At 47.5% G+C, this 71,337-nt stretch overlaps 3 protein-coding genes and 1 long non-coding RNA gene across 5 annotated transcripts in view; 3 read left to right on the top strand and 1 right to left on the bottom strand.

Annotated features, from left to right (window-relative positions):
- Nucleotides 1-1,934, top strand: part of LOC130602574 (uncharacterized) — a 5,353-nt gene extending 3,419 nt beyond the window's left edge. For both annotated transcript variants that reach the window (XM_057415542.1, XM_057415541.1), the window contains exon 5: nucleotides 1,733-1,934. In XM_057415542.1, coding sequence (XP_057271525.1) covers nucleotides 1,733-1,905 — 173 coding nt within the window. In that variant the 3' untranslated portion in view covers nucleotides 1,906-1,934. The remainder of the gene's footprint in view (nucleotides 1-1,732) is intronic.
- Nucleotides 1,935-3,376: 1,442 nt separating this feature from the next.
- On the top strand, nucleotides 3,377-5,133 carry LOC130602578 (uncharacterized). The gene is made up of 3 exons (XR_008972932.1): nucleotides 3,377-3,501; nucleotides 4,300-4,447; nucleotides 4,959-5,133. It is a non-coding gene; the product is annotated as an uncharacterized LOC130602578 (long non-coding RNA).
- A 32,354-nt stretch (nucleotides 5,134-37,487) lies between these two features.
- Nucleotides 37,488-43,737, top strand: LOC130602563 (probable G-protein coupled receptor No9). The gene is made up of 3 exons (XM_057415515.1): nucleotides 37,488-37,765; nucleotides 40,764-40,940; nucleotides 42,286-43,737. Exons 1-3 carry the CDS (start codon nucleotides 37,494-37,496, stop codon nucleotides 42,959-42,961), a joined length of 1,125 nt encoding a protein of 374 aa, XP_057271498.1. The 5' UTR covers nucleotides 37,488-37,493; the 3' UTR covers nucleotides 42,962-43,737.
- Nucleotides 43,738-46,889: 3,152 nt separating this feature from the next.
- Nucleotides 46,890-60,839, bottom strand: EIF2AK3 (eukaryotic translation initiation factor 2 alpha kinase 3). The gene is made up of 8 exons (XM_057415511.1): nucleotides 60,821-60,839; nucleotides 60,237-60,534; nucleotides 58,886-59,035; nucleotides 56,912-57,680; nucleotides 51,695-51,862; nucleotides 51,077-51,178; nucleotides 49,231-49,293; nucleotides 46,890-48,102 (listed from the first exon to the last, which is right to left on the bottom strand). The coding sequence occupies exons 1-8, from the start codon at nucleotides 60,837-60,839 to the stop codon at nucleotides 47,926-47,928; spliced, it is 1,746 nt and encodes a 581-aa protein (XP_057271494.1). The 3' UTR covers nucleotides 46,890-47,925.
- Nucleotides 60,840-71,337: the final 10,498 nt, after the last annotated feature.

Below are 71,337 nucleotides of genomic sequence, written 5' to 3'. Positions count from 1 at the left end.
AACAGAAGTGCAGGGAGGCAAGAGGACTCCATGGTTGAGCATGAGGGACTTGGGTGGTTCAGAGCAGCAGCAGCTCTTAGTGCCCTTCTGCTAGGGATACCTGATAGGCAGCAAATGCATCGAAGGGGCTGGTAGCCAGCCCGCAGCCATGCCATTTAACAGCTTGCTTACATGGATTAAAATGCTGCTGGAAGTCAGGAAAACAAAAGTAGCTGTCACCAAACATCTCCCAGCCATGCTCAACCTTCCCAAAGCAACGGAGGTGTTCCTCTAAGCTCCCTTGGGAGAGGGAAGGGGATAGTATTGCTCCAGAATCAAACATGAGGACACAAGCAGGGATGTCCTCTCTGCTCCCTGAGCTCAGCATGGGATGCCTGTGTCTGGATCCTTTCATGATCAGAGGGGAGAAAAGACACAGCCATCTTCTGCAGCTTAAATGCTACCTGGAAGATGAGGTGAAGTAAGCCCTCTCTCCACTCACTAGAAGGAGAGTCTGGACAAGCAGCTCAGAGTGACATGTCTCCATTTGGGCAGTCAGTTTAGACTCCTCTTAACACCTCAGGGCTTCAAGCATCTCCTTGCCAAGCCCCTCTGAAGCTGTGTTGCTCTAATGACAAAACTACAATGGGCTTTCCCCTTACTGCTCTGTCCTTGTGTAACCTAGCAGTATTTCCCTCAAAGTCTTTCCCTTTCATACACGAACCTCCTGCAGAGGGTCTCAGCTCCTTTTAGCACTCCAGGGAAACACCGAGACAGCATGGCTCCTTCCACTTGCTTGCTATGACCATAAATCATAGAATCATAGAATGGTTTGAGTTGGAAAGATCATCCAGTTCCAACCCCCTGCCATGGGCAGGGACACCTCACACTAGACCATGTCACCCAAGGCTCTGTCCAACCTGGCCTTGAACACCACCAGGGATGGAGCATTCACAACCTCCCTGGGCAACCCATTCCAGTGCGTTACCACCCTCACAGTAAAGAACTTCTTCCTTAGGTCCAATCTAAACTTCCCCTGTTTTTTAACCCGTTACCCCTTGTCCTATCACTACAGTCCCTAAAGAAGAGTCCCTCTCCAGCATCCTTAGAGGCCCCCTTCAGATACTGGAAGGCTGCTATGAGGTCTCCACGCAGCCTTCTCTCCTCCAGGCTGAACAGCCCCAACTTTCTCAGCCTGTCTTCATACGGGAGGTGCTCCAGTCCCCTGATCATCCTCATGGGCTCCTCTGGACTTGTTCCAACAGTTCCATGTCCTTTTTATGTTGAGGACACCAGAACTGCACACAATGCTCCAGGTGAGGTCTCACAAGAGCAGAGTAGAGGGGCAGGATCACCTCCTTTGACCTGCTGGTCACGCTCCTTTGGACGCAGCCCAGGATACGGTTGCTTTCTGGGCTGCAAGCGCACACTGAAGCCGGCTCGTGTTCATTTTCTCATCAACCAACACCCCCAAGTCCTTCTCCACAGGGCTGCTCTGAATCTCTTCTCTGCCCAACCTGTAGCTGTGCCTGGAAATCCTGTGCCAGTAGGAAATCCTTTTCCTAGTGTTTTCTTGAGCCAAATCAATGCACAACTGATGTACCTCAGCAAAGCCCTGCTGAAGTGAGTGACTCTGCCCCGATTTATACCAGCTGAGGCTCCAACTTGCCATTGCTGTTCATTTGCTCCCACCCAAGGGTATGTTTTGGGTAACTGGTGGTGCTTCCTGACTAATGCACCCTCTTGTCCTCAGGGAAGCTGCTCCCCAGGCGGAAGCTGGTCCCGGCCTGGGCCACCTACCAGCAGTTCATCAGGGAGACCAGCCGGAAAAGCCAGAATAATGGTCTGCAAATCAAGCTCAGGAATGTGGGCTCCTCTGTTCTGGCTGGAGGTCAGTGGATGGAGGTTGTGGCTGCTGCCCCATGAGAGTGACTTGTGGCCTTCAGCCTGCCTTTGGGAGTCTTCATTTAATGCAGGAAGAGACTAAGGAAGAAGGGAAGGTGAATGACACAGGGAGCGTCCACAGAGTCCCTGTAACTCTGCCTATCAGTAGGGAGATGAAGGGCAGAGATGAGGTTGGAGTATTGTAACATTTCTTTCATCCCAGTTTCCATATGAGCCATCCCATGCAGCACAGCCCTGCTCAATGTGGGAGTAAATCACAGAATCATAGAATGGTTTGGGTTGGAAGGGACCTACAAAGGTCATCTAGTCCATCCCCCTGCAATGAGCAGCATGGGAGCTGCTGCTGCGACCGCTTGGGTTGCATGAACAGCCTGATGTGGTCATACACGTGTGAAATAAACACCTGAAATCTCAGCCTCAGTGAAAACAACAAAGATACTTCACTAATGACTCATTATGGGAAGGTGTCATTTTGAAATGCACAGAAAACCTGAAGCATCTACAATTGGTTGTTCTTCTTTGTGTGCCCCCCGGCTTTGTTGTGAGAGGTGGCAGCATGTTTGTCCACACGTTTCTCTGCTCAGTCAGAAGGACATGCACATATATAGATGGGGCATCTCTGGAGAGCAGGATAGGAGATAGCATCCCTTCAAACCAGCTACTACTGGGGGGAGATAGCACAATAGATGTTATGGTCCTCACATGGGGGTTAAGTGGATCTTGTATCTCTTCCAGGGAGAGATGTGTTGCTCTGACATGATGAAAGAGAAAATGTAGACAATAGGGAAAAATATGTACTGGCTGACAAGTCATTGTCCAGAAGGGAAGAGCACAATTGACAGATCTGCCTTGTGTGACTTCCATCATATATAAAAGGCTGTAGAAAAGAAGGGCTGAATCATAGAATGGTTTGAGTTGGAAGGGGCCTTAAAGCTCATTCAGTTCCAACCCCCTGCCATGGGCAGGGACATCTTCCACTAGAGCAGCTTGCTCCAAGCCCCTGTGTCCAACCTGCCCTTGAACACTGCCAGGGATGGGGCAGCCACAGCTTCTCTGGGCACCCTGTGCCAGCGCCTCAGCACCCTCACAGGGAAGAGCTTCTGCCTAAGACTCATCTCAGTCTCCCCTCTGGCAGGTTAAAGCCATTCCCCTTGGCCTGTCCCTACAGGTCCTTGTCCAAAGCCCCTCTCCAGGTTTCTTGTAGCCCCCTTTTAGGTACTGGAAGGATGCTTTTAGGTGTCCCTGGAGCCTGCTCTTCTCCAGGCTGGACAAGCCCAGCTCTCATCTGAAATCTCATCTTAAAGACCTTATCCACGCCAGGGAAGCACTTCTTGCACCTCTACCTTGGCTAACCTTTTGATCATGGCGACTCCCACATTGAGCTCTGAAAGCATAAGCAGCAATGGAGCTTGGAAGAAGGGGGAACACTGAGGTTCTGTGATGCAGGAGTTAGAGATCCAGCAAAGTCAGTTACTTGGACTCTTTTTCACTAGACTGCTCTGCCCATGACTGGAGAACTACCTACAACACAGATTTCAAGCGCAGGCCAGCCTGTGGTGGACACTGTAAAGGACATATGAACCTTTCTCACATTTTCCTCAAAGATGTGCTCCACAAGTAAGTGAGAGGTGGGTGAGGAGGGGAAGGGAGGTTGGAGGGAGTAGAGACAGGGTAAGAGCGGGTCAGGGGATGTTTGGAGCTGGTTAGGGTTGGAAGGTGTTTCTGAAGCATGTTTCTCTGTGTCTGTGCTATGCAATGAGCTCGAATGGTTTCCCCTGGGGCCAAACCCTTTCTCCAAGCCTGCTCAGCCTTTTCTTGAGCAGTTGTTGGAGGTGTTGGTGCTGGTGTTGATAAGAGTGAGGAGACCTTTCATGAACAGCCCCATCCCCATGCAAAGAAGATGCTGAGGTCCCTGTGGGGCTGGGAGCGGGAGGCACGTCTCAACATTTCCACAGCCGGGCTTCCCCTGGGAAAGGGCTCTCTTGGATCAGACAGGGCAGGAGCTGCTTGCGATGTGACTCACCCGCACACTATGAACAAACAGGCATCAACTGCTCCTGAGCTCCCATTTCTCAGCGGAAAGGCAATTCCTCCCTGCTGCCTCATCCCCCTCATGCACAGATTTCAGCTCTGCACTCAAGTCTTGATTTAATCTATGATCCTGGAGTTATGTGTGGGTTGGAGCCCAGCCTGGGTAATGGCTGATCTAGGTGGGAGATTGGTCCCAGTGAGAGCCATGTGCGTCTCAGCGTCTGCATGATGGAGACAGGCTGGTCTTCCTCCCCACCTTTGTGCTTTCCTTTGCTCTACACTGGCTGGGTGACAACCCCTGCGAAAAGGGAGGCAAGTCCCCTGTTCTGGTGCATGGAGAGGATGGAGGCCTTCTTCTTATCCCCTTCTCCATGTTCTCTGCAGGAACCACTGGATATCCGAGTACAATGATGCCTATAGCATTTTCTTGCGGAGGCTGAGATGGTCATCTGAGATCTCTGCTATGGGGCTGTGCTCTGGGAAAGGGATTGAGATGGACGCAGCCCAGTGACTGGTGCTGCAGGTGACCATGGTAAGCACCAGCATTACCCATTTTTGGACTGGGAATAATGGATTTCAGGGACTGAGGCGGTGGGAAGAAGTATAAACAGTTTGAGACCTGGCAGTGTTCAAGGCCAGGTTGGACAGAGCCTTGGGTGACATGGTCTAGCGTGAGGTATCCCTGCCTATGGCAGGGGTTCGGAACTGGATGATCTTAAGGTCCTTTCCAACCCAAACCATTCTGTGATTCCATGATTTTTGGGCTCTTAGAAAGTGATTTTCCAACCAGATCTGATCAGGAGAATACTTTTTACCATGACAGTGGTCAAACACTGGCTGGAGACCAGAGAGGTGGTGGAATCGCAGGGGGATGTTCACAAGGCGATGAGACAAGGTCTGGGCAACCTCATCCAACCTGGCCTTGCTGGGCCAGGACACCTTCATTATCCCGTGATTTTCAATGTATTTTGTGTTAGCTACACTATCCCATGATTTTCTCATTTATATTAAGATGCCTTACCTATGCTGTTCTGTGATTACAGCTCCTTGTGCCCCAAAGCTGTCTGTGTGATACCGTCCATCAGAGGTCCTGAAAGCCTGAAAACCTCCTCTCTTTCTTGCAAACCACCACCGTGTCTATCAGATGTGAAATGTTTGTCAGAGGTCTTTTGAAGCACATATTATTAAAATCTTCTCAGAACCCCAGCTTTTTTCATTGCCAGAAAAGGCTTTTTTTGGGGGGGGAGGCAGGGGTTACAGCACAGGCTACGGAGCTCAAATCACTCAGGCAGCCTCAATTTATGTAGCTGAAAGAAAACTTGCCAATAAACCAAACAAAGCAAGAAGTAATGTGTGTAAAGCAGCATTGCTTGTGTTAATTTACTCCCTGTAGCCTTGTATATTCACAGGGAGGGGAATACCTGTGTTATCCAGGGCAGCTGAGCACCAGCCTTGCAGAGTTCCTTCCTCTCCTTTGTATCTAACACCATTTCGCAGGGTTTGGCCACCAGCATCAGCTAATGCTGGGTAAGCCGGAATTGAGCTCGATCTTTGGGAGATTTCTAGGATTTCTGGAAGGAGCAAGGCTGCTCCCAGCCTGAAGATGGCAATGCAGAGCTAAGATCCGAGACCTGATGTCCCATCGCAGCCTTTCTGCTGAGCCCTTTAGTGATCTGACTCAGGGTCTTCTGAATTGACGCTAAAATTAGCCTGGAGTAGAGAGTTTAGAGAGCCCTCTCGCTAGCAGCTAGAAGGTATTGCTTTTAATACCTTTAAACATCCTTGACAGTAGACATCATTGCAGTATCCAGGGATAAGCAAGAGATTATTAGCAGCAACAGCCAAAATATCGAAAGATAATAATAATGACAATGAATAACTTGTTTTACAGTAATAATAAGTAATATATACAGACTATATCTTAATTAGGTATATTAGATTACTTAGACCCAAGGGGTGACAGGGCTATGTATACACATTAGCACACTGGTCCCTGAGGAGTATATCATCAAAGCAAATCGCCTCTCTTGCTTCCTTATACTCATGGAACACCCTATACTGATGGATGTTTCAACCCTTCACCACTTACCCACAGCAAATGTCACCACTAACTTGCTGCAGGACCTTAGGAAAGTCACATTAGGGGCTGTGTTTCCCTGCAGGAAGAGAAGCAATGATGGATTTAGCAAAATGATGCCTGGCAAGGCCATGCTCCAAACTGATGATACAGGGAGGTACAAGGATCTGGTGTTTCTGTGGAGCTGCTTGCTCTTCCCATCCTGGCATGGGACATTTCTCATGGCAGCCCATGTAGCCTTTGGGTGGCAGAGGGCATTTGCTCTATGGGTAAGTATAATGGCCTAATGACTGCATAATTCAGAGGGCAGAAACAATGAAACCACCGTTAACTTAATAGCAGAGAGAAAAGCTTATTTGCATCAGAGGCTCCTGAGTAGACAAAGTTTGATTTCTTTGGGGAATGAGACCATGAGAATAGAGGTGTTCCCAGTGGGACATTTTGAACCATTTAAAGTTAATCCCGTGGCCTCACTGATAGTTTTCTCTTATGAAAAAACATCGTTATCCTGTGCTGGAGACAGGCTCCTCCAGCTGAATTTGACATTGCTTAGCTACGATGGTTTGTTACACACTGACAGGGGCTGTGTCTAGATGAACGCTTAGGGCACGTACACAAGGTAATTTCAAGCCACCTTCACTAGGATAAAGCACGTTGCTAAATGCTAATCAAAATGGGCAGCCACGGTGGAAAGAAATGACTGAATCAGAATGCATGGTTGTGATACACCCCGTCAGGCACACTAATGAGGATATTCAATCAGGCAGATGGATGCTGGATTTGCTAGCTTGGTCCTTAACCAAGGGAGAAGGGGAAGCTGCTGCTATTGAAGGTAAATGTTCTTCCTGGATATTCTGCTTATTTAGGCACTTTCTAGCTTTGGAGACGAGGTTTAGAGATGGGGCTTTGGAAACCTGCACTTGCACCTTTCAGCCCCTGCTCCCAGGATCCAACCTGTTGCATCCCCATCTCCTGCCATTTATCTTCTCACAATTTATTATCTTTCAGACCTTTGCTTCTCCAGCCTTCATTGCCTCTTCCCAGTATTTTATATTAATCAGATATTATATTATAATAATAACTATCAATCAGGTATTCCCAATCCTGACTTGGCAGTGATTGCTCTTAGTGCTTTTCTCCCCCTGCACCTCCCTGCTATGGAAATGATGATGGTCCGAAGGCAGTTCAAGCACACAAAAGGGTGGTCAGTGGTCAGCAAAGTGTGCCTTTAGCAAGCTCTCACACCACCTAAGGGAGTCACAGCTCTTTGTAACATGCAACACTGAGACCGCATGCAAGTATTTCCAGATGACAGAAGGGAGCAGCCACGGTCAACCTCCCTGTTCCCCTGATGTCTCCAATGATGCTCCTGGTTTTTGGTGGATGAAGCCTCTTTGTGTGAGTGACACAGGCTTAACACAGAAGAGCACTGGGACCAAAAAGAGGTAAGAAGCTCTAGCTAATACTGGCATTACCTCCACACCATCCATTGTCAGACTTGGGCTCACAGCACCAGTTAACACCAGTCAACACCAGTCATGAGCTCACCAGGATTCCGAAAGCAATATGGATGAACATCGGGTTTTACATTAGCAACAGAACCCAAGGAGGGGGGGAACCCAAACAAAAACCAGCACAGGGAAGCACGCTGGGTATGAATCAGGCTGTGGTTGGTGGAGATTAGGAGATGTTTTCCAGGACCATGGTGCCTTCAGATTGCTATAGTTGACCATAGGCATATTTCTTCAAAGCATTTGGTGCTGCCTGTGTGCAGAACAGAGGAACACTCTTGGATGGAATCTGCTCCGATCCACCAGTTCTCTGGTGGCAACTCACTGGACTGGAGCCATAAGCAGGACAACCCACTTCAAATCCAGGTGACAGCATCCACAGAGCAATCCGAAATGTGTTTCCCCATAGGATGCTCACTTAGTCCCATCACAAGGTGCACAACCCATGAATGCAAACGTTGCAGGTTTTCTCCCCAGCACACAACTTCAGGGAAGACAGGGTTTGGGGAAGACTGAAGTGATGCTTTTTGTGGGGGTGCCTTAGTGCCATCTCCTGGGTGGAAGGGGGAATTCTCACTTTGGAAGTGCAACGTGTGGTCCAAACACTCTCGACCGTGCAGGCTCAACCATTTAGCCATTGTGTGTGTGTGGCACCAGGATACCTTCCTCTGCCTCGTCTTCCTTAGGGTACATAATGGAGATGTCTGTTCAGGGAAAAGGGTGCTCTGAATTCATCCCTCATGATCACCATGAATTTTCAAGTAGTGTTTTCCATCTTTCATTTGTCTTTTATATTCCCCAGCATAAAAGAAAAGGGTGAACGCTAAGCTTATTTCGTGCATCCTTTACTGGAGATTTCATTCAAAGTCATCAGAGGTTAACCCAATTATGGCTATTTCTTTACTTCCAGGCTTTCTAGATCTCTCTGCAAATTATCTCGTTGGACATTAAAGACATAAAACCTTCTTATTGCATAGTTGAATGAGTTACATAGTGCTAAAAGACAGGATAAAAATGCATCTGTGACTGTACTGGTCCACACCACAGAACACCTACTTCACCAAGGAGTGACTGAACCTTCAGATGTGTTTGATGCTGTCTGCAGCTTGCATGAGAATAGGCAGAAATCCCACTGCAACAGCTTCCTTGGAAGAGCATGGTTAGGAAGAACCAGTGGTTTGTGACAGAACAGGCACAGATTTTCAGAGGTGTTTGTGCAAATGTCATGAAAAGCTGAATTTAGCCCAGCAGAGCCAAAACATCAGTGCTTGGGATCTTGTTGGCATAACGAAGGATACTGCACCTGCAGTAACACTGCTTGGCCACCTACACCAGGCAAGCGGTGGTGCCATCCAGCCAGGCCTATCCTCCTAAGGAGTCAATCTTACGCTGAAACAAGCCTGTATGAAACATTCCCTCCTTCTTTCTAACATTCTCAAACTGAAATGTGCTATAATACTTACAAGTTCAGTTCTCATCCTTCCACGGCCAGCTGGGCATGTAGCTGAATGCGTTAGCAGCAAAATGAGATACCAAAGCAATAGGAAAAAGGAATAGATCTCATTTCTCTACAGGCTGCATATCTGGGGAAAATATTCCCGTAACTGGATGATCTTAAGGTCCTTTCCAGCCCTAGCTGTTCTATGATTTCCAACCTTTGCTTTTCTAGCCCTCAATGCCCCCTTCCAGAACAGGTTGCCCAAAGAAGTGGTGAATGCTCCATCCCTGGCAATGCCCAAGGCCAGGTTGGCCAAAGCCTTCGATGACATGGTCTAGTGTGAGGTGTCCCTGCCCATGGCAGGGGGGCAGAATTGGATGTTCTAAAGGTCCTTTCCAGCCCAAACTAGTCTGTGATTCTACGATACACGGCTTCTGGGTTGGTGATAATGAGCCAATTCATTAAATAGATCAGAAGGGCAAGCAGTCACACCCGAAAGTTCCTGTTCTGATCAACACATGGGAATCTTCAAGCCTGGCTATGCCACCTCCTCATGCTTCCATCTTCACACTATGAGATTTCACTGTATTTACCCAAGGAATGTGCATGTAAAATGCCATAAATAAATACAAAAAATGAAAGCTAGCACTTACTTATTTCCTTTCAGTCTCACTGTCTTGAGTGCCATGTAGAAGAGCAGATACAGGCTGAGATTTGCTACTGTATATAACTACCTGCACCCTTTTCAACTCAGCTGTGATATATTCCAGTGGAAAACTGATTTATGTGGAAGTCCAGATCAGCTGCATTGTGCTTCCTAAAATCAGATTGCATTTCTCACTATGGCGTGATCACCTTTGTGCCCTCCTGCAGGGACAAGTGGGTTTACACACATTGAAAGCTGCATCCAAAGGCTGTTGAATTCTCTGGAAAGATTTCCACTTACTTCAAGAGTCTCAGGCTTTACAGCACTTAAATAAACTGTGCCAGTTTGGAACTGGCCCATCACAGAGGCCCCAAACCTACAAACATCCCAGTTGGAGAAGTGCAGGCTTGTGAGCTGGGGAAATTGCTTCAAGCCTAGCAAAGAAGTGAGGAATAGCATGAAGTATTTGAGCAGCAGCTGATGTGCTTGGGGAATAAGATGCCCTCTGATTCTGTGCAGCATTTAGAGACTGCGTGGACACTCAGACATCTTATACAAGGGTGAGACCTTGAGCACGGAGGAGGATGAGGGGCTCATTACAGGTGATGAAAAATCCTTGTGGGGACACTGGGGCAGTGACAGTGCTGCCTGCCCTGGGGATCCTGATGTTTGAAGGAGCTTTTGATGTGCAGGAGGATGATGGAGGACTGGGTATGGTGGTACATGTGCCTGAGCCAGATGCTGGTGATGGAGCTCTTAGTTACATCAGTGTATTTGTGCATGTACATTGCTGCCTTGATACCCAGCTGGTGCACACAAGTATCCAGCAGTAGTGTGTCTTCCATCAGTTTCCTAGTATTTGCCTCATACAGAATAAATGGGGTTTATTCCAAATGGAGCTGTGCAGCCAGCCTGGGAAATGCCAGCTCTGATCCCCTGGCTTTACATGTAATTCTTTCTGAACCCAATACTGTGTTTGCAGGGAAAACATCAAAGCAGCATTTCTGCAATCCCTGGAAGTGACCTCAGTCCAGTCCTCTCTTTAGGTCATACTGGAAGAGGTGGGACATGAGGGAGGAGGCTATAGAAAGACCATTTGGAGTTCCTCTGTTGACTAAGAAAAGGCTGGAGGGCTTAGGAGAAGACGGTGGTGATGTAGATCTGTGGGATGGAGAAGGATTCGGTGATTCTCATGCAGCTGGGAATGGCTGCAGGGCATGGGGACCAGCCCATCCTGGCTGGGAGTGGGAGTGCTAAGATGGAGCATTTTGTGGTTTGGGGAGTAAATTGCTACAGGTTAAAAGAAGTTTGGGATTAGCCTTTGAACTGGAATCGGGCCTTCTCCTTTCACTGCCATATTTCTAGTTTTTAAGGAGGAAGACGGCAAAGCGGAAAAACTCAAGAAAAGACAATATTCCATATTTTAGGAAGTTATAACCACATTTTTCTGTTCATTTTTGACCTAACCTGATCACCCACCTTTCCAGGGCAGAGGCAGCTGTCCCTACAGTCAGCATCATCCCGACCATGCTAACGCATGATGTTTGGTGAAGCTCATCTGGATTTTTACATTGCTTTGTGGTCAAAACACTTTTTCATCCTGAATGAGCACTGCATTGAAGTGGACCCCAATTTCACCTCTGGGAAGAAGGAGAAAGTGTCTGAGTGTGAGCCCCAGACTTGCAGGCTTTCAGCTGCTGGGGAAGCCAGGACAGGGTGGATTTGGGATGCTCCAGGGGATGGGGCTTGCATGACAGGAGAAAATCTCAGAGGCTGGAGGTGAAACTCTCCCTCTGAGTCACCTCAGCTCTGCAATGCAGGTGCTTTCCCATCCCCATCGCTGTATTCCCGGCTGTTTTGACCGCACTTCCAGGGATGACCAATATCTGAGTCATCCTTCATAAAGCTGCTCCTGGATTCACGTTTTCCACGGTTACTGCACATAATAATAGATGTTTTCCTATTTAAGCACTGTTGGGTTTTTCTCCCTTGGTGTCAGCAGGAACCCACTCCTCTGTCCTTTGATCACTCAAAACCTTGACCAATATGACTAAATAATAGACTTATCTGGGGGATGACATTGAAAACGGTTTCCCCCCCACACACACATTTAAACAAACCATGGATAATGGGTTTAAAAAGAAAGCTGAAGGCACATCTATACTGCTAAATGAATGGGGCTGGGAAATCAGTTGAAGCACAGGACCACTGTGGTCCACATAACTGAATTGGTGGGTTAATCCATGGCTCTCCAATACAAACCTTCTACAGGGGATTAGCCTTATTTAGTATGGATGAAAACCAGTTCTTGTTGCTCAGCCCTGTGGCCAGGGTTTGGTCTTGACCATTTTTATTTAGCACTGTGTGTATATAGATTTCTCCGTATGTATGTATACATACATATATATGTATGTCTTGACCTAATTAAAAGTACTATATTGCATTTGCAGGAAAAATAGCATGAGGATCCCTGCTTCAGATATCTGGCATCCAAAGCGTCCAAATTACAGCTCCTCTTAGTCAGCCCCTTGTGCATCACACGATACCTCCTGCACCCGGTTGCCATCTGCCATTTATCTATCACAAAATGTTCATTAATACAAGGCTTTTATCCTCTTGCTAAGCACCTGGCAAGCTCCAGTAATTATCAGCTTTGGGAGTTTAGTTCAAGCTTTAATGCCATGCTTGGGTATTTTCTGGCTGCACACCTTCCTCCATTCAGTACCACTTACTGTGGGCCAAACTTTGATGATCTTGTGATGCTCTATAGACATTTCTTAAGAGATATGCAGCAGTGATTAACGTTCACCTCTTCCAGCCTGCTCTAGGTCTCTTTTCCAGCAGCACAGATAGCACAGAGCTGGAAACGGATGGTTACATATCTGATGCAGCATGGGAATGAAGTGAATTTAACTGCCAGAAGCATAGTGGTGGTCCTTGCATGCCCTTCACCTCCTCTTTAGCACTAATTGCATTGCCAGGCTTGGCTGCACAGCGCAACATGCAGTGACAACTGAAATCCCTTTCCTTGTGAAGAAAGATCAGCTATATGAACCAGCTGAATATAAATCTCCACTGTCAACTCATGAAAGCTGCATTTTCTGTGGCCAGAAACACAGCACCCATATGCTGCTGAAGCCCGTTACGGGTCAGTGGGCATTGTGCAGTAGGCACTTGCTTCAGTCAGTCTATTCATTGTGCCAAGGGCAAGACGGAGCCCCAGCTTCTCGTGTTGTGAACTCCTGGGGTTGTGGTTTGTTGCATGAGGATGCCATGTGGCAATGGATAACAAGAGAATTGGTTTGGTCTGACACTGAGCTGGGAACTCCAGCGCAACTCAGACATTATCCTCAGCCTTTTTCTCACTTTCAGCCTTTGGCTCTTGTTTTTAGTGCAGAAGAAGTCCCAGGTGTGGACCACTGATGACCACCAACACAGATGTGTTTCACTGCTGTGGGGTTTTGCATTTAAATGACCATCCTGTAGCAGTGACACAATTTGGCAAGGCAACACCAGATCACCTTTGGAGCTACACAGGGCACAGTTTGAAAACCAGGATGTCCGTAGATCTCACTGGGGCCTTTGGTTTATACCAGGAGTAGTGTCTTCCCTGTGAGGGTGCTGAGGCGCTGGCACAGGGTGCCCAGAGAAGCTGTGGCTGCCCCATCCCTGGCAGTGTTCAAGGGCAGGTTGGACACAGGGGCTTGGAGCAAGCTGCTCTAGTGGAAGGTGTCCCTGCCCGTGGCAGGGGGTTGGAACTGGGTGAGCTTTAAGGTCCTTTCCAACACAAATCATTCCATGATTCCATGATATTCAGGCCACGCAAGAGCCCTGTGAGTAGGCTTAAATCCTTCATGCATCCCTATTCAGACTCACGGCTTGTTTTTCTCTAGGTATTCCCAAGCTGCAATGAGCATCTTGCCTGTTGCTTGTAAGGCTGACGGTAGGATGTGCTATACAGGGCTCTGTCACATACACCCTAGGCAGACTGTACTTGCTGTAAAGGAGCAGGTACTCCTCTATGGAAGGGCTTGGAAAGCTGTAGGTCAGTCCTGCTGGGGAGATAGGTGTTGTTTTTGAGAACTGATCTCCGAGTTCCTACAGGAGCCACGCAGATTCCAGCAGATTCCTCCCCCTTCTTTGTTCATCCCCATCTGACATACCAGCTGATTGCGCTTGGCAGGAATTGTCTGGTGCATTTACTAAAGTAATCAGGAGGTAAAAAGGAAAACAAGTTTGAAATCCTTTTTTTTTCCAGTGACATAGAGTTCAATGGCTATGCCACAAAGTACACAAGTCCAAATTATGGCTTTGAAAGATGCACATGGGCAGTATTGGAAGGCATCAACAAAGAAAAAGGATCCTGATTCTTAAGGGATGCTCTAAATGCTACAATTCACATAAGGGTCATCATTTGGGACTCATGCTCAAACCTTTCCAATAGGACATTTCCTTGGACACCTGCAGAGACGGCAGAGGCTGGGAGCCAGGTTGGGGTGGTGGCTGCTGTCCAAAACCTTCTGCTTTGGTGCAGTTTCTCTCCACACCAAGTTCCTATCACTTCAGTGCTTGCAGGGTACCTGTGGGTCCCGACACTGGAAAATAGTTGAGTATGGCAGCAAGGTGCTTTTTGGTGAGGGAGACCATAAATGCACAGAACGTTTATCTCACAGCACTGCTATCCCCTTTTAGTCAAGGTTCTGCTTGAGTTTGGTGCCTTCAACCACACTGTAATGCGAGGGAGAGAACTGGGCATGTGGTAAACGTGATCCAGAAACAGTGGGAATGAGAAGCTGCTGATCCTGCCCATGAGGAGATGCTGAGCCCAGCCTTTCCCTGGGAAATGAGGCAACTTCCCCCATTTTGGGTAGGCAAGAAGAAATTTGTGCTCTTCATGGCCTTTTCCATGTAGCTCAGTCTCTTTATACTGGGATCTAGTGGTGAGGGCCATGGCTGGGAGGAGATGACACTCAGATAGCTGTGGAAGAGCATCTGAAAAGCTTACTCTGTTCATTTATTCACCAAAACTGATTTCAGATAAAGTAAAACATTTGTTTCTCAGTCTAGAAACAAACACTCTTTGGCTTTCTCATTTCCCAGTTGTTTTTGCCAACTTGAAAAATTTACCAGTTGGCCCCGTTTAAAGGGATAGAGAATGACGAATAACAGGAAACTGAATCTTCAGAAAGTAAAGAGGCCTTTTATCTTTCCAGCTTAAACACAGAACTAGGGAGGTAAATTTAAAACCGGAGCACTAAGTCAAAACAGGCAATTTTTCATGTGTCAAAGCTTGAAATGAAAAATATAGATTGGCTCCAGCTCCAGTTTTCTCATACCACATTTATCCTTGGTAGGGGTGAGGATGAATCATGGGAGAAGGATGCTACTGCAGAAGTGACGTTGTCACCAGTAACCTATAAATTACAGAGGGACAATTGCTGTTTCTTTAATCTTATCCCCAAAGCCAATCAATGCATATTCTAGTTTGCATTGATGGAAGCTGACGGGCTCTCCTGGGTACCTTGGCAGCATGTTTTGGGTGAGCATTGCCTCTGATGCTAATTCCCTACTTGCGACAACGCACTTCTGCCTCCGCAATGGATTTTCAGATGGTTGCAGTGAGATATTGTCATTATTTTATGTTGCCATGAAGAGGCACTGCCAGTTATTTCTACCAGAGGAGTTTAGAAACCTATAAAGATGGATATTTTCCTTCTTTGAAAAGATATGAGCACCGGATTTTCCCTTTATTGCTTTCATATAGATTCGGTCTTACAGAAAAGCAATTTTACCTGACATTAACTTATCTTTACAAGATATTCATGTCTTCACTTCAGAGGTGGTTGTTTTTCACTGTGCATGACTTATTTTTCCACGAAACTAAAAAGATTTTTGCATTTTAGTTGGATTTTTCACTTTCCAACTAATATATCATCAATCTATGTTCAATAAGGCTTATGAAGATTCAGAAATGTTTCCCTTTCTCCTCTACCACACGCAGAAAACTGTTTTTCAGAGTCATGCTGCTAACAGCAATGTCTTCTGTAACCCACTGTCCCGTTGGTATGGGATTCTGTGTCTTTTGAGTAAGTACGGAGCTATAAGTAGCCTGAAGTCTGCTTTTTAATCGATGTTAGCAGCCACCTTCTCTGGACCCCTTCTGTCTAACCCCTCTCTCATTGCACAGAGGAGACTCTGTAACTCTTTTATGTTCATAGAATCATAGAATGGTTTTGGTTGGAAAGGACCTTGAGATCATCCAGTTCCAAGGGCAGGGACACCTTCCACTAGAGCAAGTTGCTCCAAGCCCCGTCCAACCTGGCCTTGAGCCCTAATCTATCTTCTTTGGATCTCTTTAAGCGTTTCATGCCATGCCCATTGTAGTTTTTAAGTCCAATCTGTTTAAAACATGCATTATCATTCATCGGCAGAGGGCTCAATTACTGAACACGCTCTGGCTTTAATAGCCTAGCTGCAGCACTGCAGATACTGGCTCTGCAATCCACAGAAGCACGGTGCCCACAGATGAGATGCTGCTTGTTTTTCAAATGACAGTCCAGCAAAGGGACCTGGGGGACATGGTCAATACAGAAATCAGCACATTGGGAAAAAGAAATGAGAGTTGCAGAGTTCTGCTCTGAGATCTTCAATTTTGTGAGTCATGCAATTTATAAGCAAAGGTTAAAAATGTTCTTGGGCTTCTTGTTATTGTAATGGGGGTTGCCAAATTTTCCTGGTTCCTGTGTCTCTTTAAATGAGAGAAATTCATATGCAAGATTCTCCTCTTGCTTGATAAGAAACTCAATTGGTTTGAGCTGAGTATGTCTGAACTCTGGGAAAGGAAATGAACATTTAAAGTTCCCTTGAGGCCATGTAGTCAGATAAATAGGATTCTGTCTTAACAGAAGTGAAGGCTTTAATATGACCCCACTTGCAGCACCGTGTGAGTGCTGGTGTCCTCAGCATAAAAAGGACATGGAGCCTTTGGAACAAGTCCAGAGGAGGCCACGAGGATGATCAGGGGACTGGAGCACCTCCTGTATGAAGAGAGGCTGAGGAAGTTGGGGCTGTTCAGCCTGGAGAAGAGAAGGCTGTGTGGAGACCTCATAGCAGCCTTCCAGTATCTGAAGGGGGCCTATAGGGATGCTGGGGAGGGACTCTTCATTAGGGACTGTAGTGATAGGACAAGGGGTAACAGGTTAAAACTTAAACAGGGGAAGATTATATTGGATATAAGGAAGAAATTCTTTCCTGTGAGGGTGGTGAGGCACTGGAATGGGTTGCCCAGGGAAGCTGTGAATGCTCCATCCCTGGTGTTCAAGGCCAGGTTGAACAGAGCCTTGGGTGACATGGTTTAGTGTGAGGTGTCCCTGTCCATGGCAGGGGATTGGAACTGGATGATCTTAAGATCTTGTCCAACCCAAACTGTTCTATGATATGGTATAATACCAAGACCTGTCAAACAGCCAAAAGCACAGCAGGCAGGACAGCCAGGTCTGACCTGGGCAGTGTGGGGAAACCTGGGCCATTGGTGAGGTTTTTCCTTTTGCCAGAAGCTCTGGTTTCTTTTCTGTTCCCCTACAATTTTTCTCTGTTTTTTGTTTTTTGTTTTTTTTTCTTTTGGCTGTTGTCTCTATTTCTATGAGGTTTTTTTTTCTTCTTTTCAATGAAATAGCATTTCCCAAGCAGTTGCCTCGCTGGGAAGAGTGGGAATAGCTCTAATTAGTGCAGCCTTTGAGGACATCTTGTGTTTTCATTGAAAGAGGAACCACATACGGCATTCTCCATCCATGCCCTGTGCAATGTGAGCTCTATAAAAAAAGAAAAAACCCTATTATCAGAAAAAAACATTTTCAGCTTCCTCTTCCTATTCTGCAGTAATCCAGAAAGTGTGTCTGACAGCCTAAGAGCTGATAAGACATCAAAGGGATGTGTTCCTCAGGATGAAGCTTTGGGAAAGGCAGGATTCTGTATTTGGGGAGTGGACTTGTGGCTAAATCTTGGCTGGGTCTTCTACCCAAACCTTAGACCTTGGGATACCACCTACCAGAGGCCAGACCCCAGGGATGGATGGAAGGTAACTGAGAGAGCAGAGACCCTGCCCGATAGTCACTTAGAGCAGAAGAGCCAGAGCTTGGCCTCATGTAGGTTCTGATTTTAGCATATCAGAAACACAAGTCATCCATTGCCTGGTCTTCCTCTATAGACTCATCCCCAAGCTGCAGGGAGGTACTTGTCATTCAGTATTAATGTAGCAGAGCATTGAAAATGCTTTAGATTCAATCTCTGACAGGAGAAGTATTCAGATCCTCCCTGTGATGCTTTGAGGACTTGTCTATCACTTAGAGCATCAGAACTGAAGCAGGCAGCATCCTGTCACTGGTAGTGTCACAGGGAGGATCTGAACATCTCTCATGTAAGAGGTGGAATTTAAAGTGTTTCGGTTCTGCTCCTCAGACATTTTGCCATGTACTTAAGCTCCTGAGTTAGCTGCTGATCTCAGAAGGTCGTTTAGAAGAACATTGGGAAAATAAGAAGAAATAAACTCCTATTTTGGATGAACACACATCCCACCAGAGACAAGAGCTACCGCAGACCTCTGATATCAAACCATGTCTCTGTACTGTCATGCATCCCTGCCTATGTACATGTACATCCCAGCTGAGTGGACCATGTGGACAGGAAATCAGAGGACAGCATGCACTTTTGGTGTTATCAACCTTTATTTCCACATACAGGGATTGGTTTTCTATTGATTTTGGGACAAGACCAAGCAATCATGTCAGATGGATACATTTTCTCCAGAGCTTAGACCTGTCTTTGGTGAGAGGTGGTGAATGAAGAATACCTGAGGTCTATATGTTGTCTAGTAAAGGAAAGGTCTGCTTAACTCACTGAAATTGCTTTATCCTGGGCTGCATCCTACTTATGGGCTTGCTACAGTGAGGGCAGAGGTGGCTGTCTGGTGCTTTGCAAGAGGATGCAGATGTACAGCTACCAGGAACTCAGGCAAACATCACCATATGAATGGCTTTTCAGCTATGGAGACTTTTTAATGAGCATGAGGAATCTAAGATACAGCAGCCCTCCAGGTCCTCTTCCAAACTAAGCTCTGCCTATACCTGTCTTGTTGCAGTTCAAGCTCTCTGGTGCTCAGCCCAGTGAGAGGAGGGAAGGGCCCTCAGTGCGCGGCTGTGATTCCTTTGGGTTGTCTCTACTGACTTTGAAAGGGGAGAGCTGCACAGCCCGAGCGATAGGATGCAGAGAGTGAAGCTTTGAAACACGACAGGGCCCCTCTGGTGAGCCTGAAGGTCACTCTGCCCTTTGTCTGCTTCTGTGGATGTGCCTGATTTGGGAAATGTCAACTTTGTGGCGTCATCGGAGCTCGAAGGGGTAAGGGCAACTTCATCATAAGGACCAGAAGAAGGTAGTTTTGCAAAGGACAGGAAAGATGTCAGAACAACTTGTAACCTGTGTTCTTCTTTATATCTGGTTCCTTTTCTATATTGAGATTTTACCTAACTCGATTAAAGCTGATTCAGTAAAATTGCTAACGTAAGTAGTCCAAATACCAGTTCTTTGAATCCAACCTGGCATAAATCATATTGATCTAGCATAAGCCGGTGTCAAATAAACCAGCATAGCCTGACTCGCATGAAGTAGTATTATCGAAGTAGTATCATCCCTATCTTTTGCACTGTCTAGCTGGATTAAAAGGGGGTATCTCTGTAATCACCTTTGACGATAGAAGAGGGATACATCTCACCAGGGCATTCCTTATCTGCCAGTGCCTGCTTTTCCCTCCTCTGAGCTATTTGTGAGAGCTTTCTAGTGATTTTGGTCAGAATTATGCAGGTCAGCTTAAACATAGCTATAGATCTGTACCTAGCAGCTGATTTTGACTGAAGTAGGTATTAGTGTGCACACTCTTATGAAGTAAAACCAGAGTTTTCTTAGTGAACACACACACATACCATAAATACATCACATCTTTGAATACTCCATCTTAGACATGTCAGTGATGATAGAAACTCAAACGCCACAAGCACATAAAATGAAAATGGGAGAGAAGTGCATGTTCTCTCATTGAGATGACAAAGGTAATCAGCAGAAATAAAGATTTCCAAACTCCGTTTAGACCTGATTGCCAGAGCTGAAGTCAGTCATGAAAAACAGAGTAACCTAAAAGTAGGTAAATCTGTTTCAGTATTCCAGAACAAGTAGTGGAAAGCATATAGGCATATAAAACATATTCCTACATGTGAAAGGAGGTCTTTGGGGGTCCTTAGGACTCAGTCTGGTGCAGTCATCAACAGAAATTTATTTTTGGACTTTGTTCTTAAGTTGTTGGCTACATAAAGTTATTTGTGTTATAGATCACACCTATGACCATTGCCTTATAGGAATGCTCGAGAGAGAATGACCAAGCTGGAAGATCAGGGCCAAAAAAGCACAGACAAGAAAGCAAAGAGTTGATACGGAGATCTCCTGGGTGGGTACAGTTCACTGGCAGGGCAATGTACCCCTCCATTTCTATCATCCTCATCAATGATGTTGTAAGGTTTTAGTTCCGTTTCCCGCTTCCTTTACATTTGTTCCTGGAAAGAAGAGGGTTTTGACAAGATGGATTTTTGTCTTGCTCCTCAAATGCTGTGCCTTCCATCTCATAGTAGTTCATCTCATTAGCAGATAGGATGTATTATCCTCTATTCAGCCTCTTTTATACCATATCCTATCAAACAAAGTATTCCCTCTCTCCTGCTCCTTCTGAGACCCAGCAGTGCAGAGGGCACATCTGGGCATCCCCAGCAGAGGTGCCAGGAGCTGCATGCTCTTTACAGCCTTTCAAGACATGCAATGATTCTCGCTGGCTCCCAGGTTCATTTCTTATCTTCTTTCACTGACCTTGCATTTATATTCTAGTCCTTCACTTGCCATAGAATCATAGACTGGTTTGGATTGGAAAGCACCTTAAGATCATTCAGTGCCAACCCCCAGTCATGGGCAGGAATATCTCACACTAGAGCATGTCACCCAATACAAGCAGGATTCACACATCATACCAAAAATCCCCCTTGGAGTATAACACCCAATTTCCAACACATGCTCCTGTATTTATATTGGCCTCTTCAGGAACCTGCTTAGTAAGGTTCCATGGGATATAGCCCTAGAGGGCAGGGGGGCCTAAGACTCTTGGTTGATATTCAAGGATCATCTGGTACAAGCTCAGGAGTACTGCATCCCAACCAGAAGGAAGTGCAGCAGGAGGGCCAGGAGACCTCCTTGGATGGATAAGGAGCTGCTGAGGAAAATTCAGTTGAAAAAAAGAGGCTTATAACAGGTGGAAGCAAGGACAGGCGGCCTGGGAAGAGTACAGGGATGTTGTCTGGGAAGCTAGGGACCAGGTTAGGAAAGGTAAGGCCCAGCTAGAATTAAACTTAGCTAGGGATGTTAAGGATAACAGGAAGGGATTCTACAGGTACATAGCAAATAAAAAACAGACTAGGGAGAATGTAGGCCCCCTCAGGAAGCTCTCGGGAGAACTGGCTACACAGGATTTGGAGAAGGATGAGGTTCTGAGTGACTTCTTTGCCTCGGTCTTCACTGGCAAAGGCTCTGACTGCACCACCCAAGTCTTGGAAGGCAGATGCAGGACTGTGAGAACGAAGACCTTGAGCCCACTGGAACAGGCTGGCCAGGGAGGTTGTGGAGTCTCCTTCCCTGGAGACATTCAAAACCCGCCTGGACACATTCCTGTGTAACATTATCTAGGTGTTCCTGCTCCAGCAGGGGGATTGGACTAGATGATCTTTTGAGGTCCCTTCCAATCTCTAGCATACTGTGATACTGTGATACTGTAGGACAGGAACTGGTTCAAGACCATCTTAAAAATCTGAACGTGCACAAGTCCATGGGACCTAATGAAATCCATCTGTGGGTCCTGAAGGAGCTGGCAAATGCAGTTGTGAAGCCGCTGGCCATCATATTTGAGACCTCATGGCAGTCAGGTGAAGTTCCCGATGACTGGAAAAAGGGAACTATAACCCCCATTTTCAAGAAGGGGAAAATGGATGACCCAGGGAATTACAGAGCAGTCAGTCTCACCTCTGTGCCTGGCAAAATCTTGGAGCAGATTCTCCTGGAAGGCATGCTAAGGCACATGAAAATCAACAAGGTGCTTGGTGACAGCCAGCATGGCTTCACTAAGGGCAAATCCTGCCTGACCAATTTGGTGGCCTTTTATGATGGGGCTACAGAACTGATGGACGGGGCAGAGCAACTGATGTCATCTACCTGGATTTGTGTAAAGCGTTCGACACTGTCCCACACGACATCCTTGTCTCTAAATTGGAGAGACATCAATTTGATGGATGGACCACTCGGTGGATAAAGAACTGGCTGGATGGCTGCATGAAAAGAGTTGTGGTCAATGGCTCAATGTCCGGCTGGAGACCAGTAACGAGTGGTGTCCCTCAGGGATCGGTGTTGGGACCGGTCTTGTTTAACATCTTTGTCGCTGGGGTGATGGGTTAAAACTTAAACAGGGGAAGTTTAGATTGGATATAAGGAGGAAATTCTTTCCTGTGAGGGTGGTGAGGCACTGGAACGGGTTGCCCAGGGAAGTTGTGAATGCTCCATCCATGGCAGTGTTCAAGGCCAGGTTGGACAGAGCCTTGGGTGACATGGTTTAGTGTGAGGTGTCCCTGCCCATGGCAGGGGGGTTGGAACTGGATGATCTTAAAGCCCTTTCCAACCCAAACTATTTTATGATTTTCCCCAGGGCTGAATTCTCTTTGGAGCACAATGCCACTGCCAGAATCTGATTTCCCATCACAGTGAAGCAGCGTGTTTCTTACCCCACTAGTTTAAGTGCATCCTCATTTCTACAAAACTTCCATAGATATTCAGATCCTGTGAGCAATTATCCCACATTTTCCAGTAGAACAGCAACGCTTGGCCTACCTTATTCAACTTTCCACCCGTGGAGCTGCTAGTCATATTGCAGCATTAGTTAAGCTTAAAAAGACAAGTGATGGAATGTATTTTATATGTGAATGCTTTATGGATTTAGCATCACCAGGTTACTAATGTTGATCCATTCTTCTTCTATACTGGCAAGGGGATGAAGTTATACAACTCTAAAGTATTTTGTAACTGTGATTTTATTGAGGTACCAAGGGGGAAATGTTCTTAATTAAAAAAAACCTAAATATTGTGAGATCCTTGGGTGAAAAGCCATATTAAAATATGAAATATCAACCTTGCCAGACAACACTTTATGATCCAGCCATGAATCACATCAGTAAACAAGTCTCTCCCGGATTTAAGATTAAATGCCTGGGAAATAAAAGAAGAGATTATTGATGTGCTATTGTTGTGCTCTTCAGCTAAGGGCAGTCTACGTAACGCTTGTATTGATGTCCATCCCACTTGATCTGGGTGGGTGGTGATGAGATTTGAAAGGAGATACCCTATTAAAGCTAAAAATACACCACAGTTATATTTGCCCAATGACAAAACCTAATGCAGCTGTTTGTAGAGAGGACAGTATCTCAGTGCAGCATAGCATGGTCTGAGATCTAACAGCGTAGAGCCCAGTTCTTTTACTCTTCACCATTCCCCTGCCTACCGGAGCGTTTCTTCCTTATTTGTAATTGCCTGTGTGAATCTTCTCCAAAGATCGGGCACCACCATCCTGACATCTCCCACCAGGATAAAGCCTTTGCTCCAGGCATGTTGGAAGGAGCTGGTGGAGGGGAAGCACACGCATTTCACAGCTCAGCAGCCAGCCGTGGCTCCAATGGCATGGGAAAATGCTGTGCATGTGAATGAGACCAAGCACTCAGCTTTGGGAATGGGATATTAAACAGTGAGGGGATGCATTTTCAAATGGGATTGTAAAGTCAAAATGAGAATGGCTCTTGTTGGAACAGACAGGTCAGAGAGTCATGGAATCATGGAAAGGTTTGGGTTGGAAGGGACCTTAAAGCTCATCCAGTTCCAACCCCTGCCACGGGCAGGGACACCTTCCACTAGAGCAGCTTGCTCCAAGCCCCTGTGTCCAACCTGCCCTTGAACACTGCCAGGGATGGGGCAGCCACAGCTTCTCTGGGCACCCTGCGCCAGCGCCTCAGCACCCTCACAGGGAAGAGCTTCTGCCTAAGAGCTCATCTCAGTCTCCCCTCTGGCAGGTTAAAGCCATTCCCCTTGGCCTGTCCCTACAGGCCCTTTTCCAAAGCCCCTCTCTAGCATTCCTGCAGGCTCCTTTAGGAACTGGGAGGCTGTACTGCCCACCTCACTATGAAGGGGTGAGTTCCTTCGAAGTTCCCCAAGGTTTCAGAGGTAAATTTATCTATCTATCTACCTATCTATCTATCTATCTATCATTTTAATTATTTATTTATTAAAGCTTATCTATAGGAGATTCATTGTACCAGTCGCTCCGAGACTGAAACTCTTTTGGACCCTTCTACTCAGCCTGATGTACATCTCTTTGGCTCTGATCCTCTCCAGGGCAGAGGAGAAGCTGTCCTGAGCTACCCAGTGGGACCCCCATCTCCCTGTCAGGTCTGCAATGAAGTAAAATGCATTTACTGCGCAGCACTGTCTGCAGCCGTGTGAGAAGATGCAGCAGGGTGAGGATGTCCAGTATCTCACTGTGCCTCTCTGGAAACCCTCCTCCCCATCACTTGGGCTTTCAGGCACCAGCCTCACCCCTGCACAGGACATGGCCATGAAGATATAATTCAGAGAGGGGTCCACTTTTTGTGTTAAAGCAGGAGGCCCAAGGTATGGCTTCACAGCCCTGTATTTTAGATGCAAGGCTGAGCTTGACTTCCTGGGTTAGAACAGGACAGCTTGATTAAGGCAGGGCAACGCCAGAGAAGCACTCAGCTTGTGTTTGTGATGCAAGTGTAGCTTGTGGTCCCATTCAGCACACTTCCCAAGGTCTATCGCAGGGGAGAAGTTCAAGTTATGAGAGCAGGGACTTGATGGGAGCAAGTCTGGGCTTTGGTTTCTGTGGCTGCTGCCATTATAGGGAGCATGAGACAAAAGCCATTCCCAGGGAAGGGTTGTGTTCAGGACATGGTGTTGCCAAATGTGGGTGTCCCTCTTGCACTTGGACAATGCTGTTTTCATGTCTTCTGGGCTGTACAAACTGTAACAATGGGGATTGCTGTTGAAGGCACTGATTGCCTCTTAGTGGTTTATCCTCTGCAGTGTTTCAGCACACAATGACCCCTGAGGCCTGCTGAAATCTCCCTTCCATCTTCTCCCAGTTACTCAGCCTAATCCTTGCAGCCTGTAATCGAGCCAAGCAGCCTTGTGAGACACTAATGTGTTTCGTGGTTGTAGTTTGCTTGCTGGCATTTATGACATTTGGAAAGACAGCGGTGAGTCATGCGAGACAAATGGTTAGTGCTGTCGATTTTTTTATGTATGGGTATAATTAGATTGTGCAGCACAAGGGAAAACAGCCCCTGTCCAGCTTGTCAGGGAAACAACCAAAAGGGGTAAAGAAAATCTTCTTTTTGGCAACCTTTTTTCAGCCTGACGATGGTTTTGATGACAAGTTTCAATGATAAAGTTCTTAGATGGCTTTTTTCCCCCATAGTTATCGAATCATGTCAGCACTGCTGTTAGAAATAACATAACAGAGCCATGAAACGGAACTGTTGGAAGCAAGTAAAGATAGGGCAGGTTTTCAAAGAGATGCTGTGTCCTGACACAGTGTGTAGGATATACTGTTTTTAACCTTCCAGCCTATAGGTGTTCGGTGCTCTCCTCCCTCTTGGGATGCTGTTCTGCCTTTCTGTGCCCATTGGTGGTCTTCTCCTCTAAGGCCTTTGCAGCTCTCCTTGGTGGACTCTGCAGCAGATCTCTACTGTCTGCTCAGTGGGATTTCTCACTAGATTTCTCTTTCCCTCCCTCACATCAGACACAGTCTAACAGCTAACGCACAGCTCAGGGCTCTTGTTTCAGACCCTGCTGTTGAGTCATTGAGCAGTTTTTGGCAAGCGACGGGGGCTTGCAAAAATGTCCACTCATTTCAGATGACTCAGTTTGAGCATCTTCGTACGCTTGGGTTTGACTTTCCTGAAGGTCTTGGAGAACTCAAAGCACTCACAAGGTTTAGTTACCAAACTCCCACTGCAAACCCAGCCAAGGTATCCCAATCTGGATGCTTAGGAATGGAGGTGCCCGCAATTAGAGAGCACTCTGGGGAATGTCGGTCTTACCCACTGGGTTTCGGTTTATTCCTCATTAACATGAGGGTAAAAATAGCAGGGCTGCCTCTTGACAATGGGCTTTTGTTTGCAAAACACGGTGATGCTCAGGTGAAAGTGCAGTGGTGTAAACAAGGGAGAGGAGCGTGCCCATGTTGAAAACCTGACCATCTGATAACTGGGACATGCCCTTTAACAGGCAAAACCATTTTGCTTAGAAGTACCATCAAGTTTCTGGGGGAATCTCCCCCACAAACACAAGGCATCTGCCCAGCAGCTACAAAGAGATAAACAAGCCATTTCAGAGCTGGGAATGAGCCATTTCATCAGAATATAGCAGATGCATGCACACTGCGATGCAAGCTAACCAGAGTTCCCAGAAAGTCTCCTGATAGATGGTCCTATGTAAAACTCAGAATTGCTTTCATGTAAACCCAGGGATACTTTCCCAACAGCTTTAGATACTTTTGGGCATAACTGTGGCTGTTGGATTATCACTCGAAGGATTGTGATCTAGTAGCATCAGGTCTATTATCCCTCTATTGAATAAAATGCCCAAGGCATCCTGAGGGTATGATGAAGATTCAGCTGCTCCCCACTATATGGAGTAACCCCTGAGTGTGGCTGAAATGAAGCCACAACAAGCAAAGAGCATTCAGGACCTGTCACCGTTACCAGTCACGGGCAGTGCTGCACCATTTCTGTGTCTGAACATGCTTTTGCAGCTTGTGAGCTTCAGACTCTTCTCTAGCTCAGGGCACAATCCATAATGGAGCAGGATTCGGACACATAATTCCATCTATTAATTCAGTTCAATAGCTACAGCCCTGCAGTTGAGGGGTGGGACTGATGCCTTGATCTAAAATTGCCCAGAAGACCAAAACCATTGAATGCTTCCATGAAAACCTCCTGATGCTTACAAGCACTTGCTGTCATAGAATCACAGAATCATGGAACCCCAGGTTGGAAGGGACCTCAAGGATCATCTGGTCCAAGCTTTCCAGGCAAAGCATGACCTAGACCAGATGTCCCAGCACTCTGTCCCGCTGACTTTTAACAGTGTCCAATGCTGGGGAGTCACCACTTCCTTGGAGACATTATTCCAGTGGCTGATCGTTCTCCCTGTGAACCATTTTCCTCTTGTGTCCAGCTGGAATCTCCCCAGCAGTAACTTGTGCCCATCACCCCTGGTCTTCTCCATGTGACTCCTTGTAAAAAGGGAGTCTCCATCTTCTTTGTAGCCACGCTTTAAATACTGGAACACGGTGACAAGGTCTCCCCTGAGCCTTCTTTTCCAAGGATGAACAGTCCCAGCTCTTTCAGCCTTTCCTTATACAGTTTCCCAGTCCTGGATCATCTTTGATCATCTTCCTTGAGACAGCTGGAATTTTGGGGATTGCTCTTCTTTTATTCTTTCTATAATTCCTTAACTACAAATCCATCTTCCTGCCTTGACTTAATGGGTGCCATGATAATGGATACCAGATCAACTCCATCCCAGGCTCCAGTAATTCCCATGGATTTCACTAGGGACTTTGAGGGATTTCTAGTTTCCTTGAAAACCCGGAGGATCCTGATTTTTTAGTAGAATGAACAGGCTGCAGTTCAGCTAAGGCATGACACACAAAGACATGGAAGTATTTGCAGGGTTAGAAGTGTATCAGTGAAAGCATTACCAGAAGCCGAATGTGGAAAGCAGTGGGAATACCTGTACTACTTACATCCAGAGTATAACTTAGGTATAAGTGAGACAGGAAAAATTAGGAGTGTATAGACCCTATGCAGCCATTGGAGACAAGTGAGACCTCTTTCAGGGTTGGAAAGGCAAGTGGAAGCAGCGTAAGACAGCTGAGCTGAATGCCTGTGGCAGGCAATAGGAGCAATGCCTTGATGTTCATCTATGAGTGAAAACATCAAGGTAGAAAGATGACAGATCTCACCTGGAAAAGAAAATACAAACAAATGGGGCCTGAGGAGGGGGAATCAGAAGGGAATTTGTCAGGGAGGATTCATCAAGCACAAGAAATGCCTCAGATGCTACAGCACATAAGATGTTTAGAAAGCACAATCAAGGAGCACAGCAGGTGTCAAGGGAACCTCATTGCCTGGGCTGATGACTAACACCACTTACCCTGAAACCAAGCACTGCATGCCAATGCCACCTGACACGAAGCGCACCTCTGCCTCTGATCCATAGTGCTGCTAGGAAAGCAGTGGTGAGCAAGCACCTTTGGTGACTCCTGCTCAGAGCCCTGTGGATCAGCAGCGTTATTGAAGAGTGATTTAACAGCAGAGACAACTGTTTGCCCGGTTTCACCCCTGGACAAATCAAGACAGGCAGGAAAGCAATTGCCCGTTTCTTCCTTGTGCTTTTCATACAGCTGCCATAGGAAAGGAGCTGGAGAAGGGGTATTGCCAGCAGGACAGGCTTCCCCTCAACAGACAGAGGAAGAGAAGACACAAAACCAAACCTGCCACTTCTACAGGTCTATTTACCCAATGCCATGTGATTTATAGGCCTTTTTTATTCGTTGTTCTCTGTGCATTTGGAAATCTGGTGTGATGGGGTCATAGTAGGCCATGGCAGCATCCCCACTGCCAAAGCCTTGATGTCTAAACCAACCAAGGAAAACTAGCAACTGGTTTGTTGTGATAAGTAAGAAGTCCATGGTGACTGGCACTAATGCTCCTTGGAGCAAACACCTCCAGAAAGAACTGACATGACTTACAAACTACACATAGTCAGTCTAAAACCATTCCATCTCTGACTGATGTACGTTGAACAAAGAAAACCAAAAGCGGGTTGAAGAAAGAGCCCAGAAGTGCACAAGACATCAGGAGAATTAAGCAGAAAACCAAAATACCAACTTAATTCCCACAAATTAGGTGATGATGGAACGTCTGCCTTTGCCACATTGTCCTCAGCATCATTTGATACCATCTCGTCTTCCAGTGCAGAAGGAGATGACAGCTAAGTGTTAGTGGATGGTACAGCCTGCACTGTGCTTACTAATGGAGGAACAAGTGAAAATGAAGATGTTGCCAAGTCCTTCCACTTGGAAACATAACACATTCATTTGAGATCCTTCCGTGCTTCCCAGTGGTTTTAATGATGTTGTCCAAGTGGGTACCAAGTGTAGATGAAGCCTCAGAGCTTTCTGAGTATTCCACACCCTGCACTCTCTTATTTGGCAGTTGAAGGAGATTTGTTGCATTCTACCTTTGGCTTTGGTGCTGCATGAGCACAGCTCTACCACTGCTCGGATTTTCTGACATCAAACAGCTTTTGATATGCAAACCCCTCTGGAATGTACATTTCCTATTACTCTTCTTACTGCTACAACCAGGAAGTCAATTGAATTCTACTTTTCCTAACTCCTCCCTTTCAAGGTAGCAATGCATATAACGTAAGAACAAACCCATGAGACCATACCCTAGAACTCCCTGCTGGACAATATCCTAGAAATCACAATAAACATTAAACCATGCCATGTTTTCTGATGGCTTGTGATATGTTAACAGGCAATAGTGATCCCAAATGACATTAACACCAATGGTTGACAGAGCATTTACAGCTTTGTCAACTTTTTCCTTCTTCTTGCTGTTAGCTGGCTTCTTTGTCAGGTTTTTGGGACCAGCGTTATTACACTTGAAGATCTGCCAGCCTTTACTGTGATCCTCTGCTCTGTAAGAGCTCCATTATTCAAGCCTGACAGCCTGCCTAAATAACATGAAGATAAAGCAAACCACAGTGAGAGGACGGTCGTGATGCCTGAGCAAGGCAGAGCAATGCCCTGTGCAAAAGAGAGGGCAGAGAGACCCTCCAGTGCCGCACATGGTGGCAGCTGTCCCCATCAGCCACCTCCAACCCATGGCCATGATCAATTAACTCTAATCTAGGGACAGAGGTGACTTCTTCTGGGTTATTTGAACTATTTTCTTGCATTATAAATTAAGGAAGAAAGAGAGGAGGAGAAAAAGGAGGGCTCAGGAAGAAGTGCAAAGTCCTGTGCCTGGGTTGGGGCTGTATCAATACAGTCTGGGGGATGATGGGATTTAGAGCAGCCTCAAGAAGAACATGGGGGTGTTGGCTGATGAGAAGCTCAACATGACCTGGTAGCGTTCACTTCAACCCAGAAACCAACCATGTGTTGGGATATATCTAAAGGATAAAGCTCATCTACTCCAACACCGCTGCAATGAGCAGGGATGCCTTCCACTAGAGCAGGTTAATCCAAGCCCTGTCCAACCTGGCCTTGAACACTGCCAGGGATGGGGCAGCCACAGCTCCTCTGCGCAACTTGTTCCATTGTTTCACCATTCTCATAATAAAGAATTTCTTCCTTATATCTAGTCTAAATTGACCTTCTTTTAGGTTTAAATCATTACCCTTGTCCTATCACAACAGGCCCTACTAAAAAGTCTTTCCTCATCTTATAAGCCCTTTTAAGTGTTGAGATACAGCCCCCGTGCTCTAAGGTCTCCCCTTCAGGAGCCTTCTCTTCTCCAGGCTGACCCAGCCCAGCTCTCCCAGCCTGGCTCCAGAGCAGAGCTGCTCCAGCCCTCGCAGCATCTCCATGGCCTCCTCTGGCCTCGCTCCAACAGCTCCACATCCCTCTTGTGCTGCTGCACCAGAGCTGGATCAGGGCTGCAGGGGGGGTCTCCCCAGAGCACAGCAGAGAGGCAGGATCCCCTCCCTGAGCTGCTGCTGATGCTCTGGGGGTGCAGCCCAGCACATGGGCCCGATGCATTCAGGTGAGATTTGGGGCTGTTTTGGAACAGGAGCTACGGATGACACCCGCCCAAGCACCACAGCCAGATTTTATACCTTTTCTTAGGTATAAAACCTAAGAACCTCACCTCTTATACCGAGCCCATGTCCTGCTCAGCCTCCCCCAGGGGATGCGCGGGTAACCCTGCCCCAGAGCTACCATCAGCAGGTTCCTCTTAGAGCCAGGGCTTGTTTAGCGGCTTGGTTTACCTCACGGACACAGCGCCGGTTGGCTCCAGCAGCAGGGAGCCGATCCGACCCCGTACAGCCGCTGTGTGCTGGGAAGGGCTGGTTTGAACGCACTAAAACCAGCGTTTCCACGGGGAATAGCGGATGGAGCCGGGGATGGAGCCGGACCGGCTGGGCGGGGCGGGGAAGAGAAGAGGCTCCTCTTGCTGCCGGCTCCTGCTGCCGGTAAGTGCCGCTGCCGCCGGTACCCCCCTTCCCGGTACCCACGTTCCCGTTATCCCCTTCCCTCGCATCCCCTTCCCTGGCATCCTTCTCCCCATCATCTCCTTCCCCGGTCTCCCCCAGCATCCCCTTCTCTATCCCTCACCGCTCCCGGTAGGACCCCTTCATCAGTGGGCTCACCCTAGGCAGGTCCTGTATCCCCACGTCCGAAGAACGCCCCTTCCCCAAACACTGCATCTCCTCCTTCCCAGGTCAGGGCTCCCTCCATTCCTTCCCTGCCTCCGACAGACCCCTTTCCCTGGACCGACACCCCCTGCCCGGAGTGATGCAGGGGAGATGCTCTCCAGCATCCTTAGGGTTTTGCCCCCCGGGGGTTTGGGGTTTATCCCACAGGATCTGCTGGATTTGCCCCCCAAGGTTTGGGGTTTTTTGGGCCTCGGGATGTAGGATTTGACACCCCGGGGCTGGGTGTTTGCACGCCAGGGGTTGGTGGTTTTACAACCCAGGGTTGGTGTTTTGGCAACCCAGGGGTCGTGGTTTTTGGCCACCTAGGAACTGGGGCTCCTCACCCCGCCTCAGTCGCTCCCCCAGCGCCCATGGGCACCCCGGCATACGCAGCACGGGTTTAACTTTGCCTTGAGTTTTAGCGCTGTGATTGCGCTTCAGTCCCTCCCCGGAGGAGTGGCTGCGACAGGCTCGCTGTAGCTGCGGGAGAGCGGGCGCTGCTGCTGGGGCACCGCTCCACCGGCGAACTGCTGCGCTGTCGTGTGGGTGAAGATGCGATGCCCTGCCATCATCCTGTGGATCCAGGCTGGAGCAGCTCCATGGGATGGGATCTGGGAGCTCTGTGATCTGCTTTGAATCCCTCGGACCCTGCTGCTGGGAAAAGCACCGGGCTCAGGGTGCTGCTGCTTCAAGCCTGCTGCCAGCGTTCCACAGCCAGTTTTGAAGGTAAGGATCGTGTGTTTGGCTGTGTTTCCAGTCCCGGGGCTGCAGGAGAGGTGGTAGGAATTGTTCTGCTTTGATTTGTGCGGGAGAAAGAAAACATTCATGCCCTGAGAAACTCTGCCCTTCAAACGGGAAAGTTGGATAGAGGATGAGAGAGCAAAGGGAAATCACTGCGCTCCCTCTCTGAATGCATGTTTTGCATCCCCAGGGATGTTCCTCTTCCTCCATCACCTCGCACCATCCTCTCCGAGTGTGTCTAACACATTACTGAGCCACTGCAGCCTCGCTGGTGGCAAAGGGGAGGAGGGAAGCGTGTCCTGAAGTCCTGGGGCAGGTACGGCTGTATGCCGCTGTGCACTGAGTCGTACTTGGTTTAGCAGAGCAGTGGAGTCTGGCAGCAAATGTATTTCCAGTTTCCATTGTACCCCTATGATTTAGAGTGCACTCAGCCTTGAGATTGCAGAGCTTCCTTTTCCCCTCCCCTGCCAGCAAAAGATACCATATAGTGATGAAATGCACCTTTTACTCTGGATTTATCTTCTGAATATATTAGGTCAAACTTTCTGTATATTAAAGGAAAACTGATGAAATGATGGAGTTCTGCTCAGGCAGACTGAGAGCAGGGAAGAAAAACTGTAATGTCCTAATAACAATGCAAACCCTGAGGCATCTGAGATCCACAGGAAATCTGGGATGATCCCATATCATGGCACAACTGGGCATTTATCCCGTTGATTTAAGGGGGCTTCTTATAGAAAAGGCTGAAAGACTGATGTTGGAGGGAGGCACTGTGCTCCATCAGCAGCACAACCATGTGAGCTGCTGCAGCTCACAGGAGAAATGAAGAGCTCCAGTACTGAAGTTGGGAAGGATGGCTCATCCTGCTTTGTCCCAGAGATTTCCATAGGATTGTATCATCCCCCTCTCTCCTGTACTGACAATTCTCCAGGCAGTTCAGGTGTAGCACATCTTGGCAAGAGATATGAGTTCCTGGCTTCCCAGATGGAGGCAAAAAGGATAGGAGACATCAGGTTTGGGTTTTTGGCTCTGTAAGGGACTATGGATGAGCTTCCAGGGACTCTCTGCCTGGGGATCCCTGAAAAGGAGCCAGGAGCAGCAGGACCCTGTTGTCTGTGCCCTCAATCATGGAATGGTTTGGGTTGGAAGGGATCTTAAAGCTCATCCAGTTGCAACCCCTGCCATGGGGAGGGACACTTTCCACTAGAGCAGGTCCCAAGTCCCCTCCAACCTGGCCTTGAACACTGCCAGGGATGGGGCTTCAAACCTGGAGTTTCAAGCATCCCTTCTATTTATTGTTGGGAAAATCATGACTGTCAGATGAGGAGAGTCTCATTTCCAAACCCTAAGCCTGTTTTTTTGGTTATCCATGCAGTAGTATGGCCAAGAGAGTGTTTCTGTAACGTATTGTGAGTGTGGGCAGGTTTTTCTCCTATATTTATGTATTGTTGTGCCCTGCTCCTATGTGTATCCCATGTTGAGCAACCTGCTGTTGGTTCTTGACTTGCAAAGACCTTTTACGCCAGGCTGATGGATAAGGTGGTATTTCAGTAGCATAGAGAGCTTGCAAAGATAAACACCAATAGCTGTGTCCTAATTCCACCTCAAGTTGGAGGGCAGCATGTGTTCACAGACCAGCACCAGAGCAGCGCCGTGGAAGTAATCATCTGCTTTAATTAGAGGTGTACTAACACTGATGCATGCTTAACAGTGTGAGCACAGTGTTTGCAGGAGGAGGAGGATGTGACTGCTGAACCTTCTTGGTTTAGACCTCAGAGCAGCCTTCCAGTATCTATCTGAAGGGGGCCTATAAGGATGCTGGGGAGGGACTCTTCATTAGGGACTGTAGTGACAGAACAAGGGGTAACGGGTTCAAACTTAAACAGGGGAAGTTTAGATTGGATATAAGGAAGAAGTTCTTTACTGTGAGGGTGGTGAGGCACTGGAATGGGTTGCCCAAGGAAGCTGTGAATGCTCCATCCCTGGTGGTGTTCAAGAGCCTTGGGTGAGATGCTTTAGTGTGAGGTGTCCCTGCCCATGGCAGGGGGGTTGGAACTGGATGATCTTAAGGTCCTTTCCAACCCAAACCATCCCATGATTCTGTGATTCAGTGTTCCCTCTGGAAACCCACAGAACAAATCCAGCGTTCTCAGCTGGCATCATTCAAGGCCATAGACCAAAAATTTGCCATTAATGTTTGGAAACCTGAAGACCTGATTTTTTTAAAAGCTTGACTTGAAATTGATGGTTTTGAGCCAAAAGACTTGTTTAAACCTTAACATTTGACACTGACTACATGAAACCCCATGGGCTTTCAGCAGCGTCTGCCCAGGGGCCTGCCACAGGGCTTGATGGCAACAGACCTGCTTGCTCTCAGTGCTGGGGGAGCAGGAAAGCTTTGGTCAGCAAGTCCCAGCTCCAGTGAGGAAGGGCACAGGAGGGCACAGGAGTGCAGCTTCCCTGCTCTTTTCCTAGGCACCTTTGTTTGTTTATTTCTGAGTTGAATTTTTATTTTGAAATTTTCATTTTTAATATTTTAAACATTTATTTTACCTTTACTTGTAATTTTTTAATTTTCACTTTTAAATTTTAAGTTCCATAAATTTTATTTTAAAAATTCTGATTTTGTAAAATGTTCTTTTATTTTTTGTTTTCACTTTTTAAGTTTGAAATTTAAATTTTTTATTTTTTAATTTCTTTTATTATTTTCAAAGTTTTACTTCTCCATGTCTTTTTAATTTTAAAATTTAATCTTTTAAACTTTCATCTTTTAAAATTTTCTTTTGTATTTATTTTCTATTTTTAATTTTTAAAATATTTACTGTTTTTTTTTTAATTTGAAGGAAATTACCAAATCCAGCAAGTCAATAGAAGTCAGTGGACGGAGCTGAGAACTCTGAAGGATGAGTGGGTGCATGTAATACACAATTACATAGACTCAGTCTCATGGAATCATGGAATACTTAGGGTTGGAAAGCACTTTAGGATCATCCAGTTCCAACCCCCTGCTATGGAGCACACCTCACACTAGACCACATCACCCAAGACTGCATCCAACCTGTCCCTGAACACTGGCAGGGATGGGAAAGGTCCCTATTGCTTTTACAACGGGCCTCATCATCAAAGAGGAATGCTTGGAGGAGGTCTCTGAGCACGTGGATGGGGAGCACTGAGCTGGTGTGGTCTGCTTGGGCTTCTAGAAGAGCTTCATTATGGTCCCTCCTGTTGGGGGCTGTTAAGGAAACCCAGTGGTCCTCAGTTAAGAAGGAAGTCCCTTGTCTGAATAAATACGGGTTGAAAAGGTGAGGTGCAGGGGGGGAGTGGATGGCCAGTTACCGTGTGGGATAGAGAGGTCACAGGGCCCTTTAGAGGGATAGGGGCTGGGATGTGTGGGGTTCAATCAATCTCTAACTGTGGAAATAGTGAATAGTGAAGTGGGGATGTTTGCAGGTGAAACAAAGGTTAAGGGGGGCATGAAGGGCAAGGCCTGACTTAAGGGCTTGCAGAAAAGCTTTAATGATGTTCATTGAGCATTAAAATGGAAGAAGAAATGCAGCTGTGATGGAGTTTGGGGAAGATGGAGAAAACCCAATTTCCTCATTGCATCTATTCTTTCTAAGGCATCGAGCTCTGAGCTGTTACTGCTCAAGAAAGAGATCTTTGGAATGCAATAGGCAGTCCTGTGGAAAGGTCAGCTCGGTGCTAAGTGCCAATCAAAAGCAGCAAACCATGTTAGGGATCGTTATGGAAGGCAAGCAGGACAAAATAGAGAACATCATTATGCCCTTATATACATCCACAGCGCATTCACCTCTTGGAAATGGTTTGCAGCTCCTCTCAGAGGAGCAGGAGGGGTGACCAGGAGTCCTCTATTGCTTCTGTATGAGGAATAAGCAAGTTGGCAAAGGGTCCTCAACATGACCAAGAGATGATGAGGGGGGATGGGATGGAGATTAAAGAGCCCACCAGTGACACTGGGAGAGTGGATGGAGGTTGATCATAGAACTATTGAATGGTTTGGGTTGGAAAGGACCTTAAGATCATCCAGTTCCAACCCCCCTGCCATGGGCAGGGATGGCTCACACTAAACATGAGGATGCAGGATGCCTCATCCAATACAAGGATTGGAGGGCATCAAATGAAACCAGTGGGTGACAGGCTCAAAACAGGCAAAAAGAGGTGTTCCTCTGCACAGCACATAGCTGAGGTGTGGGAGTTGTTGGATAGGAGGTCATGGATGCTAAAAGTTGATATGGGCCAAAGGGGAAGCAGGACAGCTTCATGATCTAGAAGTCCTCAAAAGCATCTTTAGAGGTAATTCAGGACCATAGGCTGCTGGAAGGAAAAACGACATTGGGGAAAACTTACTGCATGCTGCCTTGTTCTCATAACCCTGCTGAGGCACAGGTTGGCAGCTGTGAGATAAGGCATGTTGGATTACATGGGTGTTGATCCTGACCCATTCTTGTGCTGCACTCAGTAGTGATGCCCCGGAGATGGGGACTGAGCTGAGGGCACTGTGGAAGCAGAGCCCGATCACAGGAGATGTGGCAACATTCAGATATAACAATTTGATATCCGGAACTATTTCTATAATATCCTTTTCCCCCAAAGTTTTGTCTTTGTGTTCCCATCAGCCACACCAGTGAACTGTGAACTGCTGGGATTGCAGGGCAGCATTCCCACCTTCCCAGGTACCTGTGACACCATGCACTTAAAGTCTGGGAATTGAGCTGTGGACACAAGCACATGGATTTCCTCAACTGAACGTTCCCTATTGTGAAGTTGGGAGCCCCTTCTTCCATCTGGGCACAGAAGGAGACACGAGTCTGAAGGCACTGAGACTCAATTACTTGCTTACTTGTGTTAAGCTCTCTGTGTATGGCCATTGAGACTGCAGGATGGAGCTGCCCACTATGGCAGTAAGAACCTCTGAACTTCAGAGCCTAAAGAAGTACCAGGACCATGCAGGGCAGAGCATGTGCTGAACAATGGGGTTCTGAAATCATCCAGCCTGGGCAAGCAGCCCCACTTGGTCTGTGCGTGACCAAGATGATGCTGAGAACGTATAACCATAGGATGGTTTGGGTTGGGCAGGACTTTAAAGATCATCTTGTTCCAACCCCCTACTTTGTGGACATGGCCTGTTGGGATTTAGCAGAGCTGCTTTCATTTTGGATTCCAGTTGCTTACCTGTCCTCTTTCTGCTCTCAGGATGTTTCTTTTTGTACCCCACTTCACTGATGATGCGTTTCGATTCCCAGGCAGGCTTTTAATTGCCATGAAGGACCTCAGCCAGCGCTGCACGTTTATCCTCACCTTCAGGATTTCGGACACTTGTACTGGACTGATCACCATGGGACAGTGATGGCACAGACATAACCATGGGTGTGTGGATTTGTCTTGAAGGAAATGAAGCATCAGCATTATTTCTGTACTTCCTTTCTTAGACCTACAAAGCACATGCGTTAAAGTCATTATTTATTGCTTTTTCCTCTTGCCTCTCTTTCAGATTCTAACAGTGGGAAGATGCTGATGAACAGAAATGAAACTTGGCTCCCTAATTCCTCCTCTGCTGACTCATCCTTTGTGGAAGGAGGTGGCAACTTGGCAGGGATCGGCCTGCAGGAGGTGGTCATCGGCCTGGTATTAACCCTCATTGACTTGATCACGCTCCTGGGAAACACAATAGTGTTCATCTGCCCAGTGGTGGAAAAGAGGCTGCGCACCGTCACCTATATGTTTATCATGTCCTTGGCCATGGCAGACTTCCTTGTAGCTTGTCTGGTCATGCCCTTCAGGTAAGAAGTGCTTGCGAGGTAAGATCAGGTGGTGGAGTCTGTGTGTGTGCAATGGCATTTCCCCTCGCTTAGTAGCTGCTCCTTGGGTAGAGCTGGATAGAAGTTCGTGGGCTGTGCTTAGGGCTGTGCTTTCCAAAGAGCTGAATGGTGGTTGGGGTCTATATGTGCTTCTATGCCTCAGTTTCTCTATGCTTTATAGTGGGTCTACTTATGGAGAGACTTCCCAAAGGTGTTCCTTCTGTTGGCTACATAGGGATGCTGGCTGCATCCAGCCTTTGAGGTGGCTCCAGTGCAAGAAGTCCTGTCTTCCAGGACTAGCTCTGCACTGCACGTGGGGTCAACAGGGTTGCTAGAGGATTTTGCGTGCTCTGAGTGTTTGGGGAATGGGAGATGAGGACTGTGACTGGTGTGTCAGCATTAAGCACAATGTGTTGTTCCTTCTAGAGTTTCAAAGGCAGAGCAGCAGATCACAGCATGTGTTTTCCCCTCATTTTTCTTATTCAAGAATGACTATTGAAATCAGTGCAGTTCAATTCTCTGCTTTCCATTTTACACTTCTTTATCTTTTATTTTCTGGTAGCGGAAGGGAGAAGTAAAACTGTTCCTTGCTAGCGTTAGAAAAGGGATGATTTGATGTTACTGACCACGAAAGGCTGTTGCAGAGGTGTTGTTCTTCATATTCTTGGTGAAACATGGAATTCTGATTGTTCCTTCAGGTTCAGACAATGTACAGTGGGGTTTGTGGGGACGGCTGCTGACCTTGCCAATCAAACAGCCTAGAAGAACCACAGTCTGCAGGGGGATAACAAATGGGACTGATGCATGGGTTCTGATGCGTGTTAGTGCATGCCAAACAGAAGGAAAAGAAATGATCATAGGAGCCAGTTTGACCCAGGAAAACGTGACAGAAAAGGAAAACCAGGCTGTCCCTTGGTGCCTTAATTTCATAAGAATAAGACTTCTGTTTTGTTCTGGTTTGGCTCGTGTGCAGGAGCAGTTCAGCTGTGCTTGGCTCTTGTCTGGGTACTCCAGCCAGCCCAGCTATTTCCAGGCTGAATATTTCCAGCTACTCTTTTCTTTTGCAAGCAAAAGTGAACCACAGCAGTGACTTTGCTCATGCTGTGTGCTTCTTTGGGCTTTTATTACTCCTTTTTCACCAGCACCGTGTCCAAGCTACAGAGACCTTTTACATCAGAGAAGAGAGAACAGGTACCACATCCTGGAACCACATCCACAGGTACCCTGAGCTGTAAGAACATCTGCCAGGTCAAGTGCATCCCACCAGATACGTGCTGATGGGAGATAGGAATCCATGTGCAGGGATGCTCATGACAGCAGCGTGGTCTACTTCTGGAAGGCCATGGTGCTCACACCACAGGCTTTGCAGCACCTCTGGGGATAAGAGGGCTTCTGAGGAGTGGGAACAAGGCACCCAAGTCCATTATTGGCCCCATGCTTTGACTTCTATGGGACTCATCTGTAAAAAGAGCCATGAAACCTTTCTACATGCGTGCAGTGGGACCCTCCATGCTGCCCATGTGGAGGCTGGGTATGCTCCAGTGTACCCAGCTCTCTCTTGTTTGCATTATGTCAGGTTTTCTCCCTTCGTTTCCAAACCCTCTATCTCACCCTTTCTCTGGTTAAACCTCAAAATCCTGCCTGAGATACATGGCTATCCCTCCAGAAAACATCAGGAGTTGAAGAGAAGGAAGACAACTGCTTCACGCAGTAACTGAGTCTCAGTGACTTCAGACTCATGGCCCCTTCTGTGCCCAGCGGGGAGAAGATGCTCCCAGCTCCACGATGGGGGACTTTTCAGCTGAGGAAATCCACATGCTTGTGTCCACAGATCAGTCCCCAGAGTGGTGCCATGGGTACCTGGGAAGGTGGGAATGCTGCACTGCAATCCCAGCAGTTCACAGTGGGAACACAAAGACACACCAGCATCTACGCAGGGACAGGTTCTGCTATAGGTTGGTGTTGCCTGGATTGTTGTGCAGCATCCTATATAACAAGAAGCTCCTGGGGCCCTTCATCACCACTGTACCCAGTGTTGTGCTCTAGAACGACCTTCACAAGTCACTGAAATGAATCACTGCTAATCAGATGCAGAGCAGACACTGGTTTCTAACTCCTCTGCCCTCAAGCTGACTCCTTGTGCCCTGGCAGAGCCCACCTGCATGCACTGCAGCACAGCAGCACCACCTCCTCTGTATTTACCCAGCAAGCTGTGAAGTTCCAGGATAATTAAAGCTTTGCAGGACCAAGTCATCACTCAGCCTTTCACATCGAATTCACACGCAACGCTTGTTTCAGCAGCACCCCAGGAGCCGCAGAAAGCAGGGGAAAGAAGGAGGAAGAGAATGGCATCTAATTGAATGCTACAGAAACGTGCACCAGCCTTCCTACAGCTGCCATACACTCCTTCCTTCACTGCTCACTTCTTAAAGACCCTTCTTGACTTTGTTAGAAATGATTTTGGTGTAATGTCTGCTTTGTGGTGGGGTGCTCACCTCGCTGAGGCATTTGGGAGCTACGTAACATGCAGGCTCTATGGGCTTCCTCCTAGGATTTAATGTTTTAACCAGGAGTTAGCTTTGAAGCATGAGACCAGATGAAAACTGAGTTTCTTGGAGGAGAGAGCATCTTCCATGGCCCAGGACCTGGGTGGAAATCATAAAAGCCTGCTCTACACAGGAAAAGCTGTGATAGACAAAGCTGTGCAGATATAAATTTGGGGAGGTCTGGGGGGGCAAAACACCTCCCTAAAGGCATCTACTTGCAATAGGGTGCAGGCAAGAAGCATGGGTTTGGTCTTCTTTAGCCATGCCTCACCAAGGTGCCATGTGTTGCGCTTTGAGGGTGAATCCCTGCTCTCTGAGCTGCAAACCCACCTTTAGTACCTCTGTGTTAAATCATGGTGTTACCACCCCTAGCCTTGAAGACATGCATGCACTGAGTCCTTCCAGCTGTGATTCCCACCTGTTTTCTCTCGCAGCATCATTTACGAGGTGACGGGGATGTGGCTGTTTGGGAAGCTCTTCTGCAAAGTCTGGATCTCCTTCGATGTCATGTTCTGCACCGCATCCATCGTCACCTTGTGCTTCATCAGCCTGGACAGGTACTGCTCCGTCGTGACCCCCTACCACTATTCAAGAAGGATGTCCCGTGGCAGGTGAGTGGTGCTGCTCATCACTTTGGGTCCCTCCCTATCTTGATCTATATTGGCCCATATTGACTCAAGACCAAATGAACTATTAACAGTTGCTGCCCAAAAGCAGAGTGATGTAGCAAAAGGATCTTTACACTATTTAAAGCTTTGCAGAAGATCTTCACGGGGTGCAGGAGAAAAGGGGAATGCAGCCGAGCTGCTTTGGTGGTGCTCATGGGAATGGACTTTTTTGAGCCAAGGATGGGTTGCAAAATGGGGTAGAAACAAGTGATGTGGCCTGACTTGTACCTACAACTTGCAGGCATTTAATGGGACTAGGTGAAATGACACCCAGAAGAATGCATGTAGCAGTAGTCTTCCACCTCTTCAACTCATGATGCTTTCTGAAGTGATAGTCATATATCTCAGGCAGGATTTTGAGGTTTAACCAGAGAAAGGGTGAGACAGAGAACTTGGAAACAAGGTGAGAAAACCTAACATCATGCAAACGAGAGGGAGCTGGAGTAAAGAGACTGCAGGAATCATAGTGTGCAAAGTAAATCCTGAAACATGACGACGCTTCCCCATCCCTGGCAGTGTTCAAGGCCAGGTTGGATGGGGCTTGGAGCAAGCTGCTCTAGTGGAAGGTGTCCCTGCCTGTGGCAGGGGGTTGGAACTGGATGAGCTTTAAGGTCCCTTTCAACACAAACCACTCTGATTCATAGGGGGAAATGCAGAGAAAATAGGATGAGTTTTTATAAGCTCCTGTCAAGGTTTTATGTGAAACATTGAAATGAGGACTCAAGAGGGGAAAAGTTGTCTAAGGGAGGACACTGGATCTGGAGTGCTTTATCAGGTGGGTTCAGGCTCTTTTGGGGAAGTTTTTCCCACTGTAACTCTTGCTGCGTGCTATTTGGGAGCATAGGTCCCTAAGATGAGGAGGGAGCTGCACATCATGCTGTGGTGCAGAGCAAGCGCTGCAGTGGTCCTGAGGATCACGTGCCCATCAGCTCCACCCTATTGCTGCTCAGATGATAATGGCTAGAAACCCAAGCTGAAACCAAACAGGAAAATCTACATGCAGTTGTTTTAAATATAACCAGAAATCCTCTGTGAAACCGTTTCTCCTCATTTTTTTCAGCCATCCCTTAGGCTGACCCCAGTTCTGTAAAGCACAGACAAAGTTACCCCACTGTTACAGATATTCATGTCTGGACCTGTTGTACCCCATCTTTTTCCCTTCTCCAGGCCCTGTGGTACTGCAGAGCAGTGATATCCCACATGGGTTACCATGGGGATTGACTCGTACTGTGTGTTTTCAACTCAAAATTGCTCATACCCTCTCTCCCCTCCCTATTTCCTTGCACAGATGCATCGCAATGACCTGCACGGTCTGGGTATACTCCTCTCTCATTTCCTTCCTTCCTGTCATGCAAGGCTGGAACGAGATCCCCGGGGTGGACTTTGATGCAGGCAGAGAATGCATCTTTGTCACCAACTGGATTTTTGCCATCGTGGCTTCTGCTCTGGCGTTTTTCGTTCCCTTCATGGTCATGTGCAGCATGTACTTCTTCATCTACCGCGCTTCGCGGCTCAAAGCCACTCGGATCATGTCTCAGACCCTGGAGATCCACTACCACCCCAACAGCAAGCGGCAGAACCACCTGCAGCTGGAGAACAAGGCCACACGCACCATCAGCATCATCATTTCAGTCTTTGTGCTCTGCTGGCTGCCCTACTTCGTCCTCAACGTCTGGCTCGCAGCAAGAGGCACCGACTCCACCAGCACGGTCTTGGTTGAGGCATTCAAGATCATCACTTGGTTGGGGTATTGCAACTCCACTATCAACCCGATGCTTTATGCTTTCCTGAACAGGGACTTCCAACGGGCTCTGAAGAAGCTGCTCATCTGCAGGCAGAGGTCTCAAGTGGACACTGGAGAAGACATGGTTTCCATAGCCACATTTTCCAAGACTGCTCCAGACATGGAATATAGCATTACGGTGCCAGTGCCCAATGGTGCCCTGAAAGGCAAACCCAAATAACGGGGATTCAGAATCAGCTGCTGGAGGTGGTGGTACAGAAAGTGCCAGAGCACATCCTAATGGAAAAATAATGGGTAGGAAAATAGGGGAAGGAGGGGCTGGAATATTACAGGTGGGGACATAGGGCAAAAGTGCATTTCTTCATCTTCCACAGTTTTGTAAACAAGGAACTTTGGTATTTTAGGGGCAACTTGTTATAACTAATGGAGCTAATTCCTTCCTGCCTAATTACTTTTTAATAAGCATTTCCTAAGACAAATTCAACCTTCATGCAGGGGAAAACAACATCAGCATGATAATGTGAACTTGTCTCCATGTACCTCCTGGTGATCTGCACTGTAAGGTGGGAGAGTGTTTCTCATTTCTCAAGATGCTGTAGCTCTCACCTTGCAGCTTACATTACAGATTTCATAGAACCATAGAATGGTTTGGCCTGAAGGGACCTTAAAGCTCACCCAGTTCCAACCCCTGCCATGGGCAGGGACACCTTCCACTAGAGCAGCTTGCTCAGATTTGACTGGTTTTAGTAATTCTCTGTGTGTCAGTCTGTGTATGGGCATTAGGAGGGATGTGGTTAAGGAGCAGAGGTCACCTCTTTACAAAGGCACCACTCTGCAGTCTGGGCTGTTGCTCAGGGTTCAACGCCCTTCTGAGTGGTTCAGAGCTTTCAGTGGCTTTCTGTGAAATACCTGTGAGTGTCCTTACGAATTCTGGATGGGAATATCCTATGTAGCAGGCCCCAGCTAATGAGTAAGACTTGCTGAGAGCACCAAGTGCCCATGCTGAGAGCACTGAGTGCCCATGGGGCTTAAAGGGGGCTGCAGGTGACCGACTGCAGCAAAAAGGGGTACATGAAGAGGAATTACTGCGTATTCTGCACTGTGATGTCTATGCCTTACTGCCATGAGTAATACTGTAGAGTATTGCTGGACTATACAGCCATAAGAAAAGGATGATGAATGGGAATGATCACGTTTACCACTCCCAAGTGCTTGTCTGGACTTCAAACAGCATTAAACAGCACTGGCTGCCTGTGGGAGGACCATGAATTGCCTTACCAAAGGATGACCCTGAAAAGACAGGCCTGCTCCCGAATGTCTCTGCAGCATCATAGCTGTGAGTAAAAGCAGGAGTTGAGCCCACAGGATCACAGACCACTCATACAACAGCCACTGCTTCTCCTGGCATGGTTCTGATGGGGTCTCACCCTGCTTTACACGGGAGTCATTGCACTCAGAGCCTGCTTTTAGACTGATCTTCCATGGACACAAAACACTTGAAGGATGGTTTGTAAAACAGCTTCTTCCGCGTGCTTGCTCACCTACTTGAGACAGGCAAGGCTTATGCAGCCTGAGAAGCACAGGAAACAGCAGAAAGATATCCAGGTTAAAATTTAATGCTAAAACTAACAGACTGAAGCTCTCAGAGGGGTGAAGAACATCACTTTGTTAATAAATAAAGGGGGATGTTAGTAAAAGCCTGAGTGCTTCTGCTCTTCCAGCTCAAAGGCAGCAGAGGACTGTCCTCAGAGGTGTAGCAAAAAGCACTGCCTGGAGCAGTGCAGCTACTGAAGACCCTGGTACAAGCATCAGAAGTTGTCTTTCTCAAGAGCCTGGTGGAAGAAATAGCCCTGACCTGGGGTTGCAGCACTGGTACTCCTCTTCCTGGAGTGGGTCTCCCAGCTCCTACGACTCCAGTAACAACATGGAAGCGGTAAGGAGAATAACTACACAATCCTGCCTTTACTCTCGGGGGAAGCACCTAAATCCAGTGGGCACAAAGGTGGACAGGGGTGGATTTTTGCTTCTGTTACCCAGTTCATTTTGATAAAACAGGACAAGAACTGTGTTTCAGCCCCAGGAGCTATGACGGGAGGGAGCTGAGGGACAGGCAACAACCTCTGCAAGAAGAGGCTGGGACCCCAGGGCTGTAGGAATGCTGCAGAGCCTGTGACCAGAGCTCCCTCCTGCCAGGCTTTAAGCTGGCAGCTCCATGTTCAGGTGTCCCACCACAAAGCGTAGGTAGGAAGGTACACGCTGATTTCCATGGCCACAGGAAGACCTGAGCCACTCTGATTTTTGGTTTCTAGATGTTAATTAACTGAAAGAAGGAAAATAAACCTGTCCATGAGATATCAGGACTGCTATGTAAAGACTGGGGTCTAGTAGACAAGGTAGAAAGCTGCTGCTGTCATCCATACAGAGCTGAGAGAAGCCTGCCTTCATGGCTTTCCCTTTGGGATGTGAGCATAGAGTAAATGCACATGAGATCAAGGCCTTCAGTCATGACTGACCATTCAGTCTGAGTTGACTGAAGAACATCCAGCAGGACAGGGATGGAACATGGAAGTGTAGTATAATTGCAACCTGACTTAAAGAAGGAAAACAACATGAGAGGTGCATCCTCCAGACAGCCTGGTTCTGAAAAGCTGGCAAAATTGAGCTGGTGGGGGTATTGAAGCCCAGCTGGATATTTCTCAGCACAGAGAAGCATCCTCTCTCCCACTGATGGGGCAGAGCAAGTGGAGTTGCCAAAGGCAGGGATATGGGTACTTGCAGGCAAGACTTGGAGGAAAACTCAGTTTTTTTGCCTCTGAACTCAGAGGAAAACCTCTCTGGGTAGGGAAAAGACTTTCTGGAGCAAAAAGGAGGAAAGACAAGGACAACCCACTCCAGCATTCAGTGCTAAGAAAAGCAAAGCCTCACTGAAATGGACAGTGAAGAGCTGAGCATGGCCAGGTGCTTTTGTGACTGGGTATGCATGGTCCAGGGTGGGATTTGTACACGCCTTTGAGGGTAAATGTAACATCCCAGAATACGGAGACATACCTAGTGTGAGCATATATGGCATTTGGATACTGAAATGCTGCAGGGTCCTTGGAACAGGCAGCTGCTTACATCCAGCACACATACACAGGGAGTTAAAAATACCACATTCTTCATTTCCTGTGCTCCATCTGTAATCAGTGAACTGGCAGAGAAGCTTCAGAGGTTTCAAAGATTGGCATTTAACTGTGCATTTATAGCTGATGCTAACAGGGAAATTCAAAGGAGGAAGACACACTTAAAACTGCCTTCTGTTTTAACACAGCTAAACTCCATAAAGTTCTGTTTTTGATCAAATACTGCAGCATTCTGGCTTCAACTGGACAAGTCAGTATCTAGATCCAAGAGCCTTTGTAATCCACTTCTGCCATATCATAAAGCTGCAGAGTATCAGCTGATTTAATTGCTAGTCATAGCGTCACACCACAGTAGTGATCCCTTGAATCCAACATCTACTTAAGAAACTGAATTCAGAGACTACAACTTTAAGAGATTTAAGCCTGTAAACCAGGAAAATGCACTGATAGAAAACCAGTTCTAACAGTGCAAGAACTATCCCTTCTTATCATAGAATCACAGAATGGTTTGGGTTGGAAAGCATCTTAAGATCATCCAGTTCCAACCCCCTGCCATGGGCAGAAACACCACACACTAGACCATGTCACCCAAGGCTCTGTCCAACCTGGCCTTGAACACTGCCAGGGATGGAGCATTCACCACTTCTTCGGGCAACCTGCGCCAGTGCCTCACCACCCTCACAGTAAAGAACTTCCTTATATCTAACCTGAACTTCTCCTGTTTCAGTTTGAACCTATTACCTCTTGTCCTATCACCACAATCCCTCTGTTAACAGCTGAGAGCTCTGTAATCCACTCAGTTTAGAGAGATCAGTTCTCTTCTTTCTTCAGGCAGTATCTCACTTCCAAGCAGCATATTCATCTTTGCAGCATCACGTGCACTGTGGCAAGTAGGAGACAGGAAAGCAAAGCAAGTTAAGAGAGATGCAGTTCCCTTCCTTGTGTTCCAGCTACACTTGGCTGCCATCTGCAGCCTGCACGGAGCTGGCTCTGAACAGAAGCGAGTACTAAAGTGGTTTCCTTTATAAATAAAAAACTTTATTAAATCATTTAGACTTGAAAGAAGTCACAATAATTAAATGCACTCAACAACTGCAGCGAGTGCGTTCTGTACACCACCAACCCAAATGGATTGATTCTGGATTTTATAAATAAAAATTACCATATTTACAGGGAGAAATAAAAAGCATGGCATTAGGCAGTTAAATCAGCAGGTTACACGAATAGCCTACCAGTTGATTCCTTAAAAAGTACAAAATCTACAAGGTTACATACGACACGTATGACTTCATTAGGCTTAAGTCTGCAGAATCACAACATTTTCATACATCAGTTTTACTATGGCTCTTTCAACCACTGCCTAAAAAACCTCCTTTTTTGAATGGCAAAAAAAGCTCCTTTTCCTTCTCTACAGGTTTATCTGTATAAAATGCATTCCCTAAGTTCTACTATAGTGCAGAACTATGAAATGATTTCTTCTAATGACTGGCTATGGAGAGTGACAGTATGTACAACTGTGGTACTTTTTTTTTGCTTTAAAAATAGTGCAGCTTCCCAGTTTAGCCACCAGGAACAAAGAGTGGAGTCATAGTTCATTTCAAAATCCTCTTCATTTCACCAAAGAGCAAGTGATCCGGAGAGATACTCACTAGGCTTAGAGACTGTAATTTGCTCTATAAAAATACAGGATTTTCATTCTATTTACATGTTACAGATCTCTCACTTACCCAGCAAGCTGATATATACAAGCTTCAAAAAACAACCCCCAGTAAACTCCCAAAAAAGGATAATGGAGCACACCATTGGCAAGCACAGTAGCTGGACCCATCCACCTAGGACAGTTAAGGTAAGAAGAATGGAATGTGAAAAGCGTGGTTACTGGTTCTCGTTGGCTTGTCAAAGGAAACCATAAATGTGTCCAACACGTCTTATACGCTAAACATGGCAAAACCCAAAAGTTGAAGTAAACTATTTCCAAAGATACACATTCTGCATCATAGGATCCTTCTGCTGAACAATCCCTGGAAAACCTGCTGCGTGGAAGAAGCGATCCTGAGGATAGTTATTTGCTTGGTTGTCTGGAATGTTTGTTTCCTGATAAACTCATTGTCCGTGACCTCTGCCTAAGCACTGGTTTTGGTGGGAGTTCCAAGTCTTCAAATACAGGGTTTTCTATGATTGCTGCAGCCTCTGGTCTTTCAGTGGGACTTGGAGAGAGCATGTCCTTCACCATGGTGTACTAAAAGAAAACGCAGCGTAAGTGTTACATGCACCAATTCAAACATTCTTTCTTATTTAATGTTCTGTATGAACAAGAAGATGATGTTCCCAGTTGCTATCTGAGTAATTTGGGTATTACTGCTTTGGCACAGTAGCTAGAAGTGCATTAAATAGATGAAAACAGACCACTGGGCATCTGTTAAACTGTCTTTATCGTCAAGGACAACAATCAATTTGGCAAATCAAATCTGACCTAAGATTCAATAGTTATAAAACCTTTCCATTATTTGCAATCAAAAAACCATTTAAAACATATGTAATATAATTTGTGAGTAATTGTTTGCTTCATAGAATCACACAATGGTTTGGGTTGGAAGAGCCCTTAAAAATGATCTAGTTCCAATCTCTCTGCCACAAGCAGGGACACCTTCAAGTTTAAACCACCATGTTTTAAGGCAGGCAGGAATTCTTCACAGTGAATTAGAGGTATTCCTTTAAATATACAGGTAGTTTGAATATTTCTCTCCGATTTAACTAGAATCAGTGTCCTACTCATCACATTCCCCTAGGCAGCCTACAGCTATAAACCAAGAAAGGCTAGTCTCATTTAGCTGCTGGTCTGAAGCTACCATGAACCCTGAAAGCATCTCAGCTTCTTATTGGAGAGGTTTTGTACATCACCTCCTCTTTGTGCACAACCGCATCACTTTAAAAATCCCACTAATGAGAACACAGCACAATTTGCTCATATGATTTCCTACTTGAGATATGAGTTTCTGTCGTGAGATCTCACACAGCCATGGTGCTACCTATAGTCGCCCCTTTATTTGTCTGGAACTCAGCACTTTGTGTGAATGTGGACTTGTTGCAAGAAACCATGTCAGGATGTATGTGAAATGAATGACAAAGGGAAGTCAGGTATAGTTACTGGAGGTAAATTGTGTGACAGAAATATCATCATCCACATTATTGTATAATGTTATAGCTTCGAAAAGGAGAAAAGTACAGGGATAGAGAGAGGAATCTTAATAACATAAAAGCTCTTTTTTCCCCCCTCCTTTTTTACCTACAAAGCAATTGAAAAGCAAAGAAGAAAGCAACACTTATTAAAGAAAAAGCTACCATTAACAGCATCAGATGCACTTACCTCTTGTGCATATTTCTGAATGAACAATGGTGGGAAATTCAAATTTCTAACATCACTTAAGGTCTGCAAGAATATGAAGAAAAACATGTAACTTTTCCAAAATACCATTCTCCACTACTATTACTCTATAATTTTTAAAAGATATGTAGACTATGCAAACAAATCAGCCTGATGGAAGAAAAGACTTGTTTAAATGATACAGCATCACAGACTGGTTTGTGTTGGAAGGGACCTTAAAGCTCACCCAGTTCCAACCCCCTGTCATGGGCAGAGACACCTTCCACTAGACCAGGTCTCTCCAAGCCTTGTCCAGCCTGGCCTGGTTTAAAGGCTTGCTGCAGTGGTTAAAAATCACAACATGCTTAAATAGGCAAGTTTCTGCTTCCCTGGGTATGCAGCCTGCATTAGAAATAGTGTTACAAGAATTCTGATCTCTGCAGTTTTAAATCAGATACACAAACTTGTCCTTTCTCACTTGGGCTCAACGAATCTGTGCACCACCCATAATCCCTAAGATCATCTACACCAGTATGAAGACACATGAACTGACCAGATCTGTCTCAACAACATAAGCACTAGTCTTTAACTCTTATAGACTAACGAGTTGATTTATGAGCAGTTTTGAACGCAGATCACGTTGTATTTCTGTGTCCTTTGCAAGGCAGCTGGTCTCCTTCTGTGTTTCTTTCATAACCAGCACATCAGCTCCACCTAGTGACACTATTTTTCCCATGTTCTGCCACACCATTAGTTGCACCAGGCTACCTTACTCACTTCAGCGTGTTTTCATCATAGAATGGTTTGGGTTGAAGGGACCTTAAAGCTTTTCCAGTTCCAACCCCTGCCGTGGGCAGGGACACCCTCCACTAGAGCAGGCTGCTCCAAGCCCCGTCAACCTGGCCTATTGAGGATAGCTCTTTATGGGGTATGGGTTCCAGTAAAACTGATTTTAAGGACATTGAAATTGGTTTCAGTGCAAGGGGCTCAAATTCAGCACTGCCATTCCTTGAATAGACTAGACTCTTTTGTACCATAAAACCCCAGAGCATTTTAAGCAAAAGAATGCAATGCCAGTGTAGGTGAAGTATTTGGTCAGGCTGCTTTCATGGTGTGGTTCAAGTTGCTTGTTACATCTCTGCTGAAAGCAATCCATCTTCACATGAGAATTTACCCCCCTCCTAGGCACATATAAATTCTAAATACAAGTTATAATGATTCTCTCTTTCTTGCATAGGCCACTGGTCATCACATACAAGAGGCTGCAGCCCCTGTTCTCTGTGAACTTGTTCCTGAGCAAGATGGATCTCGCATCCATTTTAACAGCAAGCAAGAGTTGTAATGCACCATCAAACTTCCCAAATTCACGTTTCATGCAATGAAGGTAACCAGTTACTGGGAAGATTGTGCTTGAAGCTGGGCGAGACTCACAGCTAAGACTCACTATAGGAAAAGGAACAGCAGTTTTTCACTAAATGCTCTGAGTGGAAAAGCACTGCAGATGCAAATGAAGGAAGAAATAAAAATGCACAGCATGGTTCCAATTCTTGAATGTAAATCAAGCTCGTAGGCTTAAAGTCACAAGCTATATTTGTTGCTTGAGTTCTTGGCTATCCTAGTTCAATAGTTTCTCTTACTTGGCTTGACAACAGAAGAGCTTTGTAAAGAAATTAAGGCCTCAATTCAACTGCACACATTAGGAAGACTGCAATTTATTTTCAGTGATTCAGGGGTCTGTACAAGGCTGATAAAGAAGTTGCGCTCCTGATTGCAAGACTTGTCAAAAGTGAAAAGAACCTCTTGCAACTGTTTCACTAAGCAAATAGCCGCTTTCAACAAATATACATACCCTGACCCTCTCCATCTGTGTGCTGAAAGGGTAAAGCAGCTCAAAGAGAATCAGTCCCAAAGAAAAGATATCCACCTTGTGTGAATAGGTGTTCCCACAGATCTGGAAATTCAAAATGAGGGTTAGGTCAGTCAAGCCACTCACTGTATGTGATTATGTACAACACAAACGACACCTTTCAAGTTAACATATGGAAGTGATTAGCCCTATGCAGAGCTGAAAACTAGAGGACAGGCACATGAGTGAGGAAGGTCCTGATCACCAGCTCCTCTTTACAGACCCAAATGCAAAGCAAGAGGTTCCCACTTATCTTGCACAATAGTGTGTCCTTGCTCAATTAAATTCGGTGTTACACAGTTATCTAGTACATGAAAAACAAGGTAACTGAAAGCGTCCAAGTACAAATCATTACTCACTTTTTTCCCCTATAATAAATGCATACATTAAAATATTAATTTTGGAATTCAATTTAGTTCAAAACTCTACTTTGATGATGAAGAATTTAATTAACTTGATTGCAACAATTTACTGGAAGGAATTCCTGATCTTTTGAGCTCCCAGGAATTCAGGTGACTTCCAGGCACTGCCAGATACAACTTTAGAGCACAGAGTACAAACCTGTTCTGGGCTCATGTAGAGTTTGGTCCCTACTTGTCCTGTGTGCCTGGCATAAGCTGGCATTGGGGTGAGTACCGATTCTTCCTCCTCATCTTGGTCCATAGCAGTTACCAGTCCAAAATCCCCAACCTTTACTATGTCATCCATTGTGAAAAATATATTGGAAGGCTACAAAACCAAACAGGTAAAAGGAGAAAAGAAAAAGTAAGTATTAAACAAGTCTCAGTTTTTCAGAAGATACAGCACTTTGTTCTAATTCAGATAAATCATGCTGTCAAGGCTAAAACCACTCATTAAACATCAGGTGAGCAGCACCAACTGATAATCTTAGCTATTCACAAGAAAGGAATTACTCCTGCATTAAACAGTCTCCCTTCCCAAAACTCAGACTGCTCATTTCTTGTCATCCCATAGAGGTTTACTGGCACTACATGGGTCTGCTGAGTAACATACACAGAAATCAACAGCTGTTGGGAACAGCACAGATAAGTTATCCAACTCTCCATCACATGGCAAATTCACACCAGATGCTGGGGTTCTAACTCCAAGTCTTTTTTATTGTAGTCTCTGAGTGCTAAACTTGTTCGGCAGCACACAGCATGTCATCTTAACATTAAGTTGTAGATACAGTGGAAATTTGGGAACAAGGTCTGCTTGTCAGTTGGTGCCATGCAGTGTAACTGTGGGAATATCTGTTTGCATAACCATTACAAGTTTATTTTTGATGGAAGCTCAAGAACTGTGCAATCTGTAACAGCAGCAACAGTGACGATGTGGCTTAACAGTGATGATGTGGCTGGTGGTACCAGCTTGTTTGCCAGGTACCACTACCTTTGGCTTAAGCTACTGATAAGACAGCCTGGAACTGAGATGCCCCCTTGCTAATGGTGCGTATCAGAGATGGTTTTTCAAGAGATTTCCATCCTGGCTGATAAAACAGCACACACCAAATGAATGACTATTGCTTTGAGACATGACTGCTCCACCTCAGTTACAAATAAAGCCAGGCACACAAAGTTCTGGGAGAACAGACTGATCCTGCAGGAAGAAGCAGCAGGATTATTGCAGTTCTGGTGTCCGCAACACAAGAAGGACAAGGAGCTGCTGGAACAAGCCCAGAGGAGGCCACGAGGATGATCAGGGGACTGGAGCACCTCCTGTATGAAGACAGGCTGAGAAAGTTGGGGCTGTTCAGCCTGAAGAAGAGAAGGCTGCATGGAGACCTCATAGCAGCCTTCCAGTATCTGAAGGGGGCCTATAGGGGTGCTGGGGATGGACTCTTCATTAGGGACTGTAGTGATAGGACAAGGGGTGATGGGTTTAAACTTAAACAGGGGAAGTTCAGGTTAGATATAAGGAAGAAGTTCTTTACTGTGAGGGTGGTGAGGCACTGGAAAGGGCTGCCCAAGGAAGTTGTGAATGCTCCATCCCTGGCGGTGGTCAAGGCCAGGCTGCACAGAGCCTTTGGTAACATGGTTTAGTGAGAGATGTCCCTGCCCATGGCAGAGGATTGGAACTGGATGATTTTAAGGTGCTTTCCAACCCAAACTATTCTATTATTCTATGTACAGGGGAAGGGCTGAGGTGTGGTAAAGAGGCAGGTGGTGCTGAGCACGTTCCTCTCAGGGCTCCTGGACCTTTGAGGCTTGGTGAACATGGTCCATGCTTTGTTGACATAAACCCTGGAACAGGAGGAGGCAGACAGATAGAGGGCAATATTTTTCCACAAGATTAAAGGACTACAAAGCTGACCTATTTCAAAGTCCACCTGACTTCCTCAGTTAAAGACAAACGCACACTGTGCAAGAGAGAAAGGCAGAAAAAAGGCTTCTGGGTGGGTTTTCTTTTCAAGCAACGGCCAGCTCTGAGATAAGCACTACAGAAATAATCAGATAAAACTTGTTAGTTCCACACTGCCCACATCCTGCCTCTCAAACTGCCTTCTGAGCCAGGTCTTATCTCCTGCTGTAGTTTCCTGTAACGAATATCATGCCCTTCAGAGTCACAGCTCAGTGCGCAAAAGCTACTACCCTGTGAATTCATGGCATCTCCGGGCTTTCTCTGAAGCATTTATACAGCACCCACCCTCTGACTGCACACCCACGTTGTTAAAAATCTTTATATCAGAATGTTAATGCTCAAGGCACAAATGTCTCCATTAGGGATTTGTATCCCATTGCCTTGATCTCCATTCGCCGCCTCCTCCAACAAACACATCAGGAGTCAACAAGATCTGTCTTGCTTCACAGAGTGAAACTCTTCAACAGGAAAGTTTAATTCTCAGGCTTTTCTGGCCTGAAAACAGACCCTGAATAGGCTGGCATATAGTTTCTACAACTTAAGGTGAGTGGATTATAGAATCATCACAGAATGGTTTGTGTTGGAAGGGACCTTAAAGCTCACCCAGTTCCAAACCCTGCCAAGGGAAGGGACACCTTCCACTAGAGCAGCTTGCTCCAAGCCCCATCCAACCTGGCCTTGAACACTGCCAGGGATGGGGCAGCCACAGCTTCTCTGGGCACCCTGTGCCAGCACCTCAGCACCCTCACAGGGAAGAGCTTCTTCAAATTTAAACAGGAGAGATTTAGGTTCTCTGCTCTCGCAAAGTGCCAGCAAAAATAAGATCACATTGGGAAAAAGGAAGTCTAAGGCATGTGCATGCAATTCTGATTTAAATCAAGAGAATACAACTACCCTCCAGTTTAGTTATCTGCATAAAGTTAGCTCTCTCCTGATTCTTCAGTCAGAATAACAATTCCCATTTTTCCACAGACAGGAGTAAGTTACTCATTCATTTGGAACACCACTATTTAATTCAATTAATACTGCAAAATACATCTAAGACAGTTCTTGCAGCTCTCTGAACCTCATAGTTTCTTTTGAGCTGTCAAGCATGACCAAGAGCTTATGCTTGATTCACTTGACAGACAAGACTTCTGTTTCTGTACTTCAAAAGAACCTGAACTGTGACCTATTCACTTGCCTAAACTCCTGCCCCCTTGCTCTTATGGTACCTCTGCTGAGCAGGAGCCCAATTAATACATCTCAATGTGCACTGTTCATTTCAATATTTAAAAGATATTCTTAAAGCTTTTTATATGCATGCATATAGATTTATTTTCACATAGACCAAGCAGGCTTTGTTCATGCCAATGGGAGCAAGATGAGACCTCTGCTATCAGCCAGCTCTGCCTCTAGCAAAGATGAAACAGCTTTGCAGGTTGTCTGCCTGTTAGTGCTGGATTGGATGGATGACCAATCTCTTCAGCATATTACAAAATTAGGTGAGATCTGTTCCAAGGGGCTTCTGAAAACTATAGAAAATCCCTAAATATACTGTTGGTTTGACCAAATTAATACACAATGGACACTTGGGACCTATACACGTATGGCAAGCTTTCTGAAGCAGGAAGTTGTTCATTCAGGGAGAGCATTTCAGAGCTGGTTATACCAAGTAAGCAAAATAAACTCTCTTGTTCAAATTGATGCCAGCATTGAACTTTTAAGCTGTTCCAACAAAAAGCTAGACAAGTGCTGATTGTTTTAAGTGAAGATCTACGTAAGTGTTACTGAACAGTGATCGGAGGGAAGACTCCAGAGTCACAACTGACAGTATTGTTAAGAAAGGTTATTTATGAACATGCCCAGCAACATATTAGTATGAGGATTTAATTACTTTTCTGGTCAGTTTCTTAAGCACTGAAGATTTGACAGATAATTGCTTCCAGGGAATTGCTTAATGCTGATGAAGAAGGAAATACTTGGATGGGTTAGTGAGTTGTTTTAACTTTGAAGTATCCTTTCAGTGATCTCACATCTAAGATGGCATTATCTTTCATCTCTACCAATACCAAATGATTAACATCTGAGAAGCATCAACAGCAGTTATAATAACTTCAGTATTAACTCCACAGAGGGAGGTCCTAATTCCTCCTCAAAGTAGGAAGGAGAAACAGGAACTACCTCTCCCCCATTTGGGAAAAGCAACCCATTTCTTAGAGCTAAGACTAACTTTAGCTGCACTCTTCAATTGAATTGTGGCATTTGGTAACACATACTGATGCTTCCAGTGCTAGAAGTTCAGCAAGATTAGGCACTAACACAAGATCAGAAGCAAAATGAAAGGAAAGGTACAACGTTACTCCTGACTTCGGTTATGTTAAATGCCAGAGGTAAAAAAAACAGCTTTCCCAGTCTTAACTGTCTGGATGTTATCGGACATTAAGAAGATTATGAATCCTTCAGAAACCCACACTGTGATAGTTGGCATTGACTCAGAATTCAACCCTAAGACAGTTTACATTTCGATCCTACAGCAGTAATACTTTATTACTTTCTCTAACATGCTGCTCTTTGGCAGTATTGCTATAGAAAGAAGATGGAAAATACCAGAATTAGAATCATAGAATCATTTAGGTTGAAAAAGACCTTTAAAGATCATCGAATCCAACTGCACTCAACGCTGCCAAGAATCTGCTCTACTTGAAATGGTCGAACAGGATCCAAAATAGTTTTCTTTGCCACAGAGCTTAGCAATGAACAATCCTGCATAAAGAACCTGAATTAAAAGTGCCATAAACCAAATGCAACCGATGTGTGCCAGGTACAAGAAGTCTTGCTGTAAGAAAGACTTTAATTGCAATAAGGAATGATTAATGCTTATTTCCTGGAGCGCTGCACCTCCACATTATGGTACAGATGTTAACTCAGCCTTTGTAACACTCAAGCTGAGGTCACTGCTAAGAGTCAACTACCTTAGCAGGATTTGTCTTCAGTGCCATGTTACTCCCACACCCCAAAATCATGTTACCTGTATCCACAGCCTCATGATCTCTCAATTTAAAGCAGACCTCAACACTGAGCTGAGCAGCCTGGCATGGCTGTATCAGGAGCAGTCAAACTTGGAATTGGTGATGCTCAGGTCTGTAACGCAGTGGAGAGACAGCTACCCTGTGATGCCATTTGAATCAATCCATGTGCTTTGGGGAATTTTAAAGCACTAGAGACCTTAGTATGATACTCTAGGCACAGATAATTCAATGACGGCTCCAAAGATAATCTCATTGTAGTAAACCTGAGAATGTTTGCCTATAGGACACAGGCAGTGAGATAACCAGTGACAAGCAGAATTTGGGAAGTTCAAACATTCAGTGATGATCAGGCCAGTAAATAAAGTAAAACCCAACCCATTTCCTACAGTAACCTATGAATACAAACCTTGAGATCCCTGTGCATTAATCCTTTGCTATGCAGAAAGTCAACCGCTTCAGCTATCTGCAGAAATATCTGCAGACACTCTGTCCTTTCCCTCTCCTCTATCATGCACCTTCTGCTCATCCAGTCTTTAAGGTTCTCTTTCCGGCAGAGCTGCATCTGGATGTAAAGATACACCTTTGGAGAGGTGGGTTTGACTTTTTCTGCAATATTTTTAGAAAGGTCCAGGCTTAAACTTGTTGGCCTTGGTGGAGAAACAGAGAGGGGACTTCCTGAAGCAGATTTCTTGTTATCAGATTCCTCTGTACTTTTGGCCTTCTCCTCAGAAAGACTCTCACTGTGTGAAACACCGACTTTATCTTCCTTACTAGAAGCGTTTCCACAACCAGAATCCTCAAACACGATAGAAGAGGAGGTCCCCTCCTTCAGGTGTACAACAGGAACAGCTGAGGAACATGTTTCCAAGGAGTCACACAGCTCGTTATTGTTGATAGTACTGTCTTCTACATCACAGCCAGTAAGGACACTGTCCTGAAGGTTCAAGAGTGGATCTTCTGACCGGTGTAAGTCCCTGTTGTCTGTCTCAGAAAATTCCAGAGGAGAAAACTGGCTTCCAGATGCATCAAATTGACCACAGGGTATTCCCACAGAACCTACCCTCTCCCATGAAGTGGCTATAACTTCAACGTGCTCCTTTGTAGAAAATGGCTCTGTTCTGATCTTAAATGATGGGACATCCATTGGACTGGGAGAACTGAGTGGCCAGTCAGTGCTGGAAGAACAAAATCAAGAGGTCAATACTACAGAACTTCATTCCACTAAAGATGCATGTTCAGAAGCCCAGGTTTTAACAACTGCTACCTCTGAGAACCGTGTCATACCCTAATGGTAAATGACTCCCAAGGGTGGGAATCTCTAATAACCAGGATTTAGCATGCATTTTTCTTAGAAGAATAATGCTTTCTCATTGAGTGTTGATAAAGGAAGATCTGCCAAGCTCTGCTGCCTGGATTCCCAATGTGCAATCAGGCTTTTCTTCAGCTGGAAAAAAATCAGTCCTATAGAACATGCATTGCAATGACTATTTAAAGTGCCTTGGCAGAATTACAGCTGCAAAATGTTAATTTGATGCCTGAAATATAAAGGTCACTGCATTCTAAAATCATTAGGCATGTAAAGATGTTATTATGAGACCACTATTATTTGTATTAGGCCTCATTCTTTAACAGCTAAAATACACCCACTTTTTCCTTTCTTTTAACATCCTCCAACTCTTCTATCCAGTTTTCCATTTTTAACCTACTCCTACCAAGCTTTAGAAATAGTCACTCTGATTATCCCTCCTATTTCTGCTAAAATAAATTCATTGCAGCACTGGAGTACTGAATCAGATCCATCGAAACCAAGCCAACAAAAAGGAAGAAAGCAGTGCAAAGGAACAAAGAGAACAGAGATGCCGAAGTTTAAAACTGAGCCTCAGTAGCAATGCTCCAACCTTTCAACCACCCAAAGATTCAATGACAGAATTTAAATTAGGAGCAAGATGCTTCCTAAGCTGAAAGAAGGACCTTAACACAACAGAGGACACCAAAAGATCCAAAGAGGGTGGTGAGGCACAGGAACAAGTTGCCCAAAGAAGTGGTAAACGCTCCATCCCTGGCAGTGCTCAAGGTCAGGCTGGACAGAGCCTTGCACGACACGGTCTAGTGTGAAGCGTCCTTGCCCATGGCAGGGGGTTGGAACTTGATGATCTTAAGGCCCTTTCCAACCCAAACTATTCTATGGTTCTATGATAAATCAAGAGACACTATGCACAAGAGTGAAATATTTGTACCTTGTTCAATTGAAAGGTTGACACAAGTTAATAACTATCTCTTTCCTACACAGTCTTTCCATCTTCCTGGATCATCTACCAGTTCTGCAATTCTGTTGATGCACAACTTCAAACTCAGTTGTTAAAAAACCCCCATGAATTACCTTTCATCTTTTAACCACTGTTCATCCATCTTTTCTTGCCATCTCTCAGGTGGAGCTTCCAGCCACGCATTGAAGTACCGCACGATACCTGGGTGCTCAAGCTTAGCCAAGGCCTTGACTTCTCGCATCACCTTTTCACGAGCCAGTTCCCTACAATGTGGGGTGAGGAGAAAAATAGAGATGTGGTCACATAAAGCAACAGAAGAGTACATAAACTTCTGTAAAGGAACTTAATCAAAGCTATGTCTCAAATTCCCCAGAGTAACTCCTTTAGGTTAGAGGCATGGAGGAGCAGTGTGCGCTCATAATGGTTAAGTATTTAGTCATCCCTTTTCAAATTACAGGCAGCAAAACTGAGAAGAAAAGGTTCATCTTGCTCTTAGCTGTTTACAGGATAGAAAAAACACCACTAAACAGCAATAGTCTACAGGGATGTAGAAGACACTGACACAAAAGAAGACAGACAGCAATACCTTAGTATTTCTTTTGTATTTGGCATAACATAAGGAGACTGCATAAAGACTATCTCCATTCTATGCACAGGAAAGCAAGTAGCCTGCTATTTATTGAGGTAAATAATCTCTCTTCTTAAGACTGAAACTGGATCAAATGAAGTCAGATGGTTTTATTTAATGGATTTGCATATGCTTGGAAAAGAAGAATTTAGGCTACCTTAAATTTCTGAACAAAACCTTTAATCTTAAATAGTCACACTTATTTAATGCATTCAAAAAAGTAGTCATTCTAGATGTGATAGCTTTACCCCCTCCCTCTACTGGCCTGCCTGTTGCTGTTCTAACTTGAGATATCCAGAAGCAGTGTCTCCCATCTCCCACTAAAAGGAACTGCTGCAAGCTCTGTGTAGGGTAATTCTGCAGCTTGGCTTGACCACCTATGACTGAAAGAAAAGGTAGGGGTTGTGGGACCGGAAAATGAAACAAACGGACAAATGGAATCAGAAAAGCTGGTGAGGGAGAGAGAAAAGAAAGAGAAGGTGAAGCAGGAAAGGTAAGGAGAGGAAGGAGAGAAGCAAATTAACAGTGCTACAAATAACTGGTCCTGTTATCAAAGGCTCTATTCATCAAGGAAATCAAAGGAGTTCCCATGTAGCCGGAGCATCCTCACAAGTGTCCTGCTACGCAAGTATTTTAGCCAGGCAGGTCACCCTTCTGCTGTGATTGCACATGCCAAATTCTTGGTGCCAAAACTAAGCCAGCCCCCCCCCTTAAAAAGTATGTCATTCATCCTAACAAAATATCTGGGACATCAGTTCGGGAACAGATGGTTCAGTGTAGGATGGGATCCCACCATTCATTCATTACTTCTGTATCTCAACAAACTCATTCATTACCTGTTAGGTAAACGGATTCTTTTGATAGCATAGTTGCAGTCATCCACTTTATTTCTGGCTTCAAAAACCACTCCAAAGCCTCCACGACCCAGACACTGAATTGGTTCAAAATCTGTTAGATATCTGGGAGAAGGGAGGTGTGAGGAAGGGAGGATAGACAAGAAAAATGCATTAGTACAGATAGAAAAATAACTTATGACTAAGTGAAATATTTTTGTACAGGCAAAACATGTTAATCGACTTGAAGCATTTCTTATCTTTTTTTCCTGTTCACCCACTGAGGCAACCAGATGGTTACCTACTTAAGAAAGATGCTGGGTAGTGACAGACACTGAATAAAGGCATAATCAGCAAGTTCCTTTACGCATGCACATGACAAACTGAAGAAGTTTTTCAGAGTATTAGGTACATACTGGATCATGGATCATGAGTATGTAGCCTGAGTTTCTATACCCAAACAAAGTGCTGTCAGCTAAGTACTTTCTAAGTCATGATGTGCCTTTAACCCCACCCCAAATACCTATTTCTGCAACTAGTCTTCTAAACATCCCTTCTGCAACATTACTGTTCTTAAATCTCATTACGTTTCTCATTCTTCCTCATTTTCTATACTCCAACTCTTACAGTGTGGCACCGGCACCCGACACTTAAAGACACCCCCTTCACGACACCCTTCCCCGCACTACGTGGAGGCGCTTTACGGCAGTGTGGCACCGATTCAATGACGCGCTTTACGGCAGTGTGGCACAGGCAGCCGATGCTTCACACCACCCTGCCTCCTCCTTCCTCCTGCCGCCTCCTTTGCACCGCCTTGCGCGACACTTCACGACGCTTCTTCACGGCAACGCCCGCCTCTACCCGCGCGACAACCGGCGCTTTACGGCAGTGCGGCGCTGAGTCAATGACGCGCTTTGCGGCAGCGCGGCACTGAGTCAATGACGCGCTTTACGGCAGTGTGGCACCGAGTCAGTGACGCGCTTTACGGCAGTGCGGCACCGAACCAACGACGCGCTTTACGGCAGTGTGGCACCGATTCAATGACGCGCTTTTACGGCAGTGTGGCACCGCCACCCAACTCTTCCTCTTCACGACACCCTTCCCTGTGCTACATGGAGGCGCTTTACGGCAGTGTGGCACCGATTCAATGACGCGCTTTACGGCAGTGTGGTACCGAGTCAATGACGCGCTTTACGGCACTGCGGCACCGATTCAATGACGCGCTTTACAGCAGTGCAGACCGATTCAATGACGCGGTTTACGGCAGTGCGGCACTGATTCAATGACGAGCTTTACGGCAGTGCGGCACCGAGTCAATGACGCGCTTTACAGCAGTGCGGCACCGCCACCCGACACTTAAAGACGCCCCCTTCACGACACCCTTCCCTGCACTACATGGAGGCGCTTTACGGCAGTGTGGCACCGAGTCAATGACGCGCTTTACGGCACTGCGGCACCGATTCAATGACGCGCTTTACAGCAGTGCGGACCAAATTCGGCAGTGCGGCACCGAGTCAATGACGCGCTTTACGGCAGTGCGGCACCGAGTCAATGACGCGCTTTACGGCAGTGTGGCACAGGCAGCCGATGCTTCACACCACCCTGCCTCCTCCTTCCTCCTGCCGCCTCCTTTGCACCGCCTTGCGCGACACTTCACGACGCTTCTTCACGGCAACGCCCGCCTCTACCCGCGCGACAACCGGCGCTTTACGGCAGTGCGGCGCTGAGTCAATGACGCGCTTTACGGCAGTGCGGCACTGAGTCAATGACGCGTTTTACGGCAGTGCGGCACTAAGTCAATGACGCGCTTTACGGCACTGCGGCACCGAGTCAATGACGCGCTTTACGGCAGTGCGGCACTGAGTCAATGACGCGTTTTACGGCAGTGCGGCACTGAGTCAATGACGCGTTTTACGGCAGTGCGGCACCGAGTCAATGACGCGCTTTACGGCAGTGTGGCACCGCCACCCGACACTTAAAGACGCCCCCTTCACGACACCCTTCCCTGCACTACATGGAGGCGCTTTACGGCAGTGTGGCACAGATTCAATGACGCGGTTTACGGCAGTGCGGCACTGAGTCAATGACGCGCTTTACGGCAGTGCGGCACCGAGTCAATGACGCGCTTTACGGCAGTGCGGCACCGCCACCCGACACTTAAAGACGCCCCCTTCACGACACCCTTCCCTGCACTACATGGAGGCGCTTTACGGCAGTGTGGCACCGAGTCAATGACGCGCTTTACGGCAGTGTGGCACCGAATCAATAACGCGCTTTACGGCAGTGTGGCACCGGCACCCGACCCTTCACGACACCATTCGCTTCACAGAAGCGTGGAACCGGTTTAAGGACGCACTTTACGGCAGTGTGGCACCCGCCTCACGACATCCTTCCCTGCGCTTTACGGCAGTGTGGCACCGGCACCCGACACTTAAAGACACCCCCTTCACGACACCCTTCCCCGCACTACGTGGAGGCGCTTTACGGCAGTGTGGCACCGATTCAATGACGCGCTTTACGGCAGTGTGGCACAGGCAGCCGATGCTTCACACCACCCTGCCTCCTCCTTCCTCCTGCCGCCTCCTTTGCACCGCCGTGCGCGACACTTCACGACGCTTCTTCACGGCAACGCCCGCCTCTACCCGCGCGACAACCTGCGCTTTACGGCAGTGCGGCGCCGAGTCAATGACGAGCTTTACGGCAGCGCGGCACCGAGTCAATGACGCGCTTTACGGCAGTGCGGCACCGAGTCAATAACGCGCTTTACGGCAGTGCGGCACTGAGTCAATGACGCGCTTTACGGCAGTGCGGCACCGCCACCCGACACTTAAAGACGCCCCCTTCACGACACCCTTCCCTGCACTACATGGAGGCGCTTTACGGCAGTGTGGCACCGAGTCAATGACGCGCTTTACGGCAGTGTGGCACCGAATCAATAACGCGCTTTACGGCAGTGCGGCACTGATTCAATGACGCGCTTTACGGCAGTGTGGCACCGGCACCCGACACTTAAAGACACCCCCTTCACGACACCCTTCCCCGCACTACGTGGAGGCGCTTTACGGCAGTGTGGCACCGATTCAATGACGCGCTTTACGGCAGTGCGGCACAGAGTCAATGACGCGCTTTACGGCAGTGCGGCACCGCCACCCGACACTTAAAGACGCCCCCTTCACGACACCCTTCCCTGCACTACATGGAGGCGCTTTACGGCAGTGTGGCACCGAGTCAATGACGCGCTTTACGGCAGTGTGGCACCGAGTCAATGACGCGCTTTACGGCAGTGTGGTACCGAGTCAATGACGCGCTTTACGGCAGTGTGGCACAGGCAGCCGATGCTTCACACCACCCTGCCTCCTCCTTCCTCCTGCCGCCTCCTTTGCACCGCCGTGCGCGACACTTCACGACGCTTCTTCACGGCAACGCCCGCCTCTACCCGCGCGACAACCGGCGCTTTACGGCAGTGCGGCACCGAGTCAATGACGCGCTTTACGGCAGTGCGGCATCGAATCAATGACACGCTTTACGGCAGTGCGGCACCGATTCAATGACGCGCTTTACGGCAGTGCGGCATCGAATCAATGACACGCTTTACGGCAGTGCAGCACCGATTCAATGACGCGTTTTACGGCAGTGAGGCACCGAACCAATGACGCGCTTTACGGCAGTGCGGCACCGAGTCAATGACGCGCTTTACGGCAGTGTGGCACCGATTCAGTGACGCGCTTTACGGCAGTGTGGCACCGCCACCCAACTCTTCCTCTTCACGACACCCTTCCCTGTGCTACATGGAGGCGCTTTACGGCAGTGTGGCACCGGAACCCGACGCTTCACGACACCCCAGACGCTTCCCTGCGCTTTACGGCAGTGTGGCACCGCCACCCGACTCTTCACGACAGCCTCTTCATGCCACACGACACCATTCGCTTAAAGACGCGCTTTACGGCAGTGCGGCACCGATTCAATGACGCGCTTTACGGCAGTGCGGCATCGAATCAATGACACGCTTTACGACAGTGCAGCACTGATTCTATGACGCGTTTTACGGCAGTGCGGCACTGATTCAATGACGCGCTTTACGGCAGTGTGGTACCGAGTCAATGACGCGCTTTACGGCAGTGCGGCACCGATTCAATGACGCGCTTTACGGCAGTGCGGCATCGAATCAATGACACGCTTTACGACAGTGCAGCACTGATTCTATGACGCGTTTTACGGCAGTGCGGCACTGATTCAATGACGCGCTTTACGGCAGTGTGGTACCGAGTCAATGACGCGCTTTACGGCAGTGTGGCACAGGCAGCCGATGCTTCACACCACCCTGCCTCCTCCTTCCTCCTGCCGCCTCCTTTGCACCGCCTTGCGCGACACTTCACGACGCTTCTTCACGGCAACGCCCGCCTCTACCCGCGCGACAACCGGCGCTTTACGGCAGTGCGGCACTGAGTCAATGACGCGCTTTACGGCAGCGCGGCACTGAGTCAATGACGCGCTTTACGGCAGCGCGGCACTGAGTCAATGACGCGCTTTTACGGCAGCGCGGCACCGAGTCAATGACGCGTTTTACGGCAGTGCGGCATCGAACCAATGACGCGTTTTACGGCAGTGCGGCAGCGGTTTAAGGACGCGTTTTACGGCAGTGCGGCACCGATTCAATGACGCGCTTTACGGCAGTGCGGCACCGATTCAATGACGCGTTTTACGGCAGTGCGGCATCGAACCAATGACGCGTTTTACGGCAGTGTGGCACCAGTTTAAGGACGCGCTTTTACGGCAGTGTGGCACCGATTCAATGACGAGCTTTACGGCAGTGCGGCACCGAGTTAATGACGCGCTTTACGGCAGTGTGGCACCAGTTTAAGGACGCGCTTTTACGGCAGTGTGGCACCGAATCAATTGCGCACTTTACGGCAGTGCGGCACCGATTCAATGACGCGCTTTACGGCAGCGCGGCACTGAGTCAATGGCGCGCTTTACGGCAGTGTGACACCGGTTTAAGGACACGCTTTTACGGCAGTGTGGCACCAGTTTAATGACACGCTTTACGGCAGTGTGGCAACACCACCCGACGCTTCACGACACCCTTTCCTGCGCTTTACGGCAGTGTGGCACCGACCCTACACGACGCAGCCACCTCTCCCCTCACGACACCCTTCCCTGCGCTTTACGGACGCGCTTTACAGCAGTGTGGCACCGCCCCCGGACGCTTCACGACACCTTCCTCCCGCCCCACGCCACCCTTCCCCTCAGGACACTGCTTTCACGACGCTTCACGACAGCCTCCTCCCGCCCCATGCCACACGGACGCGCTTTACGGCAGGGTGGCACCGCCTCTCCGAAGGGAGGGTGCGCTTTACGGCATAGCGACCGTTGCTAAGCGACGGGGCACTGCCTGGTTACAGCGCTACCCAGGTGCTGGGGGAGGGTACCACGGCCCATAGAGCATCCTGTATCCCATAGAGCACCCCATAGAGCATCCTGTATCCCATAGAGCATCCTGTATCCCATAGAGCACCCCATAGAGCATCCTGTACCCCATAGAGCATCCTGTACCCCATAGAGCATCCTGTATCCCATAGAGCACCCCATAGAGCATCCTGTACCCCATAGAGCATCCTGTACCCCATAGAGCACCCCATAGAGCATCCTGTACCCCATAGAGCATCCTGTATCCCATAGAGCATCCCATAGAGCACCCCATAGAGCATCCTGTACCCCATAGAGCATCCTGTATCCCATAGAGCATCCCATAGAGCACCCCATAGAGCATCCTGTACCCCATAGAGCATCCTGTACCCCATAGAGCACCCCATAGAGCATCCTGTATCCCATAGAGCACCCCATAGAGCATCCTGTACCCCATAGAGCATCCTGTACCCCATAGAGCACCCCATAGAGCATCCTGTACCCCATAGAGCATCCTGTATCCCATAGAGCATCCCATAGAGCACCCCATAGAGCATCCTGTACCCCATAGAGCATCCTGTACCCCATAGAGCACCCCATAGAGCATCCTGTATCCCATAGAGCATCCTGTATCCCATAGAGCACCCCATAGAGCACCCCATAGAGCATCCTGTATCCCATAGAGCACCCCATAGAGCATCCTGTACCCCATAGAGCATCCTGTATCCCATAGAGCACCCCATAGAGCATCCTGTACCCCATAGAGCAACCTGTATCCCATAGAGCATCCTGCATCCCATAGAGCATCCTATATCCCATAGAGCATCCTGCATCCCATAGAGCATCCTGTACCCCATAGAGCATCCTGTACCCCATAGAGCATCCTGTATCCCATAGAGCATCCTGTACCCCATAGAGCATCCTGTACCCCATAGAGCATCCTATATCCCATAGAGCATCCTGCATCCCATAGAGCATCCTGTACCCCATAGAGCATCCTGTACCCCATAGAGCATCCTGTACCCCATAGAGCATCCTGTATCCCATAGAGCATCCTGTATCCCATAGAGCATCCTGTACCCCATAGAGCATCCTGTACCCCATAGAGCATCCTGTATCCCATAGAGCATCCTGCATCCCATAGAGCATCCTGTACCCCATAGAGCATCCTGTATACCATAGAGTATCCTGTACCCCATAGAGCATCCTGTATCCCATAGAGCATCCTGCATCCCATAGAGCATCCTGTACCCCATAGAGCATCCTGTACCCCATAGAGCATCCTGTATCCCATAGAGCATCCTGCATCCCGTAGATCATCCTGTACCCCATAGAGCATCCTGTACCCCATAGAGCATCCTGCACCCCATAGAGCATCCTGTACCCCATAGAGCATCCTGTACCCCATAGAGCATCCTGTATCCCATAGAGCACCCCATAGAGCATCCTGAATCCCATAGAGCATCCTGTACCCCATAGAGCACCCCATAGAGCATCCTGTACCCCATAGAGCATCCTGTACCCCATAGAGCACCCCATAGAGCATCCTGTATCCCATAGAGCATCCTGTACCCCATAGAGCACCCCATAGAGCATCCCATAGAGCATCCTGTATCCCATAGAACACCCCATAGAGCATCCCATAGAGCACCCCATAGAGCATCCTGTACCCCATAGAGCATCCTGTATCCCATAGAGCACCCCATAGAGCATCATGTACCTCATAGAGCACCCCATAGAGCATCCTGCACCCCATAGAGCATCCTGTACCCCATAGAGCAACCTGTACCCCATAGAGCATCCTGTACCCCATAGAGCATCCTGCACCCCATAGAGCATCCTGTACCCCATAGAGCATCATGTACCCCATAGAGCATCCTGTACCCCATAGAGCATCCTGTACCCCATAGAGCACCCCATAGAGCATCCTGTATCCCATAGAGCATCCCACAGAGCATCCTGTATCCCATAGAGCATCCCATAGAGCATCCTGTATCCCATAGAGCATCCCATAGAGCATCCTGTATCCCATAGAGCACCCCATAGAGCATCCTGTATCCCATAGAGCACCCCATAGAGCATCCCATAGAGCACCCCATAGAGCATCCTGTACCCCATAGAGCATCCTGTACCCCATAGAGCATCCCATAGAGCATCCTGTATCCCATAGAGCACCCCATAGAGCATCCTGTATCCCATAGAGCACCCCATAGAGCATCCTGTATCCCATAGAGCATCCCATAGAGCATCCTGTATCCCATAGAGCACCCCATAGAGCATCCTGTATCCCATAGAGCACCCCATAGAGCATCCCATAGAGCACCCCATAGAGCATCCTGTACCCCATAGAGCATCCTGTACCCCATAGAGCACCCCATAGAGCATCCTGTACCCCATAGAGCACCCCATAGAGCATCCTGTATCCCATAGAGCATCCTGTATCCCATAGAGCATCCTGTACCCCATAGAGCATCCTGCACCCCATAGAGCATCCTGCACCCCATAGAGCATCATGTACCCCATAGAGCATCCTGTACCCCATAGAGCATCCTGCATCCCATAGAGCATCCTGTACCCCATAGAGCATCCTGTATACCATAGAGTATCCTGTACCCCATAGAGCACCCCATAGAGCACCCCATAGAGCATCCTGGACCCCATAGAGCATCCCATAGAGCATCCTGTATCCCATAGAGCACCCCATAGAGCATCCTGTATCCCATAGAGCACCCCATAGAGCATCCTGTACCCCATAGAGGACCCCATAGAGCATCCCATAGAGCACCCCATAGAGCATCCTGTACCCCATAGAGCACCCCATAGAGCATCCTGTATCCCATAGAGCATCCTGTACCCCATAGAGCATCCTGTACCCCATAGAGCATCCTGCACCCCATAGAGCATCCTGCACCCCATAGAGCATCATGTACCCCATAGAGCATCCTGTACCCCATAGAGCATCCTGTATACCATAGAGTATCCTGTACCCCATAGAGCACCCCATAGAGCACCCCATAGAGCATCCTGGACCCCATAGAGCATCCTGCATCCCATAGAGCATCCTGTACCCCATAGAGAATCCTGTATCCCATAGAGCATCCTGTACCCCATAGAGCATCCTGCACCCCATAGAACATCCCATAGAGCATCCTGTACCCCATAGAGCACCCCATAGAGCATCCTGTACTCCATAGAGCACCCCATAGAGCATCCTGTACCCCATGGAGCACCCCATAGAGCATCCTGTACTCCATAGAGCACCCCATAGAGCATCCTGTACCCCATGGAGCACCCCATAGAGCATCCTGCACCCCATAGAGCACCCCATAGAGCATCCTGCACCCCATAGAGCATCCTGTACCCCATAGAGCATCCTGTACCCCATAGAGCATCCTGTATCCCATAGAGCATCCCATAGAGCATCCTGTATCCCATAGAGCATCCTGCACCCCATAGAGCATCCTGTACCCCATAGAGCATCCTGTACCCCATAGAGCATCCTGTATCCCATAGAGCATCCCATAGAGCATCCTGTATCCCATAGAGCATCCTGCACCCCATAGAGCATCCTGCACCCCATAGAGCATCCTGTACCCCATAGAGCATCCTGTACCCCATGGAGCACCCCATAGAGCATCCTGCACCCCATAGAGCATCCTGCACCCCATAGAGCATCCTGTACCCCATAGAGCATCCTGTACCCCATGGAGCACCCCATAGAGCATCCTGCACCCCATAGAGCATCCTGCACCCCATAGAGCATCCTGTACCCCATAGAGCATCCTGTACCCCATGGAGCACCCCATAGAGCATCCTGCACCCCATAGAGCATCCTGCACCCCATAGAGCATCCTGCACCCCATAGAGCATCCTGTATCCCATAGAGCATCCTGTACCCCATAGAGCACCCCATAGAGCATCCTGCACCCCATAGAGCATCCTGCACCCCATAGAGCATCCTGTACCCCATAGAGCATCCTGCACCCCATAGAGCATCCTGTACCCCATAGAGCATCCTGTATCCCATCCCCCCCCCTTGACCCCGCCCCCCCAGGGGGCGGAGCCTCCTCTTGCTCAGCCCCATCGGCACCAGCCTCGGCCCGGCACCGCCGCCACCGGAGCCCCATAGGGACCCATAGAGCCCCATAGAGCCCCATAGAGACCCCATAGGGACCCCATGGAGACCCATAGAGACCCCATAGAGCCCCATAGAGACCCCATAGAGCCCCATAGAGACCCCATAGAGACCCATAGAGACCCCATAGAGGCCCCATAGAGACCCATAGAGACCCCATAGAGGCCCCATAGAGCCCCATAGAGACCCTTAGAGACCCCATAGAGCCTCATAGAGCCCCATAGAGCCCCATAGAGCCCCATAGGGACCCATAGCGATGCCGGTGAAGTTGGACTTCGAGGAGTGCCTGCGGGACTCGCCCTGGTTCAGGTACCGGCACCGGGCCCCCCCCCATAGACACCCCATAGCGCCCCATAGCGCCCCATAGAAACCCTATACACCCCATAGAAACCCTATAGAGCCCTATAGAAACCCTATAGAGCCCCACAGAAACCCTATGGACCCCATAGACACCCCATAGAAACCCTATAGAGACCCATAGATGCCCCATAGGCGCCCTATAGAGACCCATAGACACCCATAGAGCCCAATAGACACCCTAGACTCCCATAGAGACCCATAGGAACCATATAGAGCCCCATAGCAACCCTATACACCCCATAGACACCCCTTAGAAACCCTATAGAGCCCATAGATGCCCCATAGGCACCCTATAGAGCCCCATAGAATAACTATACAGCCCCATAGACACCCCATAGAGAGCCTATGAAGCCCCATAGACACCCTATAGAGCCCCATACACACTCCATGCACCCCCTATAGAACCCCATAGAAACACTATAGACCCCCATAGCGCCCCATAGCAACCCTATAGAGCCCCATAGCGCCCCATAGAAACCCTATAAAGCCCCGTGGACACCCCATAGCCCCCCTATACAGCCCCATGGACACCCCATAGACCCCCTATACAGGCCCATAGCGTCCCATAGAAACCCTACAGAGCCCCATGGAAACCCTGTAGAGCCCCATAGAGCCCCATAGACCCCCTATAGAGCCCCATAAGGGCCCATAGAGACCCCATAGACACCCACAGAGACCCATAGGCACCCTATAGCGCCCCATAGACCCCCTATAGAGCCCCATAACAGCCCAGAGAAACCCTATAGGTCCCCATAGAGCCCCATGCACACCCTATAGCGCCCCATGGACCCCCTATAGAGCCCCATAGACCCCCTATAGAGCCCCATAGACCCCCTATAGCGCCCCATAGAAACCCTATAGAGACCTATAGACACCCCATACATGCCCTTTATAGCCCCATAGACCCCCATAGATCCCCATAGACCCCCCTATAGAGCCCCATAGACCCCCATTGACCCCCATATACCCCCTATAGAGCCTCATATACCCCCTATAGAGCCCCATAGACCCCCTATAGCACCCCATAGAAACCCTATAGAGCCCTATAGACACCTCATACACACCCTTTATAGCCCCATAGACCCCCATAGATCCCCATAGACCCCCCTATAGAGCCCCATAGACCCCCATTGACCCCCATATACCCCTATAGAGCCCCATAGACCCCCTATAGAGCCCCATAGACCCCCTATAGCGCCCCAT

This window comes from Pezoporus wallicus, unplaced genomic scaffold, assembly GCF_028554395.1.
Source record: "Pezoporus wallicus isolate ANWC-B61680 ecotype Strahan unplaced genomic scaffold, APGP_CSIRO_Pwel_v1 contig_8827, whole genome shotgun sequence".
NCBI classification, from domain to species: Eukaryota; Metazoa; Chordata; class Aves; order Psittaciformes; family Psittacidae; genus Pezoporus; species Pezoporus wallicus.
Note: the sequence above shows the minus strand (reverse complement) of the source record. Positions and strands in the feature narration are given on the sequence as shown.

Coding starts and splice junctions, on each gene's coding strand:
- EIF2AK3 (XM_057415511.1), bottom strand. Junction 57,681..58,885: donor CAGTGGTTAAAAGATGAAAG/GTAATTCATGGG, acceptor TTGTTCTTCCAG/CACTGACTGGCCACTCAGTT. Junction 48,103..49,230: donor TTCAGAAATATGCACAAGAG/GTAAGTGCATCT, acceptor GTTTTCTTTTAG/TACACCATGGTGAAGGACAT.
- LOC130602563 (XM_057415515.1), top strand. CDS start 37,494: ATGCTGATGAACAGAAATGAAACTTGGCTCCCTAATTCCTCCTCTGCT. Junction 37,766..40,763: donor TGTCTGGTCATGCCCTTCAG/GTAAGAAGTGCT, acceptor TTTCTCTCGCAG/CATCATTTACGAGGTGACGG. Junction 40,941..42,285: donor AGAAGGATGTCCCGTGGCAG/GTGAGTGGTGCT, acceptor TTCCTTGCACAG/ATGCATCGCAATGACCTGCA.